At 38.9% G+C, this 69,750-nt stretch overlaps 1 protein-coding gene across 1 annotated transcript; it reads left to right on the top strand.

Annotated features, from left to right (window-relative positions):
• Positions 1-29,360: 29,360 nt before the first annotated feature.
• Positions 29,361-60,677, top strand: LOC307054292 (uncharacterized protein; the record flags this gene model as incomplete). The annotated part of the gene is made up of 6 exons (XM_079705905.1): positions 29,361-29,438; positions 34,732-34,802; positions 38,223-38,319; positions 40,149-40,250; positions 47,173-47,331; positions 60,495-60,677. The coding sequence occupies 6 exons, from the start codon at positions 29,361-29,363 to the stop codon at positions 60,618-60,620; spliced, it is 633 nt and encodes a 210-aa protein (XP_079562031.1). The 3' UTR covers positions 60,621-60,677.
• Positions 60,678-69,750: the final 9,073 nt, after the last annotated feature.

Here is a 69,750-nt window from a genome sequence, read left to right on the forward strand (position 1 = left end):
TGGCTTGTAGAGTCAGTTTTCACAAAAATAGACAGAGTAAACCCTTGTCCTACAGATAAATTACATTTTAGATGAATAGCTAGTAATAATGCATGAAGCAGTCACATGAATATTACCAGACATTATTGACTGTATGTATCAAATGCAGAGGGACATTGGGAAAAACGGGGACTTCATCATGGTTTATTTTGAATTTTCAACTTTCTAATTTGGTTACAGAGGAGAAAATCAAATTTCAAAAAATTAAGTCATTTGCCCAAGTTCATGTAAGTTAGTGCAGGGCAGAAAAAGTATAGTTCAAACACAGCTACTCTGACATCCAAGTCCATGTACCAGATTTCCTCACAAACCCAGTTAACCTGAATTACAGAGCTACAAACACATCTTTATGCATCCTATGTATTTAAATACTCTGTGTTATGTGCACAACCTTCAGAAACAAACACAGAAATCATATAAAACGGTATCCATATATTACACAGTACATATTGAGAGCTCTCATCTGAGAAATTATTTTTGTGTCACTTTCCAGGTGTGATAATCTATCTGCATGAGACAACAGAGATCAAGAATAATATGACTAAACCAATCATGGGCAAAGGATGCTGGATCATCATGACTGGCTTAGATCAGTGATTCTCAAAGCATCAGTATCACCTCAAAACTTGTTAGGAATGCCCCACCCCAGACCTACTGAATCAGATACTGGGGGGTGTAGCTCAGCGATCAGTGTTCTAATAAGCCCCCCAGGTGAAGGTGATCATGCTAAAGTCGGAGAACACTGGCTTAGGCTTTGACAAGTTCTGATTTGACCTTTGAAGCTAGAGCATGATTATACCCCTGAGGCCGCAGGAGGGAAAGTAAACACCTGAACAAATTTGGGGCTCTGACAGCAAGAAAGATGTCTGCCAAAGCCTCTGTGTAAAATGCTTCAGGGGATCAGAGGAGGGTTAGAGGCCTCAAGGGAAGTGACATGTGACTCGGTCGGCAGGATGGGAGGGTTTCATAGGGCCAAAAAGGGCATTTTAAAAAGTGGAAACTAAATGAGCAAAGGAAGTTGCTATAGTTCCCTTAGCCCAGAGCCACTTAACTGATTGGGATTCAGTTGTTGAAGATGAAGTAAAAATTCATTTCCCCAAATGCCAATCTAATACATATGAAAATCCCCAACTCCTTCTTTTTCAATTATAAATATGCCTAAAGGGGAATTGTAATTTTAAAGGACCTCAGTGTGAACAAAGAAACTAATTCCCTTGAGGTTACTTTTCATATTTAGATGAACTTCGTGAGACCTTGTGTTACCCACATCATAGTTCCTCTGTACGCCTGAATGATTATCACTGCTTTTTTCAAATGGCCAGTACAAATTTTAGCAACAATATCTTGGGTCATATTTTTTAAATACTGCTTGGGGTTTTCTAATATGAACAAGAAATGTGGCAAATAAATAAGTTAAAGACAAGTAATAGACTAGGGGGATATTTCTAACACATAGAATAGGAAAGAAGTTAATATTCATAATACATTAAAAAAAAACTCCTACCAATAAAATAGAAAACACAGTAGAAAAATGAGCAAAGAAAGCAAATATGTCATTCATTCATCCATTCATTCATTCAATAACTATTCACTTTTATTTTTAGTTTCAGTATCATTCGCATCCTGGCTCCACCCTTTCTAGTTGTGTGACCTTGAGCAGTTTATTTAATCTTTCTATGATTCAGTTTTCCCACCAACCATGGGCAAATGATAATAGTATCTACTTCACAGGGTCTTTGTAAGTATTAAAATATATATGTAAAGTACAAGAAAGCTCAGAAAATGCTGTATGTTGCTAGTATTATGTTATTTATTATAAGACAAGCACTCTACTAGGCACTTGTAATTCTCAAAAGAAGAAAACCAAATGGCAAAAAATTAATAAAAGATGCTTACTGTCAACGATATTCACAGGTTTGTGGAGAACTGGCATTCTCATACTTTGTCAGTGTAAACTGCAGACAAATATTGTGAAGCAGGTGGATAGTATCAACTTTAAATGCAATATCCTTTGATGTCAGAATTCCACCACTAGGAATTTACCTGAGGGTGCCCACAAAAGTATGAAAATGTTCACCACAACATTCTTGTAATGGAATAAAAAGTGGAAATATTCTGAATATCTGTATATGGAGACTGATGTAAAGAAATAGGATACATTCAAATAATGAAAAATCCATTAAAAAGAAATAAGATAGAGGGCTTCCCTGGTGGCACAGTGGTTAATAATCCACCTGCCAGTGCAGGGGACACGGGTTCGATCCCTGGTCCGGGAAGATCCCATATGCCGTGGGGCAACTAAGCCCCAGAGCTACAACTACTGAAGCCCTGTGCCTAGAGTCCATGCATGCTCTGCAACAAGAGAAGCCACTGAAATGATAAGCCTGTGCACTGCAACGAAGAGTAGCCCCTGCTCGCTGCAACTAGAGGAAGCCCGCGCAGCAACAAAGACCCAACGCAGCCATAAATAAATAAATAAATAAATTTATTAAAAAAAGAAAAGGATAAGATAGATGTGTATGTACTGATAGAAAGGCATCTTCAAGATATACTAGGTTTTTCAAGAGTGTAATATGATTTTTTAATGAACATCTTAAAAGGATTTTAAGATGAAAATTGCATAAGCATGAAAATTTTGTGGAAGAGTAACTTGGTCACCTTGGGATGAAGAACTAAAGATCAGGGTGACTGATGCTAACCAAACTTATTGTGGCAATCATTTCACAATAGATACATATATCAAATTGTTTTGTTGCATACCTTGAATATGTCAATTATATCTAAATAAAACTGGGGGGAAGGTAGAGATCAGGGAAGGGAGAAAGAGTTTTCATTTTTTCTTTCTACACTGTTGGAATAGATATTATCCTTTTTCATGAGATTGTGGATTGTCTTTTTTTTCTTCATTTTTCAGTACTTTTTTAAAACCTAACTTTTTTTTTTTAAAGAGCAAGTATTTATTATCTCAGTTTCTGAGGGTTAGAAATGCAAGAATAGCTTATTGAGGTGGTTCTAGCTCAGGGTCTCTCATGAGATTGCAGTCAAGATGTGGGCTTGGGCTAAAAGATCTGATCGCAAGGTCACTGACATGTCTCTTGGCCAGAGGCCTCAATTCTTCCCTCTATGGACCTCTTCATTGTTCTGCTCACAGTATGGCAGCTGGCTTCCCCAAAGCAGGTGATTTAAGAGAGAGAACAAGAGAACAAGCAGGAGGTTGCAGTCCCCTTTTTTTTTAATCAGTTTCTTTTTTAAAAAATATTTATTTATTTATTTGGCTGTGCCGGGTTTTAGTTGTGGCACACAGGATCTTTGTTGCCGTGTGTGGGATCTTTATTTTATTTTATTTTTTTAAATGTGTCAAACCAACACACTGTATACCTTAAACTTATACAATGTTATATTAATATGTCAATTATATCTCAATTTGAAATTTTTTTAAATTTTTTACCTTGCCTGTGTTGGGTCTTTGTTGCTGCGCACTGGCTTCCTCTATTTGGGGCGAGCAGGGGCTACTCTTCGCTGCAGTGCGTGGGTTTCTCATTTCAGTGGCTTCTCTGGTTGTGGAACACGGGCTCTAGGTGAGCGGGCTTCCGTAGTTGCAGCACGCAGGCTCAGTAGTTGTGGCTCATGGGCTTCGTTGCTCAGCGGCATGTGGGATCTTCCCGAACTAGGGATGGAACCAGTGTCCCCTGCATTGGCAGGCGGATTCTTAACCACTGCACCACCAGGGAAGTCTGAGTGTGGGATCTTTAGCTGCAGCATGTGGGATACAGTCCCTTTTATGGCATGGCCTCTGAAATCACACACTATCACTCTGCTTTATTCTAATTCATTAGAAGTAAACCAATCCAAATTCACGGGGAGGGAGTTGAAGCTCCCCTTCTTAAAAAGAGGAGTACTCATGAATTTGTAGACATTTCAAAGTCACAACAGAATGGGGAATAATTCAGAGGCAAATTTAGGTGGAGAGTGAAACAGGAATCAGCATATTGAAGTAGATATATGGAAAGAACACTGGCCTTGAACCAGGAGAACTGGGGTTTATTTCTGACATACAGCCAGCACATAATAAATGTTTTTTAAATGAATGCATGAATAACAACTTTTCTGAGATTGTTTTCAAGTCTTTGCTCATGGGCATAAGAGCAATCGCCACATTGCAGGTCTCTCCTGAGGGTTGAGTGGGAAAATGGATATCAGAGCTCTTTGTAAAAGGGACACTTGTAGGGCTTCCCTGGTGGCGCAGTGGTTGGGAGTCCGCCTGCCGATGCAGGGGACACGGGTTCGTGCCCCGGCCCGGGAGGATCCCACGTGCCGCGGAGCAGCTGGGCCTGTGAGCCATGCCCGCTGAGCCTGCGCGTCCGGAGCCTGTGCTCCGTAATGGGAGAGGCCACAACAGTGAGAGGCCCACGTACCGCAAAAAAAAAAAAAGGAACACTTGTAGCCAGTCATGCCTGGAGAGGACCATGGCTTGGGACAAGGGGAGGGGCCTCCAGCATACCAGAGTCCTTGCCCATGCCAGGTACCTCTTCTACCTGTCTGGGTCCTGGGGCAATACTCTGATTCCAGCTCTCCATCTCAGCTCTCTATCTCAGCCCCAGTCCAGACTCCTTGCCACATCTTACCTCCAGTCTGTGTTAACAACCTGACACATTTTATTTTATGAAACACCACCAAGCTCCTCCATATTCCACACCTCAATAAATAGCAACTCCATTCTTCCCATTGTTCAGACCAAAAACTTAGAGCCATGCTCAGCATCTCTGTCTCTCTCACTTCTCACATCCAATTCATAAGCAAATCCTTCTAACTATATCCAGAATCCAGCTGCTTCTCACCACTTCTATCACTACTACCCCCCACCAAACAGGTCTCCTAATATGCCAACACGATTTCTTTATATGATTGCAAAAACTTTTCCCAGCAAGCCATTTGCCTGGATCTAACATCCAACTCTGGATACAATTTCTTGCCCTGTCCCCAGCATCATTTTGCAACACTTTCCACGGGTTATATAATACAATATTATACAATGACTAGGCATGATGCATGCCTAGTGGCACTATATTGCAATCAAGTCATGATGGCCAGTCTGTGAGCATCATTTGTCTCCTGCAACACAAGGCACATGCCTGATCAAGGTTTACCATGACATGTGACATCTAGAACTACTAAGCTATTCATGACAGGGAGGGGAGACACTGCCAAACACTGAGAAAAATAAAGCATACATGGTCCTCTATGATATTGCTGTAACATTGAATTAACCAGTCCTTGAAATGCCAGGCTTGTCATGTTAGATAGTAAAGCCCTTAGTGCTTAAACTATCCTAAAATGATTTTAGAAACCCAGTAGAGGAATAGGATAGAGGATGCTACCAAAAATCTGAGATCAGGTAGACATTAGCATTAAATTTAAAGTTCCTAACTACAAAAAAAAAAAAGAAAAGAAAAAGAAAAAGCACACTATTTTTAAAAAATTTTTATTGGAGTACAGTTGATTTACAATGCTGTGTTAGTTTCTGCTGTACAGCAAAGTGAATCAGTTATACATATACATATATGCACTCTTTTTTAGATTCTTTTGCCATATAGGTCATTACAGAGTATTGAGAAGAGTTCCCTGTGCTATACAATAGGTCTTTATTTGTTAACTATTTTATATATAGTAGTGTGTATATGTCAATCCCAATCTCCCAATTTATCCCTCTGCTCTGTTTCCCCTGGTAACCGCAAGTTTGTTTTCTACATCTGTGACTTTATTTCTGTTTTGTAAATAAGTTCATTTGTACCATTTTTTTAGATTCCACATATAAGTGATATCATATGATATTTGTCTTTCTCTGTCTGACTTACTTCACTTAGTATGATCATCTCCAGGTCCATCCATGTTGCTGCAAATGGCATTATTTTGTTCTTTTTTATGGCTGAGTAATATTCTATTGTATATATGTACCACATCTTCTTTATCCATTCCTCTGTTGATGGACATTTAGGTTGCTTCAATATCTTGGCTATTGTAAACAGTGCTTTAATGAACACTGGGGTGCATATATCCTTTCAGATTATGGTTTTCTCTGGATTTATGCCCAGGAGTGGAATTGCTGGATCATACGGTATTTCTATTTTAGTTTTTTAAGGAACCTCCATACTGTTCTCCATAGTGGCTGTACCGATTTACATTCCCACCAACAGTGTAGGAAGGTTCCCTTTTCTCTACACTTTCTCCAGCATTTATTGTTTGTAGACTTTTTGATGATGTCCATTCTGACTGGTGTGAGGTGATACCTCACTGTAGTTTTAATTTGCATTTCTCTGATAATTAGTGACGTTGAGCATCTTTTCATGTGCTTTTTGGACATCTGTATGTTTTCTTTGGAGGAATGTCTATTTAGATCTTCTGCCCATTTTCTGATTGGGTTGTTTTGGTTTTGTTTTGTTTGTTTGTTTGTTTTTTTGACATAGAGCTGCATTAACTGTTTGTATATTTTGGAGATTAATCCCTTGTCGGTCGCTTAATTTGCAAATATTGTCTCCCATTCTGTGGGTTGTCTTTTCATTTTGTTTATGGTTTCCTTTGCTTCTTTCCTTTGAAGACGCTTTTAAGTTTAATTAGGTCCCATTTGTTTATTTTTGGTTTTTTTTCATTACTCTAGGAGGTAAAGCACACTCTTTAGAAAAGGAAAATTTTTCCTGATACTAATTGTATGAGAAATTTATCCTGAGAAGATAAAGGACACAGAATAACATAATGGAGGCAATATGTCTATGGCAAGATTGCTAATGCCTCCCAAAACTCCATGTGCTCCTCAGCATTTCCCAGCTCCCATGAAGCCTACTGGTATCATGTCACTAATTCCTAACAACAGAATGTGAGTTAAAGTGATGTGTCACTTATTTTTATATAAATTTATTTATTTATTTTATTTCTTTTTGGCTGCATTGGGTCTTCATTGCTGTGCGTGGGCTTTCTCTAGTTGCGGCGAGTGGGGGCTACTCTTCATTGTGGTGTGCGGGCTTCTCATTGCGGTGGCTTCTCTTGTTGCAGAGCACGGGATCTAGGCACACAGGCTTCAGTAGTTGTAGTACGCAGGCTCAGTAGTTGTGGCGTACAGGCTTAGTTGCTCCATGGCATGTGGGATCTTCCCGGACCAGGGCTCAAACCCGTGTCCCCTGCATTGGCAGGCAGATTCTTAACCACTGCGCCATCAGGGAGGGAGGCCCCCTGATGTGTCACTTCTAATCCAAGAAGGATGTACCTTATCCATACCCTCTCTCTCTCGTCCGTGCAGCTGGAAACAAAGTACTATAAGACAGCAGAATTGCAAGATAAAAGCAACTTGAATCCCTGAGTCGCCACTTGGAGGAGAGTCAAGCAGGGGAGCCACCCCAATCTACATCAGACTATGACAAAAAAGAGGAATAAACCTTTGTTGCGTTAAGCCACTGAGATTTTCAGTTTTTTCTGTTCCACTGAGATTTTCAGCTAGTTAGCCTAGCCTGACTGCTACATCTCTGATCAGTGATTTTACACTCTACTTCATTAAGATTTTGGAATCAAGAATGTCATTTAAAATAGGTAGGGAGGGCTTCCCTGGTGGCGCAGTGGTTAAGAATCCGCCTGCCAATGCAGGGGATGCGGGTTCAAGCCCTGGTCCGGGAAGACCCCACATGCCATGGAGCAACTAAGCCCATGCACCACAACTACTGAAACCTGCGCGCCTAGAGCCCGTGCTCCACAACAAGAGAAAACACTGCAGTGAGAAGCCCACGCACTGCAACGAAGAGGAGCCCCCGCTCGCCGCAACTAGAGAAAGCCCGTATGCAGCAACGAAGACCCAATGCAGCCAAAAATAAATAAATAAATAAATTTTATTTTAAAAAATAAAATAAAATAGATAGGGAATTCCCTGGTGGTCCAGTGGTTAGGACTCTGTGCTTCCACCACAGGGGGCACAGGTTCAGTCCCTGGTCCAGGAACTAAGATCCCGCAAGCCATGCGGCCCAGCCAAAAAATAAACTCATTAATTAATTAATTAAATAGATAGATGGTTGAGGTTTAATTCTTCTAAGTTGATCACATTCTTCCCTTTACCTAACTATCCTCAGCCCATCTCCCAAACACACACAGAAATACACACTACTATTTGGTATCTTTTCTTGAGTCCACTAGGCCTCCTACCTCTCTAACAGAGGCTCCTTTCTCAGGGAAGTCTTGTTCACGTCCATTCTATTTTATCCATTCTCTGCAGCATTTAGGAAGCTGAAAACAGGGAAGGAAGATGAGGATAAGTTTAAAACACGAATTTAAATGATGATAAGAAAGAGAACATCACCAGAAGGTTTTATCCATATTGGGAGAGTCCTCTTCCTCAGCATTAAAAAAATCATATCATATCAAACATACAACTTCAAATGCTCTAAGAATTCAATAATCTATTGCCATATAAAAAGTACGCCAAACCAAAAATACTTGAGATCTTCAAACAAACACTTTCTTGACTAAAAACTCCTAGACACATACATTATTTCAACCGTACAGAAATAAATTTTGAAAGAGTAAGACACTGAGGGGAAAAAAGGGTAGATGTGCAATGAAACGCTGTTGCATTTCACCATTTCAGGTGCCAATCTGTACACTTTTTCTACCTCTGTCTTCCTGGGTATAATGCATGCACTGAGCTGAACTTGAGCTGCTCCAGCCCTCAGCCTGGAGATGCTTAACACTGAGTCATCCTTCCTGGTAGACTTCCTAGGGAGGGAGTCACTGGGACCTCCATTTCTAACCTGAGCCCCCTTTACTGCCACTCAGACTCAGGATGCTATCTCCCAAAATGACCATTAATTTCCTTTGTGGAACCTGAATCTCTTTCCCCCTTAAGGTCCTATTATTAAGTTTCTGCTTGTGGGTTTATAGAAATTATTCTTTGGTCCCTATTGCAACTTATTGTTCCTAAGATTATTATTAGTCCTGTACCCACCTCCCCCCAAAAAAACCCTACTCCCTAAGGTTGGGACCTACAACCAAGGATGTTAATAATACTGAGTATTTGCTAGTCGGTTTTCCTACAGAATCTTTAAATCCCCACAACTACACTTGAAGGTAGGTACTATTATTAGCCCCACTCTGAAGAGGTTCAGTCACTTGCCCAGAGTTTCCAGGCTAGGAAGTGGCAAAGTCACTGCTGTCTGACACTATTTAAGAAATTCAGTGTACCGTGGTATAATGGATTTCAGTAAATTAAGGAACTATCCACAGACTAGCCAGGGAGAGTGATTATTGGGCTGAAGGCCACGTGACATTCCTATACTGTCTAGGGACTCCCAGGCCTAGGTGGATGGGACAGCACCTGCTCAAGAGAGACCTGAGTGTGTGCATGTGTTTGTGATGGTGACAGGTGGGGAAGGGAATTAGCCCAGTCAGGAAGGTATTACCCAAGTCTGTCCATAAATGGGCAGCTCAGAAACAAAAGCTGAGCTCAGGTTAATTTTTCCATCAGTAAATCAAAAAACACAAATGTAAATTTTATAACTTTTGGTGTTAGCCAAAAATTTAGGCAAGCTAATCCAAACACTGAGGGCCTGAACATACATAGGGAACCCTAGTTATGTGATGTCTGCACTGCTAGGTCTGGGTTGAGGGAAGAGGGTCAAAGGGCTCCTGAAAAAAGTTTCACCAGTTGCTGACCACCTTCTCAGTGCTGAACCGATCCAGCCTCTTTTCCACCCTCCACACTCTCCCTCAGGAGTCAGAGTTAACAATCCAATCTTTGGAATGTTCCTTATTGTTTTAAATCTACACTGTGTTATATTCAAAGTAAGGGGAAAAGACAAGCTTCCAGTTCTTTGTATAGATTTTTTTTAAAAAGTGAAACTGAACTATTTGGTCCAAGATAAACATACTCACACTCACACTCATTTATTTAAGCCATATGTGAACTTATAAGTGAAATTTAACATCAGGTTTCAAACCATTCATTGAATAAGAGCACCCTCATCAGGCCACACCTAATGTACTGAGTTATATTAATGGTGCTAAACTGCCGCTCAGATTCCAAGATGGGAAAGTTGTGCAAGAATAAGCAAAGTTTGCAGAAGCATATGCTAGCCATCCTATAATTGCCCCCCAAAGTCATCTTACCCAAATTATCATTTAACAAAGGCAATTTCTGGGCAATGTTTAATGTGTAGGTGGGGAAAAGAACACTAAAGTCAAAATGTTTTAGTTCAAGCTCTACAATTAACTACATGACCTTGAGAAAGTCAATGAACCTCTCTTGGCCCCCATCTCTAAGGTGGGTATAATCCTTACTAAGTCTGTGCCACTAGGCTCAAATAAGATACATCTCAAAGTACTTGTTAAATATAAAGCAATTATAAATGTCAAGTATTATCAGTATTATCTCTATTGAAATGATATAGCATGAGGCATCACTTCATTTTGGGAAGATCAAGAAGGTAATACTTGACTTAACTAACAAAAGACATGTGTTATTTCTGTGTGATAGTTATCCACTTTTTTAAAAAGTGAGTGTAATCTTTAATTACAAAAAAAAAGAAGAAAAAAAAGAAAGAAAAAACAAAGCACTAGCTTTGCACGGGATCTTTACTACACAGAAAGATGTGCACTTCAGACTCACATCTTAGATGATCTACTTTTTAGCTCCTTTTAGAGGTTTTGAATCATTTAAAATAGAGGCCAACATCAACAAATATTCATTAAGTACCAGAGGTAGGGCACTGTGCTAGGAGTTCAGAGCCCAGAGAAAGGCACCAAATTTGTATTTCAATCTCAGATGCTAGGAGGCAGCTCAAGAGGTCATCTAATGAGCCCAGTAAGTTTCTCCTACAGCTCCTGCATCAGAGAAAGATCTCAGGATAAAAATCTGGCAAGTATAGTTACCTCTAAAAGTGTGGTTCTAGGTAGGACCATCACATCTGTATTGTTTTGAAAGTTTTAAATAATAAATACATTTTGCTTTGTCATGGAAGGAATCAAACAAAAATGATTTGTAGAAGTTAGTAAACTTTTTTAAAGACTGAAGCCAAAAAACATGGTCCTTAGTTTCAAAGGACATTCTAGAGATAATGATGCCAAACCTAAGGCAGGATGCCAGACTCCTTTGCTTGCATCTCACCTATAAGAGTTTTGAAGGCTATTTATCTTGCATAGTGCTTTAAGTGAAACATCTAAATTTTTTTCATCATAAATAGAAATACTATCAAAAGATATAGTTCTTGGTATGCTGTAAATATTGTATACAATTGAATCTAAATATCATAACAATTTGACACCCATTATCACACATGAATAAACAAGCTCCTCTTTAAAGTTGAAAATGCCACATCATTCATCTTTCTCCTTTAACTCTGACTGAACCAAGGTTCAGTACAAGAAACAGAAACTGCTCAAGGCATTTTAAGCAGAAAGGAATTTAATACAGAGAATTAGGTTCATACAGAATCACCATAACGGGGACTTCCCTGGTGGTCCAGTGGTTAAGACTCCACGCTCCCAATGCAGGGGGCCCAGGTTGGATCCCTGGTCAGGGAACTAGATCCCGCAAGCCGCAACTAAGAGCCGGCACAGCCAAATAAATAAATAAATAAAACTGTAAAAAAAAAAAAAAAAAAAAAACCACCATAACGAGCTCTTAAATAAGCTTCCAAAAGTCCAGCCTAGGCAAATCTACAGAGATAGAAAGTAAATATGTAGTTTCCTAGGAATGGGGTGGGGGGCTGGGAATAGGGAGTGACAACTAATAGGGTAAGTAATTTTATTGGAACACAGCCCTGTCCACTCCTGTACTGTGTATGGTTGCTCTTCCACTACAAGGGGGAGTTGAATACTTGTGACAGAGACCATATGACTATTTACTATCTGGCCCTTTAAGAAAAAGTGGGCCAATCCCTGCTTTTATTCAAAGATGCAATATTGAACGGTCAGAAATAAACATGTAACTTTTCACCTTCTCTTCTTGAAATGAAGCTTATAAATAAGCACCCAGGGCACTGAATGAGACCCTGGTGAAAGCAAATCCTCACCAGGCTGTTTATCACTAATAAGAATTGTAAAAATACAGAGTGGTCCACCTTGCAGATTGAAATTTCCCAGCACACATTTTACAAACTTTATTCTAAATCTAAGATAAACAATAGTTTTGTTTTTAATGGTAATATTTATAGTACACCAGAAATTGCAGCCTTTGCAACTATTTAAGTTTATGATGAAAAATTTTAGATGTCACCTTAAAAATGTATGTGGAGTATATGGCAGTTTGGGTTTGTTTTTTGTTTGTTTACTTGTTTTCAAAATTCCTAGGGAGGGCATAGTACAAGCAAAAATGTTTAAAGATCACTGGCCTAAAGATGAAAAGTCATCTTTGATTTTAGCAAGAGCCCTAGATGGATGTATAACATCCCCCTCCCTAATTAGAATTATCAGAATTACCTTAAAAGTTAGCTATCTTGGGACTTCCCTGGCAGTTCCGTAGTTAAGACTCTGAGCTTCCAATGCAGGCGATGCAGTTTCGATCCCTGGTCAGGGAACTAAGATCCCACATGCCACATGGTGCGACTAAGAAAAAAAGTGAGCTATCTTTTTTTTTAACTATTAAGACACAAAGTGTCTCTGTTCATTCAGTATATCACATTATAGAGGTTTCCAGAAGAAAAGATCTATATATAAGTTAGTCTGAGTATGGATACATAAGCGAAGGGAAAATAACATTGATAGAGCATCCACTGTTTGCCAGATTCTCTACATAAATTATCTTATTAATTCTACATAATTACACTTCGAGCTATGTATTATTATGTTAATCCCCTTTTTCAGCTAAAAAGCAAAACTGATACCAAGTGAGTTTAGAAAATGTACTTTAGACCCATACAGCTAGTATGCAGCAGAGCTAGGATACAAACCCAAGACTGTTTGACATGAAAGCCCATGTACTTTCTACTCCCTGCACCACTTGGTTCAGCTTTCTTACACCTCGGGTCTGTATTTGCATGTGTCTGAGTCTATGACATGCAAATATTCTGGAACCTACAGTGATAATACTAGTTCCTAACACTCCCTGTCACTTAGTTCCCCTGAAATCATCAGCTGACAGTAGTCAAATTATGTAACAACCAATGGGGCATCAGCACCAGCCACTCTAAACCGATGCCCCCATGAAGATGGGTACAGGGTTACCTGGGTTTACCAACTGAATCTCAACCCTGACTGCACCTAAAACCAAACCATTTTTCAGATAAAGAAGCTAAAGACTAAGAGATTAATGTCCTGCCAAATGTCGTACCATCAGTTACCGGCTGGACCAGAATAGAACACCAGTCTCCAGAATCTCCTATATTTTAGTGATTGATTGACAAGTGTGTGAATGACTGACATAACTCTGTTTTCTTTCTTTTACAATCTAAAAGAACTCAGGATGGCTTCATGTATACAATCTCCAGTGCCGGAGCATGGGTATTACAGGATGGTTTCAAATAAGCAACTAAAGGTTCAGGATAAATCTGTGAATATCTGTTAAATGATTCCAGTCCTGATACCTGCCCTACTTCTCGTCCTTTTGTACCTCATCATCCGCTGCTTGCATTTTACCAATGGAGAATGGTGCAACTCACAGTGCATGCAAAAAACCTAAGGATTTTGTTAAATTGCAGCCTAATTCAGTAGATCTGAGGTGAGGGCCAAGATTCTGCATTTTTAACAAGCTCCCAAGCGATGCCAGTGTTGCCAGTGTTGCTAAAAGCATGGAAACCATGCTTTAAGGAAGAAGGACTTAGACCACATTGTATGAGGACTGTTACTTTACACAAGGATTTTCTAAATAAAAATAATAATAATAATAAAGATTAAATTATGTTTAGGATTACCCAAATTGACAGTCTCTAAAATCTATATTTCTGAGCACTGAACTCTAACCAGTAAGCAAGTTGCTTCATCTGATGTGTTGGGAAGTGGAATTATCACACCTCCTTGGCAAAAAACAAAACAAAACAAAAAAACTATTATATGAACATACCTATCCTGGATTGCATTATCTTTTATACTTTAATAAAAGTAATGATGCTGCCTAGAAGAATACCTACTAAAAGTGTATGCTCCATTCTTCTCATGGCTAGAAATTCATGAGATTCTATTTCTCTTTTACTTGGCTCATCACTCTTCACACTGTTTTCTAAAAACAACTCTACCACCAAGTGGACAATACAAAAATCGGTTTATACGATACAATATTCAGGCTTTTTCCAAATCCATCCTCCAACTTCACAGGTTAGTGAAGGGTTATTAATTCTGGGATAATAAGTAGAACTCACTACTTTAAGATGGACAATCTCAAAATAAGCCATATTAATGAATCATTTTCCAGTACCGTTTAAACGATGACATCTGAACAGAACCGACACTGCTGATCAGAGAATGTGTAACAACAGGTTAAATATTTTCCTCCATGGACACCAATGATTAGAATACATGATTAAAGCAGTTTTCTAACATCTGAACTCATACTAAGTAGTAATTCACAACCACAGATCTTGAACAATGAAAGCAGCATGGTTTTCACTGCTTTTATCTTGCATTTTTATAATTCTATGCCTACTTCAAAAGCAGGGAAACGGAAACAAGCAACATTACAGAGAAGTATAATACAGTGAAGAGCACCAGGGCCCTTCCACTGTGGGGAGTGTGTTGTGCCCCTCCCCTTCACTCTGGCTCAGGCATGTAATTAATTTTGGCCAACAGGATATTAGTAGATGTAACACAAGCAGAGCCTGTGTTACAGAGCTTGCTTGATTGAGTTTATTTGTTCTTGCTCCTCTGCTATCACCATGAGAACATGCCTTCTGTATTCTTTTGTTTATAGAATTTGTATTTAGGATTTTTATTTCTATAAATTTCCCTCTAATGACTGTTTTAGCTCCATCCTATATTTTGGCATGTTGTGTTTTCATTTTCCTTCATGTCAAAGTATGAGGGAATATCTCTGGTGATTTCTTCTTTGACCCATTGGTTATTTTAGGAGTATGTTATTTAATTTTCACATATTTTGAGTTTTGCAAAATTTCTTCTGTAATTGGTTTCTAATTTTATTGCATTGTGATTAGAGAGTATATTTTGTAATTATTTCAATACTTTTAAATTTATTGAGGCTTATTTTGCTCACACTACCTATACTGTTTGTTGTTGCTACCACTTGTTATAGTTGTTGCTATTTGTTTAGTGACTTTCCTGAACTAATTCTCTAAAGTCTACATTCTTTGTCATGTTAGTGTCTGTACTTGGTTAACTCATTAGTGAGCTAATGATTAGACAGAAATTTCCTTAAACCCCTGGAACCAATCAGTCTCCCAGATTTTGCTATGAGTGGCTTTGTGTGGATACTGGAGCATGCCTTTAAAACTCAGTTTATAACTCCACCTTAGCCTTCACTTCCTGCTTGCATAGAACCTCGTGGTCAATTAGGAATGAGAGCTTAGGGCCTTCTCAGGTCTTTTCTAAGCATGCTCTCAGCTCTTCCATGTACATGGCCTTCTAAATTACCAAGAATATTTCAGAGCTTTTCAAAGCCCCTATGAACAGTGCATTCACCATAATGTTAGTCTACCATTTCCCCCAACTGTTATCCATCTTAGGCATCTGCAAAGTTAAAATCTTTGCCTTTAATTGTTCTTGACAATGTCCCCTGTGGGAGGAGAAGATTTTTAGCATTGAGTGAGCCCTGAGCTAGCCTCGTAAGTGAAGTCTCCCAGGGAACCACCAGACAAACCAGATAATAACAATTCTATAAGAATGAGGCTTTGAATAAATGCCATATACATTTTTCCCTCTCTGGTGGCTGCCAAGCTGCCCAGAAATGTGGGCTGTTAGTTTTTAAGGCTATTATGTAGCTGGAAAGTGGGTGAGGGGTGGACTATGGCAAGTTAAAATGCCACAGAGCTCACTGTTCATTCCAAGATTCAGCCATTTTTCTTGGATAAACAATTCCTGGGTTACTACAAGCCTTTGGTTAATTTCTAGAGTTCTAAAAAAGTTGATTCTGAATATTTTTGACAGTTTTTTCATTGCTCTTAAGGAGGGGAAAATCTTTGGAGGTCCTTTTTTCTGCCATTTTTGCTGACATTCTCCCATAACCATTTTTAAGCCAAAAATGATCCAAACCACAGACAACTACAAAAGCACTAGTAGCCAGACCCCAGCATCAAGGGAATGAAGAGTTAGGAGTTGTGAAGTAATGAAGACATAACAAAGAGTCTATGTCTTCTGTGAAATTGTCCCATAAGGCCCATGCAGAATACCTACTAATTTCCAACACCTCTTCATTCCCCTTTAATTAAACCTGCTCTTCTTTACACCAGCACTAAGATAAATGAGAGTAAGCTAATTCAATCTTATTAATTCCCTGTTTTGTTTAATCACTAGAGACTGTTTTCTACTCTTTCTATTTCAAATACACTTTGACTCAGTTACAATATTTCTGCAGAGGAATGTGCTCTACATTCCAAACAATCACTTTATAAACTTTTTTAAACCCAACAGATTTGTTAACAAAAAATTAGCTATCTGCAATTAATGGCTGAAACCAATATTGTAAAAACTAAGTGGTGTAGGCTGGTAGATAACTGGAGCCCTCTGAAGGAAGTAACACTTAAGCTGGATTTTGAAGGATGGAAAAGGAATTAGGAGAATGTGGGGAAAGATTATATGTCCAAGAGCTTCCAGCCCAGGATCAGCATAATATGATGTCAGATCAGTGAGCAGACTATAGTGGTAAATAATGTGGGAAGGAGAAGAAGGTTTAAACTTAGGGAGATACTGGGGTTTAAGAAGACAACAGAAAACCTTAAACAACAAGCAGAGAATTTTGGACTCCACTTGTAGGACAACAGTTCACTACCATTTTCTCTCTTCCAATGCACTTGAGAGAGGCAATTGCTCCCAGTGCCAGCAATGGCACACAAGTCAAGAGATCCTCAAATATGGGTATGAGGTCGTGAGGATGATATCAGAATATCTGAGGAGGAAGGGTGGTAAGGGACATGAGAAATTTCAAAAAACCCACTTAAAATTCTGACATTCCTTCCTTCAGCACTCCACTCATCCGTGCACACCTCCCTCAATAGGAATAGGGGGCTTCCCTGGTGGCGCAGTGGTTGAGAGTCCGCCTGCCGATGCAGGAGACACGGGTTCGTGCCCCGGTCCGGGAAGATCCCACATGCCACGGAGCGGCTGGGCCCGTGGGCCATGGCCGCTGAGCCTGCGCGTCCGGAGCCTGTGCTCCGAAACAAGAGAGGCCACAACAGTGAGAGGCCCGCGTACCGCAAGAAAAAAAAAAAAAAAAAGGAATGGGAAGCCACAAGAGTCTTTTGAAGAAAACACTGTGCTTTTTAAAGTGCTTCATGGCTACTTGTTAAAGTATTTCATGGAATAACTGCCTAATTTCCTAAACACTAGACAAGTCTATTTCTGCACTTTCCAAGGGTAATTCATAGAATAATCATCCCATAGATATCGTTTGTTAAAAAGGTTCAGTCCACATAAGTTTGGGAAATCTCACATCACGTCCCTTTCTGTCAGAGATTCACAAACCATATTAATTAGCCTACCAAAGGATCTAAGGACTCCCACAGTAGAGGAACCGGTTCAGTTTTTTTAACCCAGAGTTTCCACACACTTATTTGATCACAGATTTTATTCCCACATAACACCTATGAATATCCTAGCATTCCACAGAAAAAGTTGAGAAACGCTGGCCTCTGTTAGTTTGTATGTGGTTGGAGCATGTCACAGGTGGCTCTGTACCTGCCACAGACCTTCTTATGTGAGACAATAAAGCATTTTGTCCCCACTCCCCATAACCTTTCCTGTCTGCTCTCATTTGCCTCTTCAGTTCCTCATGCAGAGAAGAACCCAACTCCAGCCCTCATTTCTACCCTGTAAGTACCCCCAAATGGCTTTATTCAGTGGGGATGGTGAAGTGAGGCTTCTGGGTTCGTCAGTGTTTTTCTGGGACCCTCACCAATGTCCATCCCCCGAATCTGAGCTAAGTAACCGACCTGACTAAAAGAGAAACCAGCCTGGAGAACCTGACGGCACTTGTGGGTCTGCCTGTGTAATTAACTGGAAGAAACGGAAGGGTTGTGATAAGCTGCTGAGCAAGGGCCAAAGAGGAGAACAGACCTGTCTGGCCCTGAATGAGTTACAAAAGCAGATGAGAATGAAAACGAGGAACGGCCTTCTTCCTAGCTCTCATTTCCTTCTTCTGCAAATGCCGAGCGGCCTTTTTTTAATTCTTCCCCAGCACAGCTAGAGTCAGCTTTCTCCTTCAAAGCTGTGCTCTGTGCGCCCTCTGCTGGCCCTGACCAGCAGTTAGATTTAAAACCAACTGGCCCATAAAAGTTATATTTGGGTGGCCTACAGATATCTTTGCCATCTGCATATCCTCTCTTAAACTTGGATACACTTCCTAGCAAAGATGAGAGTTCAACTTCTTTTGTATCAGCAACAACAAAAAGTGGGGGGGGGATGATAAAAAGGGAACTATAAAATAAATTATTATACTTCATCCTATGAAATGCAGCCCACCTATATTGTGTCCACAATTGTGCGAGGCACTGAAGATTTAAAAATTAATAATACTCGGCCTCTACTCTCAGGAAACTTACAAGTTAGAGAGAGGAGACCAACATACAGCACATTTCTCAAAAGGAAGAATTTTAGAAAATTTCTGTAACATGTGCCTTGAATGATGATTCCAGTATGTTCACTGAATCTATAAAGAATCAATTCGGGAGAGGAGGAACCAAGATGGCAGAGTAGAAGGACGTGCTCTCACTCCCTCTTGCGAGAGCACCAGAATCACAACTAACTGCTGGACAATCATCGACAGGAAGACACTGGAACTCACCAAAAAAGATACCCCACATCCAAAGACAAAGGAGAAGCCACAATGAGACGGTAGGAGGGGCACAATCACAGTAAAATCAAATCCCATAACTGGTGGGTGGGTGACTCACAGACTGGAGAACACTTATACCACAGAAGTCCACCCACTGGAGTGAAGGTTCTGAGACCCACATCAGGCTTCCGAACCTGGGGGTCCGGCAATGGGAAGAGGAATTCCTAGAGAATCAGACTTTGAAGCCTAGTGGGAATTGATTGCAGGGCTTCGACAGGACTGGGGAAGCAGAGACTCCACTCTTGGAGGGCACACACAAAGTAGTGTGTGCATCGGAACCCAGGGGAAGGAGCAGTGACCCCAGGGGAGACTGAACCAGACCAACCTGCTAGTGTTGGAGGGTCTCCTGCAGAGGTGGGGGGTGGCTCTGTTTCACTGTAGGGACAAGGACACTGGCAGCAGAAGTTCTGGGAAGTACTCCTTGGCATGAGCCCTCCCAGAGTCCATCATTAGCCCCACCAAAGAGCCCAGGTAGGCTCCAGTGTTGGGTCGCCTCAGGCCAAACAACCAACAGGGAGGGAACCCAGCCCCACCCATCAACAGTCAAGTGGATTAAAGTTTTACTGAGCTCTGCCCACCAGAGCAACACCCAGCTCTACCCACCACCAGTCCCTCCCATCAAGACTCTTAAATAGCCTCATCCACCAGAGGGAAGACAGCAGAAGCAAGAAGAACTACAGTCCTGCAGCCTGTAGAATAAAAACCACATTCACAGAAAGATAGATAAGATGAAAAGGCAGAGGGCTATGTACCAGATGAAGGAACAAGATAAAACCCCAGAAAAACAACTAAATGAAGTGGAGATAGGCAACCTTCCAGAAAAGGAATTCAGAATAATGATAGTGAAGATGATCCAGGACATCGGAAAAAGAATGGAGGCAAAGATCGAGAAGATGCAAGAAATGTTTAACAAAGACCTAGAAGAATTAAAGAACAAACAAACAGAGATGAACAATACAATAACTGAAATGAAAACTACACTAGAAGGAATCAATAGCAGCATAACTGAGGCAGAAGAATGGATATGTGACCTGGAAGACAGAATGGTGGAATTCACGGCTGCGGAGCAGACTAAAGAAAAAAAATGAAAAGAAATGAAGACAGCCTAAGAGACCTCTGGGACAACATTAAATGCAACAACATTCGCATTATAGGGGTCCCAGAAGGAGAAGAGAGAGAGAAAGGACCAGAGAAAATATTTAAAGAGATTATAGGATTATAGTCGAAAACTTCCCTAACATGGGAAAGAAAATAGCCACCCAAGTCCAGGAAGCACAGCGAGTCCCATACAGGATAAACCCAAGGAGAAACACGCCGAGACACATAGTAATCAAATTGGCAAAAATTAAAGACAAAGAAAAATTATTGAAAGCAGCAAGGGAAAAACGACAAATAACATACAAGGGAACTCCCATAAGGTTAACAGCTGATTTCTCAGTAGAAAATCTACAAGCCAGAAGGGAGTGGCATGATATACTTAAAGTGATGAAAGGGAAGAACCTACAACCAAGATTACTCTACCCGGCAAGGATCTCATTCAGATTCGATGGAGAAATCAAAAGCTTTACAGACAAGCAAAAGCTAAGAGAATTCAGCACCACCAAACCAGGTCTACAACAAATGCTAAAGGAACTTCTCTAAGTGGGAAACATAAGAGAAGAAAAGGACCTACAAAGAGTTAGGTTGATCTGTTTAGGATTACACAGTTTGTGTTAGAACCAGAAGTGTAGTTTACTGATTTAAATTTAAATGCTTTTTCTATTCAGTCCTTCTGTTTTGCCAAAACTGGCACATTCCTCACTATGTCAATATAGCTTATCTTCCCATTTAAAAACCAGAATATATATCTATATATAAATATAGATATATGGATATAGATATCATTCCTTGTCCAAATATATATTTAAAACCTTTTCATCTTAAAAGAATGAAACACCTACAAAATTGTGGTTTCATTACAGATGCATGAAATGCAGGATATTAAAATTCTTTTAGGGCCTCCCTGGTGGCGCAGTGGTTGAGAGTCCGTCTGCCGCTGCAGGGGACACAGGTTCGTGCCCCGGTCCAGGAGGATCCCACAAGCCGCGGAGCAGCTGGGCCCGTGAGCCATGGCCGCTGAGCCTGTGCATCTGGAGCCTGTGCTCCGCAGGGGGAGAGGCCGCAGTAGTGAGAGGCCCGCGTACCACAAAAAAAAAAAAAAAAAAAATTCTTTTAATGTAGGATAATTTTTAACCACCCTCATTTTTTCTCTTCTTTCTCTATAATTGTTTATTTCCCTTACTATGTATATTTAAGCATTTTGAATAACCCTAAGAGATTTTGGGAAACTAAGGCTGTAACTTTCAATTTTATCAGTTTGAGCCCTTCCAATCCCAAAGGTCATTTTAAGCCTATTTACTGTTCAATATAAAATTACTTGGCTTTCTCAATGCGAAGTGATTGTTGGGTTTAATTATATAAGCAAATTAGGCCATTTCATCGTGGAAATATACCTTAAGAACAAAAAGCCACGATGAGGCTTCCCTGGTGGCGCAGTTGTTGAGAGTCCGCCTGCCGATGCAGGGGACACGGGTTCATGCCCCAGTCCGGGAAGATCCCACATGCCACGGAGCGGCTAGGCCCATGAGCCATGGCCGCTGAGCCTGTGCATCTGGAGCCTGTGCTCCACAATGGGAGAGGCCACAACAGTGAGAGGCCCGTGTACCACGAAAAAAAAAAAAGCCACGATGTATTCGTGGAGTAAGAGTCTAGAGTTACAGCCTTGTTGTTGCAGTCTGCAATCACTATGTTTAGAATAACCTCTGTGTGCAAAAAAAAAAATCTTTAAGTCACAGGTCCTGAGTTGGGGGGGTGTATAGTGGTGGTAGGATGAAATGGAAATAGTCCATATGGTTTCTGCTCTCATAGAACTCTCTAAGTGATTTCACAGTTGGTCTAGTGCTCTTTAGTATCTTTCCTTAATAAGTAAATGCCTATAAATAAAATGGATAATTGTATTAAAAAAAAGATATACAATGGAGAAAAGACAGCCTCTTCAGTAAGTGGTGCTGGGGAAACTGGACAGCTACGTGTAAAAGACTGAAATTAGAACACTCCCTAACACCATACACAAAAATAAACTCAAAATGGATTTGAGACCTAAATTTAAGACCGGACACTATAAAACTCTTAGAGGAAAACATAGGAAGAACCCTCTTTGACATAAATCACAGAAAGATCTTTTTTGATCCATCTCCTAGAGTAATGGAAATAAAAACAGACATAACAAAATGAGACCTAATGAAACTTCAAAGCTTTTGCACAGCAAAAGAAACCATAAACAAGACAAAAAGACAACTCTCAGAATGGGAGAAAATATTTGCAAACGAATCAATGGACAAAGGATTAATCTCCAAAATATATAAACAGCTCATGCAGCTCAATATTAAAGAAACAAAAAACCCAATCCAAAAATGGGCAGAAGACCTAAATAGACATTTCTCCAAAGAAGACATACAGATGGCCAAAAGGCACATGAATAGCTGCTCAACATCACTAATTATTAGAGAAATTGAAATCAAAACTATAATGAGGTATCACCTCACACCAGTTAGAATGGGCATCATCAGAAAATCTGCAAACAACAAATGCTGGAGAGGGTGTGGAGAAAAGGGAACCCTCTTGCACTGTTGGTGGGAATGTAAATTGATACAGCCACTATGGAGAACAGTATGGAGGTTCCTTAAAAAACTAAAAATAGATTTACCATATGATCCAGCAATACCACTACTGGGCATATTCCCAGAGAAAACCATAATTCAAAAAGATACATGCACCCCAATGTTCCTTGCAGCACTATTTACAATGGCCAGGTAATGGAAGCAACCTAAATGCCCATCAACAGACGAATGGATAAAGAAGTTGTGGTACATATATACAATGGAATATTACTCAGCCATAAAAAGGAACAAAATTGAGTCATTTGTTGAGACATGGATGGATCTAGAGACTGTCATACAGAGTAAAGTAAGTCAGAAAGAGAAAAACAAACACCGTATATTAACGCATGTATGTGGAACCTAGAAAAATTGTACAGATGAGCCAGTTTGCAGAGCAGAAGTTGAGACACAGATGTAGAAAACAGACGTATGGACACCAAGGGGGGGAAACTGCGGTGGGGTGGGGATGGTGGTGTGATGAATTGGGCGATTGGGATTGACATGTATACACTGATGTGTATAAAATTGATGACTAATAAGAACCTGCAGTATAGAAAAACAAACAAACAAACAAACAAAACAACAAATACTAAACTTTCTTTGGGTTATTTGTATGGAAATATGTTAATATAAATGTTTCAGACATTACATGAAATTTATAAAAATCTTATATGTTCTGGTATACTGTTATAGGTCATAATTCTAGTTGTTATTTTAAAATGTATATCTCAGAAATAACTAAATTTCCTTGTCAATTGCATTATTATGAACTTTCATCAAATCTTTAACCGTGGTCATTTTTAAGTCTTTTGTCATTTACAGACAGTTCTGGGTGTACTCTGAAGCTTCTGCAAATATGTTCCTATAAAAGGGTTTCATCTTCAAGGAATTGATGGAAAAGACTTGACAAGTACAGGTTTCTGGTAACTGACTATACTGCTGAACTGAATGAATAAGCATGTTCAGAACTCTAATGGAAAACTGATGAACTCATAAAAGTGCTAACAAAAGATCAAGACAAAAAAAATTAATTACATGGGACTGAGTGAACTGATGAGGATGATTATAATTTTTTTGACTTTCTGTTTGAACAACAACAAAAATCCCCTCCAAAAAATTTTTTTAAATAAATAAATAAATAAGAATTAATTCAATATACCAGACCCTGCCTTCTTAAATGTAACTCTTATTGGATAGATTTGGTTACATGACAATATGGACTCATAATGATCATAACAACCATCCATCATGGAACACCTGCTGGCGGCCAGTCACGAAATGCTTTATATGTTAGCTCATTTTGTGAATTAGGTTCAGAGATGAGCCTAAGGAAGAAACTGAGGTTCAGAGATGCCAAGATTACACAACCAGAACGTGGCAAAGTCAGCATTCAAGTCCAGGTCTGCTTGACTCCAAGGTCCCTTCAATCTCTCCCCACTGTCTCGATCATGATCCAGTTTTCACAAATAACACTGCTACCTGAGGTTCCCCTCCACTTGGTCATTGAGTGTAATGGAAAAGCCTAATATGACGGTCAACAATAGTATCCTACATCATGTTCATATTGAGCAAAGCATTATGGAGGGCCCTGGCCTTAAGGAGTTTACAATATAATGGAGCAGGAGCTACATGCAAATCAATTAAATGCAGCCAACAGATTTTTCCACACGCCAGAAACAGCTAGATTGAAAACATAATGGAAAACAAGTTCTACCAACAAGAGCACCCAAAGTACCCCAGAATAAACATTTAAAAATTTGTCAAGCCTTTATGAAGAAACTTACAGAGCTTTTATAGGAAGATATAATATAGAACAAATAGAAAGTCAACCGATGTTCCTGGCTGAAAAGACTCAATATTGCAAATATATTAATTCTCTCCAATTTGTTAAATTTAAAAAATAAATTTGCTTTATTGAATCCATTATCGAATCACTGTGATATCAGCACAGAAATAGACCTATACATCAACTCTAAAATCTAATTAACAATGTACATGTGGGAGTTTAGTCTGTGGTAAAAGTGGCATTTCAACCTAATGGACCCTGGTGGTCCAGTGGTAAAGACTCCAAGTTCCCAAAGCAGGGGACCCAGGTTAGATCCCTCGTCAGCAAACTAGATCCTGCACGCATGCCACAACTAAAGATCCCGCGTGCTGCAGCTAAGACCTGGTGCCTCCAAATAAATTTTTAAAAGACAAAACAAACAAACAAAAAACTAGTGGGGAAAGTAGTCAGTAAGTGGTACAAAACAGCTGGCTGTACATTTGGGAAAACAAATTCCTACCTTTCAAGAGACAAAAAAACGAATTCCAGGTGGATTAAAGATTTAAACAGTAAAACAAGCAAAAGAAAAAAAAAAAATAAGGCAATATTTTTATATGGAGATAGAAAAGGAAGCCTTGCACCACATGCCACTAAGGTCCAAGATCATAATAAAAAAATACTGACATGTTTGACGAGGTAAGAAACAAAAATGTCTGGAAAAGAATAGACACCAAAAAGAAAAAGAAAATGGTAAGCTTCAGAAGAAAATATTTGAGATATATATAATAGTCAAAGAACAATGTATTATTAATTTGAAAAACAAAACAGGGCTTCCCTGGTGGCGCAGTGGTTAAGAATCCACCTGCCAATGCAGGGGACACGGGTTCAAGCCCTGGTCCGAGAAGATCCCACATGCCGCAGAGCAACTAAGCCCATGCGCCACAACTACGGAGCCTGCGCTCTAGAGCCTGCCAGCCACAACTGCTGCGCCCACGAGCCACAACTACTGAAGCCCGTGCGCCTAGAGCCCGTGCTCTGCAACAAGAGAAGCCACTGCAATGAGAAGCCCACGCACTGCAGTGAAGAGTAGCCCCTACTCACCGCAACTAGAGAAAGCCCACGAGCAGCAACAAAGACCCAATGCAGCCAAAAATACATAAATTAAATAAATAAATAAACCGAAACAAAACAGGGACTTCCCTGGCAGTCCAGTGGTTAAAGACTCCTTGCTTCCACTGCAGGGGGCACAGGTTTGATCCCTGGCCGGGAACTAAGATCCTGCATACAGCAACTCACGGTCAAAAAAATAAATAAACAGAGTTCAGAAAATATGTTATTCATTAATGTTAAATATAAAAGGCATAAAAAAGAAAAGACAAATATAAATTAGATTACTGCAGTGGTTATTTTCATGGGATGGTAAGGAGACTTTTACTGCTGTATTGTCTGAATTTCAACAGTGATCACTGTTCACTACAAGTGAACACTACAAGAAAAAAAACTATAAAAATATTTCCATTTTTGAAAAACAACAAGTAAAAGAATAGTCCTTTACAGGAGAACTTAATACTCTACAAGAAGCAACGTGAATTAGTGAGTGCTTAAAAGTCCCCAGCTTGTGGAATATTCGGAAACTCTCCAGTGACCTAAGAAATTGGATGATTCAAAATTAGTGACTTTTCCTTCTGAGATGCTAGTCTCTAAAGAGCAATGACAGTAGATTTGCTGGCCCATGAAAGTAGTCATGAGGTCTAAAAGCTTGTTTTCAAAGAAATGGACAAAAGTGAAATGTCTCCCTTCTCCTTCCCAGGGGTCCATCTTCTCTTTCTGCTCCACCTTCAAGATTTTGCCAAACTATCAAGGGAAAGACAGAAATACCTGTCTGTTTTATATTACCTGCTGTGGGTTTTATTCTCAATTACTCCTTTTGCATAAAAATAGAAAACAGGGCTTCCCTGGTGACGCAGTGGTTGAGAGTCCGCCTGCCGATGCAGGGGACACGGGTTCGTGCCCCGGTCCGGGAAGATCCCACGTGCCGCGGAGTGGCTGGGCCCGTGAGCCATGGCCACTGAGCCTGCGCGTCCGGAGACTGTGCTCCACCGCAACAAGAGAGGCCACAGCAGTGAGAGCCCCGCGTACCACAAAAAAAAAAAAAAGAAAAGAAAAGAAAACAAAGAAAATGGAGGAGGAGGTGGAGGAGGAACAGAGGATGTAGGGCAGGGAGAGAAGGGAAAGATTCTCAGCTCTAAACCTTTGAAAATAGATTTTGGAAACTCCCTGAAGAGAGAGTCCATGGAAAGAAAAGGTTTGCGACAGCAGAAGCCAACAGTAATGCTACAAATTGCGAAGAATGCCTGAAGGGTGGGCAGCTCCCCACCCGGGCCTGCTAGAGTCTCCCCAGGCTGGAGGAGGGCAGAGGGTCCATAGGAAGCCATGCAGCCACAGAGCCCCGGCTGGGAGATGAGGGGTGATGGAGTGTGGGATGAGAAGACTCTCAGCCAACTGGGGATCCAAGGGCTTGCTTCCCAGGTGAGGTAAAGTCTGAGAGCTGCTCCCCCGTGACAACAGACTGACAGCATGACAGGAGGGGTGGCAGCATGCTGTGTTGGCCAGAGCCCTGAGACAGCCTCTTGAACCTCCCAAAGCCTCAGAATGCCATGAGGGAGCAGCAGAAAGTTTCCTTTGCCCCTAAGAGGGCCACAAAAGTGGTTGAGAGAGAGCCAGAGTGCATGAGGGAGCCTGCAGGTTCCAAGGAGAGCATGTGAACTGATGACCACAGACAGAAAACAAACATTAGCAGCAGATGCCACCTTAGAGAGACGAAGATCATGACTCAGGAGATCTCCCCTCCACCAAGTTCCTCACACACGTAGATGCCCCCCCACCATGTAGAAAGAAGGGAAGGGGGAAATTCTGAGTTCACTGAGGACACCTCACACTGACTAGATTAAGCTCAGGTATCGGGTAACATGAGGCTCACGAGAAAGGTCGAGTTGTGTTATAAATTATGTTTTACGTTGTTGTAGGCCGGAATTGGTGGGCTGTGCAAAGTTGACCCACCACACTAGCTTCACAGGATTGTATTAATATGACAAGGTGAGCCCAAGAGGGGGACAGTCCCATATACACCTCTCCAATTATCTGATGCTTGCTGTTGTTACTACAGCTCATGACTTCATTGCCCAGTGGCTTTCAGCTCCACTATTTACTAAACAGAAGGAGCAACACAATGTGGCCAAGTTTATTAAGCTTATTTTTACAGCAAGCAAGAATATACCAGGGCATTACCTCAGAATTAACATATTTCATTTTCCCACATATAAGTAATGTGACCAGTGCTTGTAATTCAGTCAACCCACCTGTAACACAAGATATTATCTCTAAGTTGATAAGACACATTGGTTCAAGATTTCCTTTATATAAAATGATTCAACAAGGCATTTTTCTCAGGTGCTACAGTCCAGACTAGTTTTGCTGCTTGCTTGTCAAATACAATTTGATTGTACTGGGTTAAAATAAACTCAGTCAACTATCTGTCTTCACCTCCTGCCAGGCACCCCAGAAGGACATCGACTGTTTTTCCTTTAAAGTTACACCATTGGAAGCAAGAAAGTAATTGTCATTAATGTATTTATCATACTAAAGATTGCAACTACATATCTATAGTATGCTAAGTATTTTGCATAATTACTTAATTTAAACTTGAGAACTATCCCTATTTTATAAATTAGCAAACCGAGTCTCAGAGAGTTAAGTTACGATAAAGGCACAGAGTAAATGGCAATTTTTGGATCCAAGTGTGTCTGACTTCTTCCAACTCTACCACAATGTCTTGCTAATGAAAATATCTAAGCTTATGCCCAGGGAGATCAGCTTGGTGCTTTGTGACCACCTAGAGGGGTGGGATAGGGAGGGTGGGAGGGAGAGGCAAGAGGGAGGAGATATGGGGATATATGTATATGTATAGCTGATTCACTTTGTTGTACAGCAGAAACTAACACACCATTGTAAAGCAATTATACTCCAATAAAGATGTTAAAAAAAAGAGAAAATATCTAAGCTTATCTGAAGCACTTTTAAAAATTCTTGTCAAGAAACTCGAGGTCTAGGATAACAAGTCATTCTACCACTCCTACCCTTCTCATCTCCTACCCACTCCACGACACACCCTTCCTCTACCACACACTCACATCCATTCCCTGAACCCGCCTGCCTTCTTCCAAGCCTTCACAGAGCTGTTCCCTCTGCTTAGACTGTCCTACCTTTCCTCCCCAATTAAGAGAATTCCAACCCACCCTCTCCATCAGACAGTGACTTTGAAAGCTTTGCTCCCTCTCCCAGGGAGAATTAGCAGCCTCCACTCCAGCTTGTGCGATTAGTTTATCTTTCAATCATAGTGCACACCTGTCACTTGAGATTGGCACTTGTCTACATGTGTCTCTGTGACCACTACTAGAACATGAACTCCTAAAAGTCATGGTCTGAAACCTATCTTTTTGCATACCTGTGAGTCCAAGCACTTAGGGAGCGCACAGTGGGAGTTCAGCAAGTACTTGCTGAATTCATGAATGAATCTCATTTTAAATCAAGGTCTATTATTTTACATGTCCTAGATTGAGAATGAATCCTACGTAGGTAAACACTGTGAAGTAACTGGCTCCTAAATTATTTTAAGGATGACGACGAAGAAAGGCTTCACTTAACCAAAGCCAGTTTTTCCAGAGACTTTGCCCGGTCTCATCACAGTTTCAGCCCAGGCAAGGAAGGGCCCCGCCTCCCTGCCTGCCAATCAATCGCTCCTCGCGCCTGCGCAGACACAGCCCCTCCCGGAGCCACGCCCCAGTCAGCACTCCGAGACTGTTGCGGGTGGTTAGGCCCGGCGGGATCGCCCACTATGACGATCGCCTACAGCTGCATTGCAAATGGCCGAGCGGTCCTAGCGGAGCTGACCCTAACCGGCGGCTCTTATCAGGTACTCCTGGGTTGTCACCTCGGCCTTCGCAGGTTCCACTTTTCGAGGGTGGCGCCCACTGGACCCGCCCCTCAGGACGGAGCACCGAGGGGCTGCCCGGAGCGGGCTGTTGAGGCGTGAGGAGGCCCCGCTCCCGCGTACGGCCTAGCTTGCGAGATGGTGAATCCCTGGCGTGAGCCACTCGCGCTCCCGGCCGGCCGAGCCGCAAGTGCGCCGCCCAGGGGTTAGGGTTGGTGCTGCACGCGACATACTTGTGATTTGCAGTCACGTTTAATTCCGGAGACCCTTAAAGATTTTCTCTCCCCCGCGGAGAAATGGCCTGGAGTTCAACACACATTTATCGAACGTGTTTTAGTTGCAAAATCCCGGGGTAAAGGTGTAGGAGATGCAACAAGGAAGAAAAGACGGCGCCTGGAGTTGTCCCTTGATGAGCACATTGCCCTTTTATACCCAAGGGCTGCATTCGTTCTCCTCCAATGTAAAAAGTATTTCAATGGCGAGAGATGGAGATTGTTCCTGTAGCACTCAAGATGGGTGACTGCTTACCAACCACAGAGGAGGTGCTTGGCTTAAAAGTATTACAAGAGTGAGCACTAGCCTGCCACAGGAAAGGGGAATGGGGACTCCATGCAGAGGGAACAGAATGGCGTGTTTGGGGGAACCGCAAGAACCTCAGTGTGGCTAGAGCACAGGATCGCAGTATATAGGAGCTAAAGCAGAGGTCAGAAAAGTGGACAGAGAATAGTTGATGGAAGGTCCTATATTCAGCTTGTTCTCTTATCCGAGGGAAACCAGGGAGCGGTTAAAGATTTATAAATGGAGGAATAGCAAGATCTGATCCATTTACTGGAAATTTTGGTCTGGTTACAATACAGAAGGGGGATTGGAGGGAAGAGAACCAGTTTGGATGGTGGTGTTATAGTTTATCTAGGAGATCTAAAGTCCTGAGCTAAGGCAATGACAGTGAAGAAGGAGAGGAGTGGGCAGATCCTAAAGAGACTTTGCAAACTAACCCTCAGGAGTTAATGACTGGCTGGATATGTAGGATAGGGGACAGGGCCATGCCTAGGATGATTCTCAGTTTTCTTTTCTTTTTTTTTTAATCTTTTGTCCCCAGCTTTATTGAGATATAATTGGCATATAACATTTTGTAAGTTTAAGGTGTACAATGTGAAGATTTGTCAAATTTTTTTCTTAGGTGGCATTAAACAAGATAGAAACTACAGATGGAGGGGCAGGATTCTGGGGGAAGAAGTCAGAGGAAATGCAAGGGCGGAAAGTACAATTTGGGACAGGTTGAATTTTGTTGCCGGTTGGAAATAGCCAATCTATTTGTGTGTTTATTCCTCCATCTTATTCCCAAAAGATTTAAGTCATTATAAGTTCCAATAGGTAGCAGTCAGAGGGTCAGGGCTAACAGTTAAAGATGGTAGAAGTGGGTAAGATTGCCCAAGTGAGAAGAAAGGAGTACCAAAAGGCAGAACACTGTTAAGAATAGAATAGAGAGGCTGGTCACCAAATGAGAGCAGTGGTATTCTGAAAGCTGAGAGAAGAAAATTACAAGAATGTCTCATGACCCAAAGAAGTTGACCAAGATCCAAGAGGTGTTCATTGGACTGACAATTAGGAAATGGTAAGTGATCCTACTGATAGTGGTAGAGGTAGAGGCAGAAGAAGCCAGGTTGCTTTAAGCCAAGTGAATGGGAGACCAGGAAGTAGAGAGAGTGAAGTTAGACTGTTCTTTCAAGAATTTAGAAAGGGACTGAGAGAGGGTGAAAGCTAGAAGAAGTATGGTCCAGGAAAGGGCCTCATTTTTTAATACAGGGAAAACCTTCACCTGAATATAGGCTAATGGAGAGGAGAAGAGGTTGAAGATAAAAGGGGCAGTGATTATTGGTTAGAGCAAGACCTGAAGGAGCACAAAGGGATGGATCCAATGTGGCAGTAGAGATGTGAGCCTTGGTTTAGAGGAATGCTGTCTTTCTCTTGGGGGAAGGAGGGGGTGTGGATATAGACATGGAATTTAGTCTCCTTCTGAGGCTCTCCTCTGTGCCAGTCCCTTGAATGCCATGTTCTTCAGGGTTCTAACTTTAGTCCTCTTTTAACTTGACACATTCGTTCACAGAAATGGACACCTTTATTTTGATCACTGCCAAATCTGCTTGCAAGGTAATCTCTTTCCATGAGTAGATTGCCTAATAGAAGAAGTTCAAGCATATCATGTCCAGCACTAAATTAATTCTTTCCTAGTGGATTCCTCCTCGTGTATTTCTAATCTTGCCACATAGCTCTACTAAGCCATTCAAGCTGGAAACTGGGAGTCATCTTTCATTTTTCCCTCTTCTGCACCCTCAAATGTGTTCTTTGCCACCAAGTTTTATCAGTTCCATCTCCTGAGTATATCTTGAATCCATCTCCTTGTTTCTGAACCACATCTTCATCAAGGCCCTTATTACTTCTCACCAGCGTTATTGAAGATGCCTCCTAACTCATCTCCCAGACCTCAGCCTTGTCCCTCTCAAAACCAGCCTCCACACTGCTGCTCAGAGGCTTGTTCCTAAAAGCAAATATGATCATCCTGTCACTCCCCTGCTTAAATTTTGCGATACGCGGGCCTCTCACTGTTGTGGCCTCTACCGTTGTGGAGCACAGGCTCCGGAAGCGTAGGCTCAGCAGCTATGGCTCACGGGCCCAGCCACTCCGCGGCATGTGGGATCTTCCCAGACCAGGGCTCGAACCCGTGTCCCCTGCATCGGCAGGCAGACTCTCAACCACTGCACCACCAGGGAAGCCCTGATTACTTGCACTGTAAAGTTCATAGTCCTTAGCCTGGCATTCACAGCCCTCCCTGGTAGGGCTTTTCCATGATTACCTCCTTCTCTTTCCCAGCTGTCCCTGTGCTCCAGCCATCCTGAACTTCATGCTGCTCTCCAGTCTCACCAAGGTCTCCCTTCCAATCTCCTATTCCCTCTCCCCGGAACCCACTTGTCTCCATTTTTTAGCAGTGTCACCTCTCCTGTGCTCTGAGATGTTTCTCAATTCCTCCTTGAAGCCTTCTCTATGCCCAGGCTAATTTACATCCCTTTACCAAACTACTTGCCAGGTTGAACTGGAATCTTCTTTTACTTATCTGTCTCTGCCATCGGACTCCTTCAGGACAGGGACTGTTTTCATCTCTGTCCTTACAGTGGACAATGCCTGGACATAGTATGTTCTCAATAACTACTTCATTAATTATGAAGGGAGAGAGTCAGAAAGTTGAAGGAGTTTATAAGCCCATTGGCCTCTCTTTATGAAGCATGCAGGGAGGTAAGAAAGTGGAAGATGGTGGAGCAGTATGCAGTTGGGTGACAGGATTAAAGGTCTGGAATGACTGCTGTGTGGAAGGCTGACCAGGGAGAAGGAGCTTTAAGGCACAGTTCTATCCTATCTTCCTTCAGTGCTAAATATTAATGTCACAAATATTTTATACTCATTAGAAAATATTAGTACCTACCAAAGCTTAATCATGAAATCAGATGGAACTGGACAGGACTGTAGAGATCATCTTACCCAATCCTTTCATTCTTCACACAAGGAAACAGACCCAGACAAGTCATTTTCTTAGGTTGTGCAGCACTTCAACTCCAGAAATGGCACTACAGTCCAGTGTGTCAATTATTTTACTGCCTCATGTTGCCATTTGCTTTGTTTCACATTTTTCTATGATTTCATAGTTTATATACTCTAAAAGAGACACTTTGGGAAGGCTAGGGGAATATGTTCCAGTGATGAGAATAGAGTAACTGAAAGATTATGTATTCTCTTAATTCCCTTAATGTTTCTTAGGAAATCCTTTCCTAGAGAATATTGCCTGGATTTTTCTGGTAATACCAAGAATTTCAAGTTTTACTCTCTACTGTTAATAACAAGCTTTTCTCTCCCCAAAAATTTTTATTTCAAGTGTCATTTTTTGAAAATGAAAAGTTAATCAGGAGTGTGGCTATTTTAAGTCTTCTTAGGTAACTTTCAGTTTCCTTTCACACTTCCTAAAGTCAATTAATGGGATTCCATATAATTAACTGTATTTAAGGTATTCTGGATAATCATAATACCTTGCAAATTTTCTCCCAAAGAATGAGCCTTATAAGAAACAAGTAGGGGGGCTTCCCTGGTGGCGCAGTGGTTGAGAGTCCACCTGCCGATGCAGGGGACACGGGTTCGTGCCCCGGTCCGGGAAGATCCCACATGCCGCAGAGCGGCTGGGCCTGTGAGCCATGGCCGCTGAGCCTGCGCGTCCGGAGCCTGTGCTCTGCAACGGGAGAGGCCACAACAGTGAGAGGCCTGCTTACCGCAAAAAAAAAAAAAAAAAAAAAAAAAGAAGTAGGGACTTCCCTGGTGGTGCAGTGGTTAAGACTCCTCCTGCCAATGCAGGGGACACGGGTTCAATCCCTGGTCCGGGAAGATCCCACATGCCACGGAGCAACTAAGCCCATGCGCCACAACTGCTGAGGCTGTGCTCTAGAGCCTGCAAGCCACAACTACTGAGCCCGTGTGCCTGGAGCCCGCGCGCTGCAACTACTGAAGCCTGTGCGCTGTAGGGCCCGCGTGCTGCAACTACTAAGCCTGCATGCTGCAACTACTGAAGCCTGCACGCCTAGATCCCATGCTCTGCAACAAGAGAAGCCACCGCAACAAGAAGCCCACGCACCACAACGAAGAGTAACCTCCCACTCGCCTCAACTAGAGAAAGCCCATGCACAGCAACGAAGACCCAACGCAGCCAAACAAAAAACAAAAAGAAAAGTAGAGGGGATCTTAGCAATTATTTGTTTAATAGAAAGATGTAAGTGAATAATAATGAGTAAAATTTTTATCTTAATCTAAAAAAAAGATAGAAGACTGCATAGGTTATTCAGAGACTAAAAGCTGAATACTTTTAATCCATTAACATTTTATGTATAGCTTCTTCAAAGTCACTGAAAAGATATTTGATTAGATAGTCAAATATCTTCCCAATCATATTAATAATGTGCTGTGAAAAGGACTAATTAGTGCAACTTTTATTTGCACACTTATATGTATATACACAAAGTATATGTATATTTATGTAATTTTAATATTTTCCTTCATATTCATATGAACATTTCATGATAACTTGCCTCTTACCATGCATTATGAATAACCACCCATTAGTTCTCCTAGTAAACAGTTGTTCCTTAATAAACTAAACAAAACATTGGTAAATTAAGCAGATGAGTAATGAAAGACACTACAATCTTCTACAAAGTAAATGCTGACAATTTATTTTTAGGAAGCAGCGGCAACAGTGCTTAAACTAGTGCTTCTTAGAGCTGAACCAAAGACCATAATTCAAATGGGAAGGTAAGGAATATTCTAATAAAAGTCTATTTTTTAATCATTACCAGCTGATAATTACAGTGATAATGACGTGGGGGAAAATGTTTCTTATACAGACTCTTGACTGAACCCTCAGAAAGGAGAACTTCTATATGTAAAATTATAAAATCATGAATGAGAATGATGAACATTAAATTCAAGATAGTGGTTACCTCTGCAAAAGAGAAGGGAGGAGAAATTGAGGAAGGGTATACAGGGGACATTAATTGTATCTTTAACATTTTGACTGAATGGTAGGTCTACAAGTGTTCTTGTTATCTTATTCTCCATACCTTTTTAGTTATCCCCAAAATATTTCATTAATAAAAAAGGAAACTTCCACTTGAAAATATCTTTAATAACATCACTCTACTTTACTTGGGACATCACATGGTATGGCTTAAACCACGTAATGTCCCAAGTAAACATTTGCTAGTAAAACAGGTGGGGAATAAGAGATCTATTATTTTTAGACTCATCATTGTTGTTTTAAGAGGAGGTTTGTTTTAACCTTTATATTGTAAAATAAAACAAAATACAAAAGCCACATCAAGCAAATATATAGTTTTATGAAGTTTCTCAAAGGACCTCCCCCAACCAACTGCAACTACCATCTAAGCCAAAAAATAGAACGCTGCCATGTATCCCCAAAACTCCCTACCACGTATCCTGCCCCATTCACAGTTTCCTCCCTCCCCACCAAATCAACCACCATTCCAAATTCTGTAGCAGTCACTTATCCTGTTTCTTCATTGCCTCAGCACCTAAATGAGCATCCTCAGGCACAAGAGCCCAATCCTGCCCATTTTTTAATTTGGTGTCTTTTAAGTCTCTTTAATCCATATATTCCCCCCTCCACCACTTTTCTTTCCTTACAATTTATTGTTGAAGAACCTATAGAGTTTCCCTCAGTCTGGTTTTGCTGATAGCATATTCAAAATGCAGTTCACCATGGTCAAGTGGCTGGATCCAGTGGCCTAATCCCTTTGGCAAGACTGCAGGTGTTTTTTCATCAGACGGTATATAATACCTGCTTATATCTCCTTTTGGCATGCTAGTAGCCATTGATATTCATTGCTTACACCCTAGAGCCATTAATTTATTGGGGGTTGCATAATGGTGATATTCTAGTTTTGTTTTCATTTGTTAGCTGGAATGATTTCACAAACAGATTCTTTCCTCCTCTACTCTTGGCTTACCTATATTGAACATTCTAATTTGAATCTTTTGAGGACCTCTTCCCTGAACTCCAGACTTGTATATCCAACTGCTCATTCCACATATCTGTTGGATGTCTGATGGGCATCTCAGACTTCTGTCCAAAGCCACGCCTCCTCCTGCAGTCTTCCACATACCACCTTTCCAGTTCCTCAGGCCTAAAACCTTCAGGATCCTTGACTTTGGTCTCTTTTACTTCCAAACCCAGCCCATCAGCAAATCCTGTTGTCTTTACCTTCCAAACATACTCAGAATCTGACCACCTCTGCCACCATCCCTTGCTTGGGTGACTTGATATAAAGTTAAGTTCTTTTTTTTTATTATTTTGTTTTTGATTTTTAAGGATTGCACTCTTTAAAGTTTGATTTAATAACATTTTACAATTATGTAAAACATTTATATGGCTCCAAAGTCAAATCTACAAAATGAGTTTCCTTCACAAAGTCTAATTTTCATTGCTTTCTTCACACTACTCTCTCTCCCTCTATGTAGGTAACCATTTCAAATAAGTTCTTACCTTTTCTTTTTTTTCTATAAGAGACACATACGTATATTTGTACTTCCCTTATGTTAGGAAATGAGACTGATACATAAATTGCAGTACATCATACACACTTTTCTCCATCTTGCACTTGTCAGTTAACAATATATCCTAGTCGTCAGGTATTCAAGATTTTTAATATTTAAGGATGTTTTCTGAGTGTTACCAATAACACACTAAGCATAAATTTAAAATCACATCCAGTATCAATTTAGATCACATATATAACTTTTGGAGAGATGACAGAATTAGCAACTCTTTTCCTGTGAAGACTCCTCCCTATTTAAAAATAAAAATATTTTCCTAGTGGATATTATGCATGTCAATATCATCATTAAAAATATTTGTAGAGGGCTTCCCTGGTGGCGCAGTGGTTGAGAGTCCGCCTGCCAATGCAGGGGGTGGGGGTTCGTGCCCCGGTCCGGGAGGATCCCGCGTGCCGCGGAGCGGCTGGGCCCGTGGGCCATGGCCGCTGGGCCTGCGCCTCTGGAGCCTGTGCTCCTCAGCAGGAGAGGCCACAGCGGTGAGAGGCCCGCGTACCGCAAAAAAAAAAAAATATATATATATATATATTTGTAGCATATTGTATTCATGACATATCTTAAATTTTCTGCCCCTGGGATTATCTTTTCTACCTATTTTTGAGATTCCTCATTCTCATATCTATCCAGTTTAGCATTTGAACAGGTCTGTTGCCTGTTGACCATTTGGATATAGGGTGCTCAAAAATGACTAGATTAAAGCCTAGGCACCAAGCAACTATTTTGGTTGCCATATTCCTAAATTTTCTGGATTGTTGGGTAGTAAAGATGGAGGCACTTTCCAAGAGTCTTCTAGCCTCCTAATAAGTGAGTCTGAGAAGGCACAAAAGCTCTAGAAGTTGGAGTGGTCAGGAAAAGCTACACTTCAGATTACTATGGGGAGTTTAATTCCCCCTCCTGGACTCATCCTGTTCTCTAGAATATTTGGTCTTGGGAATTCACAAATTTCAAATTCTAATCTATCATAATAGAAAGCCAAGAAGCGCCAAAATTAAATATGTCTACCTAAAAATATAAGGATAGTAAAAATCAGTGAACATAGCATTTTCTCTTTGATCAGAATCTAGATTCAGTCTTGGAATGAGAGTAACTTCCATCAAAGGCATGTGAAATATATATGATTAGATTATTAGAATTTTCTCTATTGTAATTTATTTTTATTGATGCAATTTTAAATACATATTCACATTTTAGAGAGTTTTTATTTAACATAGTTTAATTTTTCAAAGGTATGAAAGATTTCTAATTATTCTGATTATAAAAAGTTATCTACATAATTTTGTTTTTTGGGTTTTTTTTTTTTGCGGTACGCGGGCCTCTCACTGCTGTGGCCTCTCCTGTAGCAGAGCACAGGCTACGGACGCGCCGGCTCAGCGGCCGTGGCTCACGGGCCTAGGTGCTCCACGGCATGTGGGATCTTCCCGGACCGGGGCACGAACCCGTGTCCCCTGCATCGGCAGGCGGACTCTCATCCACTGCGCCACCAGGGAAGCCCTCTACATAGTTTTTATACTATTAATGAGAGCTTGAAAACGAAATTAAATCCCCTTATCAGTACTTAATTTCTTTAATATTATCATGTAACTGAATGTATTCTTTTCAAAGCTTTGTCTACCATACTCTCTTTATTGACGGAATCACTTACCTATGTGCCTCAGACAATGCCTTAGATACTGTAACACCATCTGCATTTCTTAAAAATGTAAGTAATTTCTTTGACCGCTTTGACTTTTTCAGTTATTGAAATTATGAGGTCTGTTTTATAGTTTATTGGTAATAATGTCCCTAACCAAAAGCAGATCTGTCTATATAGCAGAGCCATTAGTGACCTTCAGAGATTTCTTACCTTCATCCCTCATCTGTCTTCTGCTTCTACAATTCCCCTAACTCTAAAGCAAGATCTACAAAGATGATTAACCCAGATCATCTTTGGAATCTCTCATATTTATTTTGTTCTTTAAAAATAAGAAAAATTAAGCTTTACTAATATTTAATATACCTTCTCAATAGCATATGCATTTAATTTTCAAATAATTATAGATAAGACACTTCTGGCAGAAAATATGAATCAATTATGAGTTAAATGAAAAAAAAATTTTTAATCAAGATATACTACTTTTAGAGAACGTTTTACCAGAAAGTTGCCAACAAATATGAAATATGATAAATAGAGTACTTATGCATATGTAGTTACATAGATACATGAGATTTTATAAATTTCTTAAAGGCTAATTAACCTTCTCAATAGATATCATCTACTGCTGACTATCACCCAGTGTCTAACTTCCAACTAGAATAAGACTGTGAAAGGCAGTCTCAGAGACAGACTAGGGCTAAGTCATTTATTCTGGTAATTTTATGATCCAAATAGTATGTTTTTTTCTTATTTTAAAAAGTAAATGGGGCTTCCCTGGTGGAACAGTGGTTGAGAGTCCGCCTGCTGATGCAGGGGACACGGGTTCGTGCCCTGGTCCGGGAAGATCGCACATGCCGGGGAGCGGCTGGGCCCGTGAGCCATGGCCGCTGAGCCTGCGTGTCCGGAGCCTGTGCTCTGCAATGGGAGAGGCCACAATAGTGAGAGGCCCGCGTATCGCAAAAAAAAAAAAAAAAAAAAAAAGTAAATAATACTAATCTTCAATTTTATTCACAAATATATAATTTAGGAAAAATATTTTAACAAAAAATATTAATGGAAAAATCAGTCAGCTGTACTATAGTTATTAATAGTTATTCTCCAGTCACATTATGCATACATTTCATTTGTTTAGTGTACCAACTTGTTTTAACACAACTCAAACTGTAACCATATATCGAATCAAGGATTATAAGGCCTAATATTGTAATTCACTCTACATTTATGCCTAGACAATTGTTAGCATCTACATGATAAACACTGTTAGCCATTTAACTGACTATACTCTAATTTTTTTTTCCCTCTCTGCCATTATGGAAAAACATGCAACTTTTCCAACTTTCCAAAACCAGATGACACAAAATTACTAACTGCATGATTTTTACCACTGCTTTTCGGGTGATACAACATTAAGTACAAACAGTTGTCAGAATTCCTTCTTAAAGCTTTGAAATATCATATAACAACCCTATAGGGTTTGGAAGATAGTCTTATGACATTTAGTTGGGATTGTTTTGTTATCATTGAATGGATTTTGAGGGTAAGAGCAGGAGGGGAAAATGAAAAGCACTTACTTAGAGAATATCAGTGACTCCTATCCTTCCTTGTCTGCCAGAGGTGAACATCTGCGAGTCCCCTCAAGTCTTCAGAAATACCAATACCAAAGAATCAAGGTAGCACCTGCAATCTCACGATACAAGATATGAGATATGAGCACACTTTTCATTAAATACTGCATCTTTAAAATAGAAAAGATACCCTGCCACCAAAAATCTAGAACCGTTCTGGTTTCTTTTATTGCAAGTTTCTGCCAGACTTTGCTTCAAATAAACACTTGCTATGTAATTCTCCAGTTGAAATTATCTATATAATTTAAATATTTCCATTAATTTCCCCAGGTTAGTGAGACTTTTCTGAGCGATCCTTTGATGTCACAAGAACATTTTTCTCCGTCAAATGCAGTTGCTACAGATTTTCAACAAGTATTAGGAAAGTATATGGTATGTAACCTCCAAGTGTGATCCTAAACATTGTCAGTATTACATCTGACAAATCAGTTAGGAATTATGAGTTAAGAGCTGTTAAGGTGAATGAGAACTAAGAACTTCTATCTCTATATAATGATAAGGAATGATATCCATGAAATATTGATAAGTGAATAAAGCAAGACAGAGAAAATATATATGGTATACTGTTATTTACTTACCATCCTTATATGCAACCATTTAAGAAAGAGGGAATAAATACAAATATGTTTGCTTATACCAAAAACAAAGGGGGGATGGGGGGACAAAGGAAGGATAAACCAAAAACATTTCACTGGTTGCCTGTGTATGGATGGGGACAGGAATAGAAACTAGACCTCTCTGAATGAAACTTGTCTTTCAAATTCGACTTGGAACCATGTAAATATTTTACACAATTTTAAAAATTATAATAATCATAATCATTGTGTAAATATTTTACACAAATATTAAATTAAATATTTTAAAAGTAGTCCCTCAGCAGAAATTAACATTGTAAATCAACTATACTTCAATAAATTTTTTTAAAAAGAGTAGTCCCTATTAAGTGAAATAAGACAGTCACAAGAGGACAAATACTGTGTGATTCCACTTATATGAGGTACATAGAGTGGTCAGATTTATAGAGACAGAAAGTAGAAAGGTGGTTGCCAGAGCCTGGGAGGAAGGGAGAAGGAGAAGTTATTGTTTAATGGGTACAGAGTTTCAGTTTGGGAAAATAAAAAGGTTCTGGAGATAGATGGTGGTGATATATTTAATGTGAACATATTTAATGCCACTGAACTATACAGATAAAAATGGTCAAAATTGTACATTTTATGATATGTATGTTTTACCATAATAAAGTTTTTTTCTTTTATTGAAGTACAGTTGCTGTACAATATAAGTTACAGGTGTACAATATAGTGATTCACAATTTTTAAAGGTTATACTCCATTTATAGTTATTATAAAATATTGGCTATGTTTTACAATATATCCTTGTAGCTTATTTTTTTCCTAATTGTTTGTACCTCTTAATCCCCTACACCTACCTCAACCCCCTCCCCTTTCCTGACCCCACTGGTAACCACTAGTTTGTTCTCTATATCTGTCAGTCTGCTTCTTTTTTGTTATATGCCTTAGTTTGTTGTATTTATTAAATTCCACATATAAGTGATATCATACAGGATTTGTCTTTCTCTGTCTGACTTATTTCACTTAGCATAATGCCCTCCAAGTTCATCCATGCTGCTGCAAATGGCAATATTTCATTGTTTTTTACAGCTGAGTAGTATTCCATTGTATATATGTATACCACATCTTCTTTTTGTTTTGTTTTTTTGTTTTTACCACATCTTTTTTTTTTTTTTTTTTTTTTTTGTGGTACGCGGGCCTCTCACTGTTGTGGCCTCTCCCGTTGCAGAGCACAGGCTCCAGATGCACAGGCTCAGCGGCCATGGCTCATGGGCCCAGCCGCTCCGCGGCATGTGGGATCTTCCCAGACGGGGGCACGAACCCGTGTCCCCTGCATCGGCAGGCGGACTCTCAACCACTGTGCCACCAGGGAAGCCCTACCACATCTTCTTAATCCATTCATCTGTTGATGGACACTTAGGTGGCTTCCATATCTTGGCTATAGTAAATAATGCTGCTATGAACATTGGGGTGCATGTATCTTTTCAAATTAGTGTTTCGGGGTTTTTTTTCGGATATATATACTGGGGAGTAGAATTGCTGGGTCATATGGTAGTTCTATTTTTAGTTTTTTGAGAAAGCTCCGTACTGTCTTCCACAGTGGTTGTACCAACTTACATTCCCATCATCAGTGTATAAAGGACAAACCAAATATTTGATGATACTAAGGAATTCTTTTAGATGTGATAATGATGTGGTTTTGTTTTTTAAGAAAAACAAGGCCATATCTTTTAGAGATACAGACTGAAGCATTTACAGATTAAAATAATAGACTGTCTAGGATTTGCTTTAAAATAATACATTTGGGGAAGGAGTAATCAGTAGTAGTACAGATGAAATAAGATTGGCCATGTGTTGCTAACTGCTGAAAGTAGGTGATGGGTACACTAAACAATTCACTCTGCTTCTGTATATGTTTGAACCTTTCCATAATAAAATATTTTAAGTATACCTGCATTAGTTTTCTATTTATGATAACGAATTTGTATGGTGGGCTTCCCTGGTGGTGCAGTGGTTGAGAATCTTCCTGCCAATGCAGGGGACACGGGTTCAAGCCCTGGTCTGGGAAGATCCCACATGCCGCGGAGCAGCTAGGCCCGTGAGCCACAACTACTGAGCCTGCGCAACTAGAGAAAGCCCTCGCACAGAAACAAAGACCTAACACAGCCAAAAATAAATAAATAAATAAATAATTTGTATGGTATCAAATTACCACAAATCAGCAGCCTAAAACAACACACATTTATTATCTCACCATTTTTATGAGTTAGGAATCAAGGCGTGGTTTAACTGGATTTTCTGCTTAGGGTCTCACAAGGCTGCAGTGAGTGTCAGCCAGACTATGTTCTCATCTGGAAGCTCGAGGAAGAATCTGCTTCCAGACTCATTCAGATTGTTGCAGAATTTATTTCCTAAGAGCTGTGCAAGGGATGCAGCTTTTTGCTGGCTGTTGGCTGGAGGACACCCTCGGTCCTAAAGACTGATAGCAGTTCTTTGCCACGAGGGCGTCCTCAGCACAGTTGCTTGCTTCTTCAAGGCCAGCAGAGGAATCTCTCACTCCAGTCTGCTAAATATTATATAATATGATGTAATCACAGGAGTGACATCCATCACCTTTGCTTCCATTCGTTAGGGGCAGATCACACTGAAGGGGAGGGAATTTTATAAAGATGTGACTCAGTGGGGGTCCCCACAGGGTGAGTCCACCACAATGCCTGAAGAAATAACTAAAGATAGATATATTAAATTTGTATATTCTCTTGTGGAGAATTCTGCAATATTCAACCCAGCTAAAATATATAATTAACATAGCTCCCTGAAAACCCTGAGAAAATATGCACATTTTAAGCAGTTAACACATCTGACATCAAAGAAATTTGTTTAACATGTATAAACTAACCTGGTGAGCTTCAAATCTGTAGAAAATTTTATAAAAGGTGTTGACTTTTTTATACTATAATTAGCAAAATGCACACAGCAAAAAAAAAGTAGTTTTGAGAGAGTTTTAAGTATATTTATATATATAAATGTACCAAATGCCATTGAATGGACTATGAATACATTATCTTAACAAAACTTAGATGAGTCTCTTAATCTTAAAAGATTAAGCATTTTTTAAAAGGAGAGAAAAAGAAAAGGAATAAAAAAATCAAAGATTCACCATTTATCTTAACTTGATTATGTATTTTTTTAATTAATTTTTATTGGAGTGTAGTTGCTTTACAGTGTTGTGCTAGTTTCTGCTGTACAGCAAAGTGAATCAGTTATACATATACATATATCCACTTTTTTTTTGGATTTCCTTCCCATTTAGGTCACCACGGAGCACTGAGTAGAGTTCCCTGTGCTATATCTTAACTTGATTATGTCTTAATAAAACAATTTTAACCCATGAGCCATAGAGGCATCCACTAAACATTTCTTAACACAAGCCACCAAAACCTTATTTCCAAATAAGGTCACATTCACAAGTATCCAGAATTAGGACTTAAAAGAATGTTTTTGGGGGAACATGGTTCAACTAGGAATTCCCTCTTTTCTGCATTCCAACTAGTGAGCTCCTCACAGAACATCAATTGTAAGTTGCATGGTCCAGTGACCAAGATCAGAGTTCTGTTTAAGGTGGATTTGATCACTTGCCAAAGAGCAGGGGATTTTAATATCATTTTTATATTTAAAAATAATGCTCATTAATAAAGTGAAATAATACAAAAGTATATAAAGTAAAATATAAATATCTCCTACAATCTCAATCAAACCCTCCTGAGGTGAACATTCTTAACAGTTTGGTGTGTAAGCTTCCAGAATTTATATATATATATATATATATATATATATATAGAAATTCACAAAACTGGGATCATTAGTACAATAGGTAAAGGCTTAATCTCTAGAGCTTCTTAGTCTGAATCCTTGTTTTGCCTCTAGCTGTGTAACATTGGGCAATATATTAACTTTCTCAATCTGAGTTTTCTTATTTAGAAAATAAAAGATGAAAAGAGTAGTACTTTATATAATGGTTTGGGAATTAAATGAATTAATACGTGTGAAGTGCTTAAAACAGTGGCTGCCACATACTACGTGCTTGATAAGTTATTATTTAATACTCTTCTGCAGCTGCAGCTTACTTTTTAAATATAACACTATATCTTAGAGATCATTTTTTATTGAAGTAGTTGATTTACAATGCCATGTTAGTTTCAGGTATACAGCACAGTGATTCAGTTATATATATAATTCTCTTTCAGATTCTTTTCCCTTACAGGTTATTACAAAGTATTGAGTACTTTGAGTATCATTGAATATAGTTGACTGTAGTTCCCTGTGCTATACAGTAGGTCTTTGTTGATTATCTATTTTATAAGTAGTAGTGTATATATGTTAATCCCAAACTCTTAATTTATCCCTCCCCACACTGTCCCCCCTTGGTAACCATAAGTTTGTTTTCTATGTCTGTGAGTCTCTTTCTGTTTTGCAAGTGAGTTTATTTGTGTCTTTTTTTTTCAGATTGCACATATAAGCAATATCATATGATATTTGTCTTTGTCTGGCTTCACTTAGTATGATAATCTCTAGATCTATCCATGTTGCTGCAAATGGCATTATTTCATTCTTTTTTATGGCTGAGTAATATTCCTTTGTATATATATACCACATCTTCTTTATCTATTCCTCTGTCGATGGACTTTTAGGTTGCTTCCATGTCTTGGCTATTGTAAATAGTGCTGCAGTAAACATTGGGGTGCATGTATCTTTTCAAATTACAGTTTTCTCCAGATGTAGAGGTCATTTTTAATATGGATAGAGTGGAAGACAAAAATAGCAACAAAGAACAAGAGCAATGAATAGAAAATGGTGACAAATATGGTAGATATTAATCCAGCTATATCAATAATCACTTTAAAAGTTAATGGCCTAGGACTTCCCTGGTGGTGCACTGGTTAAGAATCTGCCTGCCAATGCAGGGGACATGGGTTCAAGCCCTGGTCCAGGAGGATCCCACATGCCATGGAGCAATTAAGGCCATGTGCCACAACTACTGAGCCTGTGCTCTAGAGCCCACGAGCCACAACTACTGAGCCCACACACTGCAGCTACTGAAGTCCACGCACCTAGAGCCCCTGCTCCACAACAAAGAGAAGCCACCGCAATGAGAAGCCCACGCACCGCAACAAAGAGCAGCCCCTGCTCGCTGCAACTAGAGGAAGCCCGCACGCAGCAATGAAGACCCAACTCAGCCAAAAATAAATAAATAAATAAATTAATTAATTAAAATAAAATTAAAAAGTTAATGGTCTAAATACACTAATTAAAAGAGATTGTCAAACTGGATCAAGAAGCTGTCATGAGAATGAGAAGACAAGCTGCAGACTGGGAGAAAATACTTGCAAAAGGAAAATCTGATAAAGAACTGTAACCCAAAATATAGAAAGTACTCTTAAAACTCAACGATCAGAAAACAACCCAATTTTTAAAATGGGCCAAATATTTGAATAGATATGTCACCAAAGAAGATATACAGATGGCAAATTAGCATATGAAAAGGCTCAACATCATATGTCATTAGGGAATTGAAAATTATAGCAACAATGAAATACCCCTAACACACCTATTAGAATGGCCAAAGTTCAAAACACTGACAACACCAAATGCTGGGAAGGATGTGGAGCAATAGGAACTCTGATTCACTGCTGATGGGAATGCAAAATTGTATAGTCACTTTGGAAGACAATTTGGCTGTTACTTACAAAACTAACATACTCTTACCATATGATCCAGCAATAGTGCTCCTCGGTATTTACCCAAAGGAGTTGAAAATTATATCCACACAAAAACCTGTATATGGATATTATAGCAGCTTTATCCATAATTGCAAAGACATGGCAGCAATCAAGATGTCTTTCCATAGGTGAATGGATAAATAAACTACAGTACATCCAAACAATGGACTATTATTCAGCACTAAGAAGAAATGAGCTATTAAACCATGAACAGACATGGAGGAAACTTAAATGCATATTGCTAAGTGAAAGAAGCCAATCTGAAAACACTGCATACTGTATGACTCTAACTATACGGTATTCTGGAAAAGACAAAACTATGGAGACGGTAAAAAGACCAGTTTTTGCGAGGGCTTAGGGAAAAAGGAAGTATGAATAGGTGGAGCACAGAGGATTATAAGGGCAGTGAAACTGTTCTGTATGATACTGTAAAGATGAAAACATGTCATTAGACATTTGTCAAAATCCACTGAATGTACAATATTAACAGTGAACCCTAATGGAAACTATGGACTTTGGATGATAATGATGCATCAACATAGGGTCATCCATTGTGACAAATGGACCACTCAAGCGCAGGATGTTGATAGTGAGGGCGGCCGTGCATGTATGGGGGGTAAGGAGCATGCAGTAACTCTGTAATTTCCACTCAATTTTACCATGAACCTAAAACTGCTCTTTTAAAAAGTCTATTCAAATAAATACACAATTTAAATTCTTTAAAAATCCACTGCTGATTGAATACATTGATATATTCCCTCTCCTGCCACCCCCCATTTTTTCTTCATGATTAAGGTAGGACAATTTGAGGCTTAGTTGATTCCTTATGCTGAAATACAAGTGAGATGTACCTTTGACACCTTTGTTCTAATTTGTACAATATATCACAATAGATTTCATTTATAGAAAATAAAATGTACATTATATTTCACTTCTATATAGATGAAATACAATAAAAATCAAGAGGACAGCTCGATATCCACACTGAAGAGTCAAGTAACTGATGTAAAAAATGTGATGACCCAAAATATCGATAAAATTTTGGAAAGAGAAGAAAGATTGAATATCTTCACTGATAGGACAGATGATCTGCAAACAACTGTGAGTGTTACATGGCTGTCTTAATACCCAAACAGTGCTCTAAGTCATAGGATCATTGCCCTTGAGACAAACTGCCAAAAGCAAAAACATACTGGGACACTTGGTGAGATAATCTTATGTCACCAAACTATGGCTTTATCAAAAATTATTGAAGTGCAACTAAAATATTAAAAGAATAATTATAAAACAATCCAGGGCTTCCCTGGTGCCACAGTGGTTGAGAGTCCACCTGCCGATGCAGGGGATACGGGTTCGTGCCCCGGTCCGGGAGGATCCCACATGCCGCGGAGCGGCTGGGCCTGTGAGCCATGGCTGCTGAGCCTGCGCGTCCAGAGCCTGTGCTCCGCAATGGGAGAGGCCACAACAGTGAGAAGCCTGCGTACCGCATGCATGCATAAATAAATAAATAAATAAATAAATAAAATAAAACAATCCAAACTTTAAAGCCCATTAAAGTAGAAAGTGGTTATTTGTGTAACAGAAGGGTTTCTTACATTAAGAAACACACAGGTTAGTTAACAGATAAATTGCAAGGGAAAAAGGAGAGGGAAACTTACCAATAAAAGGACTTAGAAGGTATATCAATTGCAATGTGTGGTCCTTATTTGGATTTTGATTCAAACAAACTATAAAAATGAAAATTTACAACTTCATGAGACAAATAGATATTTGAACTCTAGCTGGATATTAGATGAGGTTAAGGAATATAATTAATTTTTAGCTGTGATAATGGCATTGTGGTTATGTTTTTAAAAGAGTCATTACTTATTAGAGATACATACTAAAATATTTACGAATGAAATTATGTAACATCTGAGATTTGCTTCAAAATAGTTTGAGTGGGGGAGTAGAATGGTGTATAAATTAAACAAAATTGGCCATAAATTGACAATGGTTAAATCTGGATGCTGAGTATACAGGGGTTCATTATACCATCCTGTCAACTTTTGTATGTGTCTGAAATTCTCTATTAGAAAATAGTTTTAAAACAATCACCAAGTGTTCAATAGTTCCTTTTGAGCATTTTTTTTTTTTTGGCCGCATCTCACGACTTGTGGGATCTTAGTTCCCCAACCAGGGATCGAACCTGTGCCTCCTGCAGTGGAAGTTCAGAGTCCTAACCACTGGACTGCCAGGGAATTCCCCCGCTTTGAGCATTTTAAATTTTATTTTTACAGATCTTTTCTAGAAACACAGCCACCATATAAAGCAAAGAATACACACTACTTTTTACTCATCAAGTTCTATTGATTCAACCTCCTAAATCTTTTTTGTTCTAAGCTTCATTTTTTTCACCTTTCAAAACAATTTACCAAGGTATTATTCACATATATTCACCCAGTTTAAGTGTGGAGTTTGACAAATTGTGGTGATTATGTACAATTGTGTGACCACAATCAAGTTGTGGACTAGCTCTTCCATCCTAAAATCTGCCCTCCTTTGTAGTTGACTCTTCCCCAACCCTGACCCCAACCAACCACTAATCTGCTTTCTGTCACTATAGTGTTGTCTTTTCTACAACGTCATATGAATAGAATCATACAATACAGTCTTTTGTGTTTGACTTCTTTTACTTAATATAATGTATTTTATATTCATGTTGTTATGTTAATATATTATTCCTTATCATTGCTAAATAGTATTCCACAGATAGCTAAATCTCTTTTAAACACACCTTCTGCCCACCCCAATGCCACTCACTGTCTCACTCCAAGATCAATTATCTCTTGTCTGACTATGGTAATTCCCAGATTTAATTGTTCTCCTTATTTTTGGTTCTACTCTGCTCCAGTCATCCTCCACACTGATACTAGAGTATTCTTTTAAAATGCAAGCATGAACGTTATCTATAGCCTTTTTAAAACCCTCTAGTGGTGCCCCTTTGTCCAAGCAGGGTAGAGTCCAACCTCTCTAACTTAATGAGCTTTCTTCTGACTATATTGCCAGTCATATCACCCAGAGGTCATGTCTTGTAGTTTATAAATCTCAAAAAATATCAGACTATTTATAGTTCTCCAAAATACCTGTTGCATTATTTCACACCTTTATGCATACTGTTCCCTCTTTTTCCTTCCCCTGGAAAACTTCTACTCATCCATCAAAACCCAACTCAAGAATCATCTCCTCATCCATTGCCCAGGCTGAGTTTATGCCTCTCTCATCTATGCCATCCCTGCACCTTGTATTTATTGATCAATTAAACAAATATCTTTTGAAGATCTACTGTCTACCAGGCTCTATAATAGGCACTAAGAATAATAAGGATGAATATGATAGCCACAACCCCAGCAAACAAGCACTGAATGTTAGTTAAATTAAACACTACTTACTTAAACAAAGCAATCCTCTACATTGTTTCTGTAGCAGGAAAAAGATGTCACATCAGTTTATATAATCTACAAAGAAGAATTAATAAAGTAAATCATTTTATAGCACTGCAGTTGTTGTCTTTATGAGACAAGAGTTCAGATAAAACTGTCCAAGCCACTTAGATTCATTCGTTGTTCATTAATAAACATTCTCTTGTTGATCTTTTGTTGCGACTTAGATTCATTCGTTGTTCATTAATAAACATTCTCTTGTTGATCTTTTGTTGCGATTTTTTGTTGCAGCGTGCAGGCTTTTTGTTGTGGTGCACAGGCCTTTCTCTAGTTGTGGCGTGCAGGCTCCAGAGCGAGCAGGCTCAGTAACTGTGGTGCGGGCTTAGTTGCCCTGCAGCATGTGGGATCTTAGTTCCCAGACCAGGGATTGAACCAGCGTCCTGTGCATTACAAGACGGATTCTTAACCACTGGACCACCAGGGAAGTCCCTATGAAAAAAGTTTTGAGAATAATATATCTAATACCCTTGTAATCATCAGCCAGCTTTATCTGGACTTAATATTTTGCCACATTTGGTTTGGGCCTTTGTTTCTTAAAGAAATAAAATTATACATATAATTAAAGTCCCCTGTGTACCTTTCCCAAACCCATTCCACTCCCTCACCAGAACCGCTATCGTGAATTTGATTTGAATCATTTGTATGCATGTTTTGATTCCTCTGCTATGTATGTATCTGTAGTATTGGTTTGCATTTTTAAACTTTGTATTTATGACATTATAATGAACCTATCCTTCTGCAACCTGAGTTTTTAGTTCAACATTATGTTTTTGAAATGTATTCATTTTGATACACTTAGCTCTAATTTATCAATTTAGCTTCTGACAGCATATCATTACTATTTTAAGAAATACAGAAATACTTATCCTTTCCCCTTTTAATAAATATTAATGTAGATTCCAACTTCTTTATTATGAACAACACTGCACTGAACACCCTTGTACATGTCTTTTAGTACACGTTTACAAAATGTTTCTAAGACAATGGTCTATAGAGTTTTTTGATCATGCATACTTATTCATAAAATATTCTTGAGAATGCACTTAAATATATATAAATTATATATATTCCTCTATAGTAATGTTATATATTAAAACATACTAATAGAAATTAAAAGAATGAGACAAAAATGAAATAAAATATTAAATAATTTTTCTTAAAATTAAAACTATGTCTAAGAAAAATTTTAATAATGTATTTTAATGATAGTGTGATTAAAAGTCAGATTTGATTACAAATGACTATTTTTTAAGTCTCTAAGTATGGCAGGTAGAGTGTTCAAACTAGAAGCAGAGATATATCCTCTTTGTCATTTTCTTGTTGTTTATCTTTGCCTTGTTAGTATAATTAAGCCACATGTCTACTTTAGCTTAGTTAAAACTAAATAATATTACCCATGTATTACCCATAATTCACTTACCCATATAAATTGTAGGTATTGCAATACACTACAAGAGAGTGGACAAAGGGGTCTGCAGTGGCCAACTCTGCATCACTGTGGAATTTCCCCTCTACCCTCAAAATATCTTAACTTTCATGATTTACCATTTTACATCATACCTAGGGAAGATGTCAGTGCCTCTCCATGTTAAATTTTAAATATTTTCATTTTTTTACACAACAGTGTAAATCAACTACACTTCATGTAGGCAAATGTATCAGTCTTGCCCTTTATGCTTTCTGTGTCTTAAGAACGCCTTCCTTTCCCCAGGTTATAAAGATACTCTTATATTGTCTCCTAAAAGTTTTTATTTCTGCTTCTTCAACATGAATCTTTAAAACATCTGGAATTTTATTTTTGCATAAAATATGAGGTAGGAATCAAATTTTATTAGTTTCTAATAAAATTTATAATAATAAATTATAAATAATAAATAACCAGTTGCCCAAGCGACCATTTATTAAATAGCTCAGCCTTTCCCATTTGGTTTGTAATGCCAGCCTTGCCACATATAATGTTTTCATATGTAAACAATTTTCGTTCTTTTAATTTGTATGTATTATATTCTTCTATTTCTATTCCCTTGGGCCAATACTACACCATTTTAGTTACTGTGGTTTTATGAGAAGTCTTAATATCTTATAGGGCAAGTTCGTCTACTTTCTCTTTTTTGGAAATTATGCTGGCAAGGCTTACTTCTTTCTCTTTTGGGGAATTTTAGATTCTACATCTCAAGTTACACTCACACACACACAAAAATTGTTGGGATATTAGTTGGAATTACATTAATATGGGGAGAACTGACACCTTTAAAATACTGTTTTCCCTTCTCTGAACATGCTATGTCTCTTCATTTTTCTAAGTCTCTTTCAAAATCTTTCAGTAGAGTTTTATAATTTTTCCCCTAAGGGTCTTGTACAACTTTTCTGAGATCTATTTCTTGGTATCTGTTTTTGTTTCTATTGTATACGATATTTTTTAAACTACATTTTCAAAAAAATTTTGGTTAATAAGAACGCAGTCAATTTTTGCATAATGATTTTGTATCCCAACTCTTGCTGAACTCTTTTATGGTAATATTGTTTGTCTGTGGATTTATTTGCATTTTCTACATAGAAATTCCATCATATATGAAAAATGACTGGATTTTTTTATCCTTTCCAATATGTATTTTCTTTGCTTCCTTGCTCATGCCTCCCTCTCAAGTTAAAGGCAACTACCTTGAGGCCATTAGGCTTGGTTGGATAGGAAGCTTATACCCTTAATCTGAACTCTAATGCAGGGCACAATCTTTTTGTAATTAAGGTAAAATTCACATAACAAAAAATTAACATTTTAAAGTATACAATTCAGTGGCAATTGGTACATTCACGATGTTGTGTACCCACCACCTCCATCTAGTTCCAAAACATTTTATCACCCCCAAAATAAACTTCATGCCCATTAAGCAATTACTCCCCAGCCCCTAACAACCAATAATCTACTTTCTGTCTCTATGGATTTACCAGTTCTGAGTATTTCATATAAATGGAATTATACAATCTGTTGTCTTTTGTGTCTAGCTTCTTTCACTTAGCATGATGTTTTCGAGGGTCATCTATGTTGTAGCATGTATCAGTACTTCATTCCTTTTTGGCTGAATAATATTCCATTGTATGGATTGACCACAACTTGTTTATCCATTCTTCAACTGACGGACATTTGTGTTGTTTCTGCCTTTTGGCTACTGTGAATAATGCTGCTATGAACATTTGTGTACAAGTTTTTGTTTGAATAGTTGTTTTCAATTCTCTTATGTATGTACATAGGAATGGAATTGCTGGATTATATGGTAATTCTATTTTAACTTTTTGAGGAATTTCCAAACTATTTTCCACAGTGGTTGAACCATTTTACCTTCCCACCAGTAATGTAAGAGGGTTCCAATTTCTCCACATCCTCTTCAACACTTGTTATTTTTCCTTTTTTTTTTTTTTTATTATAGCCATCCTACCGGGTGTGAAGTGGTATCTTACTTTGATTTGCATTTCAAGTCATTTGCCCATTTTTAATAGGTTTCAGGGGGTTTTGTAATTGAGGAAAGGTAGAATCTTAATGGGCATCTGTCATTAAAAGGTCTTTTCAATCTAATGTCTTATTATTTGGGCCCAAGAACCATCAGCTTATCCAATCTTCCAATGTTCCACATTTCTGCAGTCTCTCTATTCCTTTTCATTTCTTCTTGCAAACCGGCCAGTTGTTGCCTTGCTAAATGTAGCCAGTAAAAAGAACTCATGCTACTACCTTTCTATTTTCCAACCTTTTCTTCTAAAAGGACAGACTCAGTAGTATTTTGTCTGCCTTCCAAATTATCACAGGCAATAGTTTTAGCAAATATTTTACCCTGAAGAGCATTGGTCTTTATCTTTCCAGACTCTAATATCAGTTTCTTCTGTGCCTACCACCTGATGGCTAAGCCAGTGCTAGAGTTTTAGAGTTCTGTATTGATAATAACAACATCTCATCCTACTACAATTTCACTATTAGAGAAACATTAGCTATACCAACATACCTCAAGTTTTCAGTGTTTTAACTCAACAGAGGTTAATTTCTCGGTTGTATAACAGCATAAGTCAGGCTTTCAGTGAGCAGACTTCCACAGGGTAATCCAGAAACCCAAGTTTTTTCCATTTTGTGACTGTCATTGCCTTTGGCCCCTCAGAATCTTTCAATTTCAGGTGGCAGCTGGTTAAACAGGGAGTGGAAGAAGCACATTTGCTTTGAGCCAGTTCAGCCCCAAATTGACACGCATCATTTCTACTCACAATCTATTGGTAGGAATTAGTCTTATAGCTTTGCATAGGTACATGGGGTAGAGAGAGGACACAGCAAGGGGCGGGGTGAAGGGCCTGAGAAATGTGGTCTGTAATTGGACAGTCTCTTGCCAGCAACAACTCTACATTATGGAAGGGGAACTCAAAGTCTTCAGTGGATAGCTGGCTGTCTTTATCACATCTGGAAGTTTATCACTAAAGGAAATTCTAAAGGAACTATATAGATAGTGGTAAAGGTGTAGGTAACACTAAATGAATATTGACTGCAATATAGGTGATGAGAAGTGGTTGGATTCTGGATATATTTTGAAGGTGGAGCGAATTAGAGTTGCTGACAGATTGGCCATGAGGTGAGAGAGAGTCAAGGAAGACTCCAAAGCTTTGAGCCTAGTTAACAGGAAGGATGGAAATTGAGTAGTTTCATTGCTTTCCTCACGTGAGCCCAAGGGTTAGCCCGCTGTGAGCACTAAATCCTAAGCCCTGCCTGCATGGCAGAGGCCAACATCATCACCTTCCCAAATCCAGAGGAGCTGCACCATCAGTGCAACTTCTCACTGCTTTCCTAGGTTCCTGCACTTGACCTTACTCTTACTTTCTTCCAATATCAGTTATGCATTTAAGTTTGCTTCTTGGGCTTCCCTGGTGGCGCAGTGGTTGAGAGTCCGCCTGCCGATGCAGGGGACACGGGTTCGTGCCCCGGTCTGGGAAGATCCCACATGCCGCAGAGCGGCTGGGCCCGTGAGCCATGGCCGCTGAGCCTGCGCGTCCGGAGCCTGTGCTCTGCAACGGGAGAGGCCGCAACAGAGAGGCCCGCATACCGCAAAAAAAAAAAAAAAAGTTTGCTTCTTATATTTTATCTAACGTTTCTGAGTAGTAATAGTGGCAGGGTTATAGGGTTACATAATCCACTATATCACTGGATCTATTACTTTTTTATTAGATTATGTTTCTTTCTTATCAGAAAAGAGGCAACACCTAAATCCCAGAAAGTTATAGCAAAAAAATTAAGAGACTTTTTTTTCACTTTACTGCCTTTCCTTCCAAACAAATCCCACTTTTATGTATACATTGTATTTTCATGATTACATGGGAAAAAATGACTTCCTCTTTGAAGCCAGTTGAGTAGAAGCAGCTCAATAAAATATTAAATTTGGGACTTCCCTGGTGGTTCAGTGGTTAAGACTCCCCACTTCCACTGCAGGGGCTGCCGGTTTGATTCCTGGTCAGGAAACTAAGATCCCACATGCCATGTGCAGTGCAGCCAAAATATATATATATATATATATATATATAGGAAAAAAAAATAAAGATGAAATTTGACTGAAATATTTTACAATTGTTCTCAGACTACTTTCACACAGATATCACATAATCATTCTCACTAAACCCTCTATTTTTGCCTAGCTAAATTAATTTTCTCTCTCTCTTGATCTTTTTGTAAAAGACCTAGCTATTCTTAAAAAGCAGATTTGGCTTTTTAACAAAAAGTAGGCCAATAAGCTTTCTGTCAGTCTGCCTACAGATAAATATGGGTCATGGATTTTAACTTGCAGATTAAACATATACATTTATTTTGGTACCCTCTCAAAACGCCAATAAAATGATAGGTAAAACAACAATTAGAGATTTTAATGTATAAACCACTAGGATTTTTTAGAAAAAGAACAAGAGAAAATAAATTTCAAAATTTTGGAAGCTAGGAAAATGGGTTCTGAGTACTTAATAGCCTCATTAGAGCAGTAAAAGCTCGAAAAACAAGCTTATAGCAGAAGATATTAAGATGCCAAATGATCCAGGCCCTAGAACCTTGGAAAGGATCAGAAATTGGACACACATCGTACTTCTAAAAGGAGATACACGGTACTTCTAAAAGCAGTATCGGTGTAGAAAGAAGAGATTGGGTATAAAGTCTTTAAAAGGAACATTTTGCCTGTAGAGCCCCTTCCCGACTTTTTACAGCCCCAGTTTCCTCTCCTTACCCCTGACAAAGGATAATAAATTGTATTATCTAAAGTCAACAGACCGAAGAGATTCTAAACTCATTTACCAGGTGCAGTTAAGGACAGAGTGAGCATCATATTAAAATTAGGTGGACTAAGTAAAAATCTGCATCCTGAATAGGGTGACCATTCCCCAACCTCTCTCCCAGTCAGCTTCACCCAGGCAGGAGATTAGAGGATTCCTCTCTAAGAAAACTCACGAGGCCGAGGAAAAAAGACCTACAGATCCTGACCTACAGATATTGAGGCATTCCCCCAGTGAAGCAGTCAGGTTCATACCAGGTTATCCTATAGTGAAGCCCACCAAATGATAGCCCTCACTCACTCATATGGAGTTTCCAATCATCATTTTAGATCATGAGGTATTTAAGAAAAATCTCTATAATAAAAAAAAAAGTAAACAGAAAAAAGGAACTCAGACAAAACAGATAATGCAGAAGCAAAAGAAAGCTACATTTAAAAAAAAAATCTCTCTGGGGGGAAGGATAAATTAGAAGTTTGGGATTAACATAAACACACTACTATGTATAAAATAGATAACCAATAAGGACCTACTGTGTAGCACAGGGAATTATTCTCAGTATTTTGTAATAACCTATAAGGGAAAAGAATCTGAAAAGGAATATATATATATATATACACACACACACACACACACACACACACACACATATACATATGTATGTATATCTGAATCACTGTGTTGTACACCTGAAACCAACACAATACTGTAAATTATACTTCACTTAAAAAAAGCAAACAGGGCTTCCCTGGTGATGCAGTGGTTAAGAACCTGCCTGCCAATGCAGGGGACACAGGTTTGAGCCTCATTAGAGCAGTAAAAGCTGCTGGTCCGGGAAGATCCCACATGCCGTGGAGCAACTAAGCCCATGCACCACAACTACTGAGCCTGAGCTCTAGAGCCTGCAAGCCACAACTACTGAGCCAGTGTGCCTAGAGCCATGCTCCACAAGGGAAGCCACCACAACAAAGAGTAGCCCCCACCCACCACAACTAGAAAAAGCCCGCGGACAGCAACAAAGACCCAACGCAGCCAAAAATAAATAAATAAATTTATTTAAAAAAAAGACCTCTCTAATGTCTTGGGAGAAATAATAGAAGATAATATTGTACAACCCTGAGACAAGAATGGAAAGCTATATAAAAGCTTATTCATAGAACAAAAAGATCTTTTGGAAGTTAAAACAACAGTAAAATTTTTAAATTAAATAGAATGATTGTAATATAAAGTTGAGATATTCTCTCAGAGAGCAAAGCAAAAAGAGAGAGAAAAGACAGAGAATCAGTCTAAGAGATCCAACATATGAATAACAGGATTTTCAGAAAAAGAAAATGAAGGAATCAGAGGGGAGAAAATCAGATTAATACAAGAAAAAATCCTAGAACTAAATAACATGAATTTACAGATTCAATGAACAACAGAAGAGGATCATAGCAGGGCATGTAATCTTGAAATTATAGAATGTTAAAAAGGAAGAGAAGATTCTGAAGGTTTTTAGAGAGAAAAAAAACAAAGACTTGGCAATTAGAATAACAGATTTTGCAAAAGCAATATATGGATGCTAAACAAAAATGAAGGAATGCTTTTAAAATTCTGAAGGAAAATGATTTCCACACTAGACTTCTATACCCAAATTACCAAGGGTAGAATAAAGACATTTCTAGGCACGTAAATTCTCAGAAACATATCTCCCACTCACCCTTTCTAAGAAGTTTTCAGCAGAAATTTTTCACCAACAGAAGGAAATCAAGAAAGGGAACAAAATGAGACTGAAAAACCAAAAGGCCCAGCACAAGAGATGGGCATTCCCAGGATACTGGTGCAGAAAGATCTGAGGATTAAAGCTATAGGTATAGCAAACCTAGACCCCAACCAAACCACATTGGAGTAGATCAAAAGGCTCTGTGAGGAACTTCAAGATAAAGCAGAAGGATCCAACAGAGGAGCCATCAAAGGAAGGATATTTTCCAGCTCCTTTGGAGAGTTTGGGAATGAATTACTGGTTGGTAGATTAAAAACTAATAAATGAAAACATTTTAACTACCTACCTATTATTAGCTCTAGAGAAACCAAAAAGCTATACATTAAAGTCAATGTAGTCAAATATGCTCCATGTCTCAGGGAATAGTTACAAAGCTTTAATTAAAAAGGATAGGAAAGAAAGGAAAGGTGTGTGTTTGGGGAAGGGGCGTTTGGAGGTATGGTAGGAGTTATATCCCCTTTTCTATAGTTGGAAACAGGAAAAATCAAGAAAAAATATATATATATGGTTTCTAGCAATACAGAGGAAAACAAACAGCAGGAAAAAATAAACAGCTAAATGAGGTGCATTCAACAAGTATTTACTGAGCACCCACTATATGTCAGACACTGTTCTAGGTCAGGGTTTCTCAACCGTGGCACACTCTGGACTGTCTTATGCATTGTAGGATATTCAATAGCATTCCTGGCTTCTATCCATTAGATGCCCAGTAGCACCCCTGCAGTCATGACAGTCAAAAATGTCTCCTGGGCTTCCCTGGTGGCACAGTGGTTGGGAGTCCGCCTGCCAATGCAGGGGACGCGGGTTCGTGCCCCGGTCCGGGAAGATCCCACATGCCGCGGAGTGGCTGGGCCCGTGAGCCATGGCCGCTGAGCCTGCGCGTCCGGAGCCTGTGCTCCGCAATGGGAGAGGCCACAGCAGTGAGAGGCCCGAGTACCGCAAAAAAGAAAAAACAAAAGTCTCCTGATACAGCCAAAAGTTCTCTGCAGGGCAAAATTATCCCCAGGAGAGAACCACTGTTCCAGGAAATAGAGATACAGCAATTAACAAAACACACAAAAAAGAGCTGAAAGTGATTACCTCTGAAAAATAGGATCAGGTTGAGGAGGAGCAGGGCAGGAAAATGCAGTTTTTACTCATAAGCCTTACAGAATTCTGACTTTTCAAACTATATATACACACTACATTAATAAAAGAGAATAAATAATCTAAGAGAACGATATAAAATCCATTTATACCTTAATTCACTGTTTCTACACGAGGCAGTATAGTCATGCAATTCTAGATTTGAATTCCAGCTCCACCACTTACTCTAAATCTGAGGCAAGCAACTTAAACCATTCTGAGCCTCATTTTCTTCAACACTATAAAACAGGAATATTCACCTAAGGTTATTATAAGTATTGCATATTATTATGCAAAAATACATATAATGCATGTCCTATAGTACCTGCACTTTAAGCATTCAATAAATTATAACATCTTGGAAAGTATATGTAGTCACTAGCTTCCATATGCCAGATCCTTGAGACTAAACACCAGCATCTTGGATATATAAACCTGGGGCTCCCATAACTTGTCATACACTACAGTCATGAGGACATCTGAGTGGCATACCAGGACTCATGCCATTTATAGCATGCACTGTAATCATGTACATACCTTGATTTTGTTCTTGGAAAATCACCATATATACTGAGAGTAAAAAAGCAGATCTGATGCACGAAGAAAGTTAACTGAAATATGTTAGTTTTACTCATCCAGGTGGCAGATAGAAATCCATGTAAGCATCAAGCAATTTATTTGTATCACGCTATATGAAAAGCAGTTACACATATTTTAAAAATAAAAAGGAGTAGACCAAATGAAAACAATAAAGCTTACTTCAGGGGGTGGGGGGGAAGGATTTTACAATTTCGTGTGACAGTGTTTCATTTCTCTCCACTGCTCCTTGGATTCTTTCAATAATCTTAATAAAATTTAATAAAAGTGAGCTATTTTGTTTGTTAATTAGGTTAAGATATGAAACTTTTTGTATCGTACTTAACGAAGTCCACCTCATTATTCATCAAAATATTAATTATAATAATGGCATAATTTATTCTTATATCCAGTCTCGATATACTATATTCACTACCTCAGTTAATCCTCACAATCTGGGCTACTATGTGGCAGATACTATTATCCTCATTTAATAGATTTAGTCATTCATTTTTTCCACAAATACTATTATAATTGAACACCTGCTCTATGTTGTTCGCTGTTGGGAATATAGCAGTAAATGAAACAGACAAAAAATCCCTGCCTTCATAGAACTTACGTTCTCAACAAACAACAAATAAGTAAAATGTACATATTGTTAGATAAGTACTTTGGAGAAAAATAATGTATTGAAGAGGAATAGGGCTTCTGGAATGGAGATGGGATAGCAATTTTAAATAGGGTTGTAGGGGATAGTGGAATTTAAGTAGAATCATGATGTAAAGATGAGGAAACTGAAGGTCAGAGAGTTAGTAACTTATTCAAGGTCACAAAATTAAAAAGCCAATAAAAGTATAGCTGAACACAATAAAGAATCTTGGTGCATCATTTTATAACAGCTGCTCAGACTTATTGAGACTTTTTGTGATTGGTCAAACCCAAATTAAATCTGTTCTTCTAAATTGTTCTAATAAGTATTGTAGTGTGCACATTAATCCAGAAATGGAAAGAAAACATTAAGTTTGTGTTTATTTTCATTTCAGGCCAAAGAATCCCAAAAAACAAGAAAGATTCTTGGGAGGATATGGTGGAAACACTTCAAAAAGATTATAGTCATCACCGTGGCCATTCTCCTTTCAAGCATCATCATTCTTTTAAGTAAAATGTAATACCAACTTGACCCTTCTCCCTATCCCCAGCAGGTACCAATAAATTGTTATATGTAATTATAGAGTTCTACAACCAATAATTACAAAAGCCTTCTCTAGTGGTAGGAGGAATGGAGGAAAAGGGGGTTGGAAGTATTTCCTTGTCCCTTTAGTGTTCCTTTACTCTCGTCTTTGTACCTCTCCCATTTCTGTAATCCCATTTGTTTTTTTACCACTGCTCCACTACTCTTCTCTTTGTTAATATTACAAGCACATACCCTGAAATCAGACTGCCAAGCTTCAACTCTCCACTCTGCCACATACCATATAGATGACTTTGGACAAGTTAACCTTTGACCGCGTTTCCTCATCTTTAAAATGGAGCTAATAATAATATCGCATCGAGTTGTTGTCTACCACATAGAAAATGCTATTTAAGTGTTAACTATTACTTAATAGGAAAGATGACTGCATTTATGGCATTGATTAAATCCCCATCATCTTACTCCTTACTCAGAAATGACCTTAAAATTCCCTTAGAAATAAGAATCATTACATGAGTACAGTCCAGGTACACATTCACCTCTTCTACATATTCTTTCATTTGAAATGAAAATTCAAACCATTGTGTTTTATACTAGGCATTTCTTTGGGTAAAGATTAAAAAATTAGGAAGCTTTATCATTTCTCTTAATAAATAACAGGTCATGTCTTCCATTTTACCACGCTAACAGCTTTTTTTTTTTCTTTTTAACTGATACACTTCATCCAATAACCTTGAATCACTAAGATTTCTAAAACCCAAAACGTTCAACTTCACTTCACGGTTGGTTACAGGTTTCATGAATTCTATTTCCTAATGGGGATGTTGAGGTCTAAAGTAGGTTTTAAAAATCATAAAAATCATAGTGATCCATGGGGAAGAATAAAAAGATTAGAACAGGGGTTCCTGACTACTAGAGAACTCATTTTAATTCTGATAATGATCAAATATCAGCATTTTAAATAGGTCCCAATTCCTCCAGCACAATATCACCTTTCCATTCACAAAATATTTTTTAAAGCATTTTAAATGTTAGAAACTTTTGGAGTTTCTGTAATTTATACCCAGGAAAAGAAATATACTCTGACATATGTAGTAAGTGCTTTGGGGGAGAGGTGTCTCATTAAATTTTACAATGACATGAAGAGGTAAAAACTATTGTTAGTATAATGTAAAGCACATAAAACTGGCTGGCACGTAAGTGCTATGTTAATGTTAGTTCATATTATTATCTTTATTTTGCATATGAGAAAATAGCAAAGTTAAATGGCATGTTCAAGATCACACAGCTAGAAAGCTGAGATTTTACTGATTCAAGTACTGACTGAGGTATATAGCCACGAAACCCACATGTTTAACTCAGAGTATATTATCTGACCCCTTAAATTAACTGTGGGCCAGACAACACACATCAGTACTATTTTGCTTTGGACCAGGTTAGTAGGTTGTTTGGCGGGTGGGGGGGAGGGGGGGTAGAGATAGGAATCTGAAGGAATATTGTGAGGAGATATTGTCATGCATTTTGCTGCCATTATTTTTGTAGCCCTATAAAATTTGCCTCCAATTATTTCTGTAATTTATAATTATGTACAAAACAATGTTTGTATCCTGATTGCCAGTGAATACTAGCATATTTATTGCTAGAAGACATCAAATTTAACACCTAGCCACCACACCACCCCCAATTTTACATTTTAGGATGCCAAGACCGAGAAGCCTAAAAAATAAATAAAATGCATTTGCAACCTCCCTCCACTTGCAGCGTGTTTAAAGCACAGGCTATCACCCTGGTTCCAGGCAGCACGTCCCATGTAATACCTGTTTTCCTAGGCAGTCTTAAATAGAGTTTAAGAGTTTTCCAGATGACTTCTATTTTTATGAACTGTTGAAAGCTGCTAGGAAGAAGCAAAGCACTCATTTAGTAAAGTGTTTCCCTGCTATTTGTGCAACATCTAGCAGAATGTACCTGAGTAGAAACAATTAAGACAATCTTAGGTTTTTCATTTATGCATTCAATTGTTGAGTTCCTCCTCTGCACCGAAACAGTCCTAAATCATCAGGATTTATTCTAAGTTACCACATTGATAGAGATAACATGTTTGAGAAATTAACATCTGTATATAGAAGTATAAGAAATGGTTCTGATCCTAAGGGAAGCTTACATTCCAGTTGAGGCAAGACCAACAAAGATCATAAACATGTTAAAATAACATCTAAGCGATGCATTGTGTGGCAGGGAAAAAATACAAGATAACGATCAACACTGGCTCCAGTCACTGAGGAAGATTTGCACGCTTGTAAGTGGGATGGGAATTGGACCTTATTAGAAATCAAATTCATCTCAATAGGTAAAGGCAGTCCAGTTAATATTAAGTTACTGAGCACTGATATGCCAGTAGCTGTTGAAGTACTTTATTTTTATTTAATCCTCACAACAACCCTGAGGTGGGTACTATTATTTCCATTTTACAGATAAGAAAACTGAAGCACAAGTTAGGTCACTTGCCAGAGTCCACTGGGCTAACGTAGTAAGAGGAAAAAAGATGAACAAATGAAGACACTGCTTGCTGTGTGGGTCGAGAAAGTGGACTAGACCTTGGGAGTTGTCGTGCATTCATTCATTCACTCAGATGGACTGCAGCAGAGCTCAGCCTTCGGTTCTCTTCATTTTCCACACTCTCCAGGGTGCTTTTATTCACTCCCATGGCATTGCCTTCTCCAGCAATAACCTTCCTTCTGAATTCCATTTTCTCTACTGGAGACATCCACTTGGAAAACGTGCAAACACCTCAAATATTAAATCCTAAAACTCGTATATATTCTTCTTCCTTTCCCCACAAAACTGCTTACTGGACCTTATCTCCTGTGTCTATAAAGGGGATCACAGCTATTCTGTGATCTAGACCTTAGTCTACTGTGACTCCTCCCTTCTGCTTATCTCCTTTTCCCAAATTACTCACCAAAATCACGGAGCTTCCACATGAAATCTCCTGAAGGCTCACAGCAGGGAAGCCCAGAAGAGTGACAGAAGCAAGCAAAAGTAGGGAGTCCCTGCAGGTGCCCAGGCAAGCTTCAAAAAGGGCACTCATCCCCATCATGGTGGACAGCTATGTGTCTACTCCCCTCAAGCTTTTTGTATTCGGACTGCCTAGCACATACAGGCAGACATTAATATTTGGTACTTTTTCATATGCATAATTTCCATAGCTCTTAAACATGATCACAGCAATAAATATGAAGCTTTGGTTTTCAACGCTCAGCATCAGAATCACCTGGGGATCCTAATAAGGCGGTGTAGGCTGTCTGGGCTCCAAATCTGAAGATTCTGCTTAAGGTTGGGATGGCGCCTCAAGGTGTATGCGTTTAACCCCATTCAGTGTATGAAGCTGAGAACGACTAACATCAAAGTACTTTTCACATACCTATCATTTAATGTCCATCCCTAAAGAACGTCTAATTTTACAGTTGGAAAAACTGATGCTTGTTGGAGAAGTTCAATTTTATTTGCCCAACATCACAGGGCAAATGACAGAGTGGGACCTCTGAACCATTCACTTGAAATATCTATTCAACATATTAAACAAGAATTTTTAAAATATCTACAAAATAGAATGTCCCACACATTCTAGTAAGTCTGAAAGAATTATTTTAACTTGTTTTGAAAATTCGTTCTCTCATTAGTCTTCGCAGAAGCTAGAACAAAATGCGTTATTTAATTCCGGTCTTTTAGACAAATTACAAGCTGGTTACAGGAAAACAGGTCATTTGAGGGGAAGCCCCTGGTCAGCACCACACCATGACCCACCATGATGGGACCCTCTCTCTTGGCAAGCCAGCACTGAGTGACCCACATTCCTTAGAGTTCTCAAAGGAACGTAGGAAATGTAATAATGAAATGATAGTTAGGTTTTTTCTGTATTTACGTTGAGTATGGGTACCTTGGTTAACATTATTGCTATTGTACACATCTAATTCTATTTGCCTTTTGAAAAATTTGTCTGCATAGAGAGTAAATGCATTCCCAGCCCTTTTAGTGGTTTCATTACAATTTGACAGCAAGCCCAGTAGAGGCTAAAGACTGAACATCCCCATATAAAATATTCCTACTCTTGGTATCCTTTCTCATGAACATTCTGGAGAAAACTGGAAATTGCTCTTTTTTCTTCCATCAAAATCTCAACCTGTAATACTGTTTAACCAATTATGCATCACTAACTTTAAAAAGAATCCCGTCATTTAACATTGTCATTTTAAACACGACAGTAGTTGCCTTACCTTCCCAACTAAGAAAACAAGACCTACGTATTTCAAGAAATTCATCCAAGAGGGGAAACCTTAAAAAAAAAAAAAAAAAGACAGTGCAAAAAATGCATGACTGCTGTTAAGAGTTTAATTTTAAGACAAAAGCACTACATTATAATTTAAACAGAATCTTTCAGAAAAGATAGTTTAGTGCAAATCAAAACCCCATTAAAGCCCACTGTAAACTTCACATGAAGATTCTAGAAGTAGGCTTCTAGAACTGGAAACACTTGGTTCCAACAAAATCTGCTTAGGGAGAATATGTCTTGAAAATGTCAAATGGTACAGAGAACATTATGTTGGTTTAGAATCAAGTCAACCAGGTTCTAAAAAAAGACATGCTGATAGGTCTTAATACATATAATTAGTTGTAGCATGCTTTATCAATTATTGTAGAAGCAATTTACAACAAATTTTAGTATTTCATTATTGCCGTAGCCAATCTCTTAACTACACTGAAATAATTATATAGCCATCTTCCAATTTCTTTTAAAAGGGTTCCACTTCATCAGAGATTGGCAAATGTTCTCTAAAAATGTGATAAAGCCCTGTGTAAACCCAAGGCCATCCATACAACAAAGGGGCAATTCTTTTTCTCAAGTATTTATTCAAAGCATAGCTTTCCATGACATGTTAAATGTCACATTTAGGTACTGGCATAATACAACTGTTAAGTGTCTTCCAATATTTTAAAGAAAAATTTCAAAAAGCCAGGAAAGTAACCTTGCTTTCAATTTCTAAAATACAAACAGAATATAGCCTACACAAATAAAATGTGTATCAACTAACCTTGAAATACTCTCTCTCCCAACACCGAGCAACTTAGGTAAGTTTCTCAAAATAGAATCCGATAACCCTAATATCAATGTTTAATAAATGAGGACCTATCTGTACTTTCTCTGAAGACTTTAAAGAATTCTTCCCATGACAACTAAAATAACTGATTTGGACTGCTGAAACAAGGAACACCTTGCTCTTACTTAGGATTTCATTCCTACAAAGTATCTCACCCTTCTTAAGTAGTAAAATAATTTTGTAAAGTCCTTTTTTCATGCCCTTTAAGCACCTTTCTGTCCCCCCAAATTATCTACCTCTACAGAGCTTACTGGAGAAAATGAACATTTAGCAGAGCATTCTGCTCTGTCTTCCTAAATTACATATTCCCTTAGATCCTGCAGTCTTTACCCAAAGCTACTATACTATAGCCACTTATAAAGGGAAGCTATTGGAATTATCTCCTTCATGAGAATCTAAAAGATGCTTATGGACAACAAGGCAATATATAACTAGCCCAACTCAAGACAACAGAAAATGTCAGTTTCAAACAGAGTTGCTGATTACCAATAATAATGGAATGAATGAATGAAGTCAGTGACAAACCAAACCAGTGGCAATATGCAGGCGACAGGGGAATGTACTGCCTCTAAAGAGTTTAATACCAACCACCTACCCCCACCACCTCCCTTCCCCAGCATGGCACACTACTGCTCCTTGTCCTCTCGTACACTCATTAGAATGCTAAGTATTTTTTTTTCAAGCTAGACTTAGGGTCCATGATTAAAATGCTTGAGTGGTATAAGTTTTATGAAACATGCACCTTTATTTGTCTTTACACGAGATAAAAGTAAAAACAGAAAAACAAAAAATCCTTAAGAAACAGCAAGCTTAACTCTAACCACCTTAAAACAACAGTCCTTACAACTTCAGTGTAGGTAAAATCACTTGGTGTGTGTGAAATACAGAATCCCAGGGAACACCTCCAAACAATACTGATTCTGATATAAATAGCCTGCAGGTCTCTTTGAAATACCAACCAGATTATAATCAACCCTCCCCCAACTTTCCAAATTATAGGCAATTGACAGCAATATACAGCCCAACCCACCAATTTACACAACTGCATCTTGCTAGAATCATGTTACACATGCAAAATTTCAAACTAGACTCCTAATTATAGCCAGTAGTGAAGAAAGGAAAAAGTATGCATTCTTCTCAACTTTTCAAAAGTAGGCAGTAACAGTCAGTCTTCATGAAGTCTGGGGTCATCCTTAAGTATTAGTACACTGATAAACTGCACTATTAAGTAAACTGCATCCAAAGAAATTTACTTTATTGAGATGTGCATCCATTATGCATGGATCTAGATTTTTACATTTCAGGTTAATCTGACTCCAAACCAAATAAACTCATTATACATTTCAGGACCAACACAAATACTGTGATGGACAGTGGGATCAGTCCTTGTTTTAAAATTCCCAATACCTCAAGGCCATAAACATAAAGTACTTTTGAAGTACAAGACAACTTCAAAGAACTTTCCCAAGCAGTAAAACAAAGCACATAAAGTATAGAATACAAAGACCTAATAATCAGATCCTAATGTTATTGAGACTACCTTTCAAAACTATCTCAGCATGAATGGCACCAGGATAGGTGTCCACAACCTATATTCTAACTTGTATACAACAAATAACAGTGAAGCAATTGCCATCCCAATGTGGAAAGAGTAATGTGGTAATAAGACCTGCAACCTTACAATACATATTCGAAGGTTAGAAAAGGAGTAAGAGGAAACCCAGAACCCCAGGAAGAGAGATTAACTAACTCACCTGGTAGTAAACATCTAGTAAACCAAAAGGTATCAGAATTTGACTTAGGACAACAGACCTAGAAAGGGGGGTTGGCAGCTCTAACAGGGTCTACAAAACTGATGGGAGAACTGAAATCAAAAGCTTCCTAACACTGTCCAATAGGTAAATGAGATTTGTTCTGTAAGAAACTAGCAAACTACTTGTAAACTTCTACTTTGCTGGCCAAATTTTAGAAGGGTACTGAACTACTTACATTTTGTCTCCCCAAATCTGTCATTACCACACACAAAAAGGGTGCTAAAAGTAAACAATACCACTTCTGGTCTCTCCTGAAATCCTACTAAAACCCATTACTTAAAAAGGGGGGGGGGGGCAACATAAAAAATATATAAAAGGTCAAAGAAAATGGGAGAGGGAACTCCCTGGCGGTCCAGTGGTTTTAGACTCTGCGCTTTCATTGCCATGGGCGCAGGTTCAATCCCTGGACTGGGAACTAAGATCCCACAAGCCATGCAGCCAAAAAACAGAACAAAACAAAACAAAGAAAATGGGAGAGGAAACAACAAAATTTTGGAAGCTGCAAACCTTTGAATAAATGGCAATTGACTAAGGAGACAAGAAAACTGAATATTCTGTCAGCAGTGAGAATATTTCAGATTGTACCACAGAACCCCCAAAGGCTTATATTAGCAATCGGCAGCCCAGGTATCTCTGTAAACAGAGGTAAAAGGGACTAAAAGAGGATTGGTTGAAAGTCTGTTTCACAAACAGTTAAACCTCCAGATCCCCTCTGTACTGCTGGACAGCTGAACTCTTCCATCCTGGCAGAAACTTGTCTGAAGCAGGTAAGAGAGTGGTCTTCGGACTCAATAGGCATACAATGATGAAAATAAAGGAGTTCAAGTAGTTTACTTGTTCAGATCCCTCAGGTTTCTCCCCTCACTGGGATCTCAGAACACTGGCAGCCAGGTTTTTTACCCTCCAGGCAGCAGAGTAGAAAAAGACTTCTCTGATGAACCTGATCAGCTCGAGGAAGGAAAAAAAAAATGTATCAAGAGGTTCCTCAATAAATGACACAACCCGATCACCCAGCAGTGAACCCCATGGTTGACAAGTACCCATCCCTCAGCCCCACAAATTCACAACATCCAAGCTGCTTTAAAAATGCTGCACTCCTAAATATGAGACAAGGATCACCAAACATTTGAGGAAGATTATAGGCAGAGGCCAAAGCAACAGGAAAGAAAAGCATCTCGGAGGAAACAAACTCTGAAAGTTATTAACTTTAGACTTGAATAAAAGATAATACCCATGTAAGAACAGGTTACTACTTATAACACAGGTTGGAGAAAGAGGTCTCAGATATTAGATGACTGAAATTAAAAACCTTAAAAAAAGTTGAAAAATTAAGTTGTAAAAATCGCTGAAAGGATAACAGCCTGCAATGGAAAACAGGAAAACCAGATGCGCAGGGCTCACAACCAAAAAAAAAATTCTGGAGGAAAGACTGGGGTGGTGAAGGACATGAGGAAAGATCAGCTCCAGTAACATTTCCCAGGACTGAAGAGCATGTTTACACAATGACATGACCCACTGAGTGCTCAGCACAATGGATGAAACAAACCCAAGATAGTCATGAAATTGGAGAACACTGATAGTGGTAAAACCCTAAGCATTTCACATGAATGATGAAAAATCAAAACAGCATCAAATCTCTTCACTAAACCTTGAATTCTCTATTGAGCCAAACTAGTTATTCAGTTACGAGGATGGAATAGACCTTTATAGATGGGAAGGCCTCAGAAGCAGGAAGATGGGCTATACAAAAGCAAGCCCTGGGATTCAAGAAATAAAGGACCTAAGTTGACAGGAATAAGGCAACGCCCCAGAATGACGGCAAAGCCCCAACTCAAGTTATTCAACAATTCTGAACGGCAAGGAGTTCAGATTGAAATATAGAAGACCTAAGAAAAACGTGAAGCTGATAAATGGATTTGTATAAAGGGAGAGTTTTTCGATTCTGTGCAAGTCTGAAAGTAAATTACAGCCCAGTACACAGAAAAATATTCATCTAGGTCAAGAAATAACACCTGAAATGGATCTAGGAATAGCACTTTAAATGTGACATCGAATATATGGAAACAAATAGTATAAAAATCAAGGTTAAAAACTGCTTTTCCCTAATTCTGTGTGCAAGTGTAACTTTTATAGAAAG

Source organism: Hyperoodon ampullatus (genome assembly GCF_949752795.1).
Source record: "Hyperoodon ampullatus genome assembly, chromosome: 1".
Classification (NCBI taxonomy): Eukaryota; Metazoa; Chordata; class Mammalia; order Artiodactyla; family Ziphiidae; genus Hyperoodon; species Hyperoodon ampullatus.